Here is a 72089-nt window from a genome sequence, read left to right as displayed (position 1 = left end):
CCCCGCTGCTATTCTGACTAAGTTGAAGACCATCATTCCTCCTAAAAAGATTGACTGGAATATGCTAGCCTCGTGTAAGCAGAAAGCCGATGAATCAGTTGCAGATTTCTTTACGCGCTTTGAGGAGACGTTCCATGATTTTAGCGGTCAGTCCCTTACGGATGATACGGGTCGGCACCTTTTTGCTGACAAATATGTGGCGAATTTATTACCGGCAATTGCAGCTCGCCTCAAAGCGAGTGAAAGTTCTTGGTCCACTACGACCCCGACAGCCCTTCTGACTATAGCTCAGTACTATGAGCGCCAGGAGCTAGAAGCGAAGGGGCAGGAGGAAAAGAAATCGAAGGATTTAAAAACGAAGGTGATGTTAGCACAAGTATATGGTCCGCCCCGACGGGGTGTAAATAGAGGTAGGGGAGGATTTTATGGTCCTCCCTCGGAGCGACCCGATCTGAATAGGAATCAATGTGCGTATTGTAAGCAATCGGGGCACTGGGCCAGAGAATGCCCAGCGTTGCATGCTTCACGGCAGGGGCACGGTCAGGGACACACTCAGAGTGGCCCCAGAGGTAGAGGGGGTTTCTCGAATTTTAGAGGGAATTCTAATGATAACGCTCGTTTTGACCTTGCTGGGCAGCAACGAGATAGGTCTAATGTTTTCGATCGACAAAACCAGTATCAAGTCAAGTGTCGGGGATTGACCGTTCTGGGTATCATGATTCTCAGCATGCATAGGAATGCGTTGGATGGGGGTTAGAATCAGTTGAGGTGCCAGTTGATCAGAGGGGTCCTTACGTATCAGCTGAGGTTTTGGGCTCCACTGATCAGTTTCTAGTGGACACAGGAGCGACTCGTAGTGCGCTGTCTAAACAATTGGTTCCGAGGGCTCCCCCATCTGGCTTAATGGTTACATCGGTAGGGTTTGATGGAACACTCTCCCGAAGCCCTCTTTCGCAGCCCCTTGCATTTCGGGTTAATTCCTTTTCTGCACCCTGTCCGTTTTTGTTAGCTCCGAGCACGCCGGATAATATTATGGGCCTTGATATGCTGAAGCACTTCAGAGCTACGATCCAGTGTTCCCCTGCTGGAGTGCGGGTGATATTGAATGACAATTATCCCCTGTCTGAACGGATGTGTGTGGCTACAGAAGATGCTGTGTTAGCTGCCCTCCCCCGTGCTCTGTGGGCCACCTCGGATACTGATGTGGGACAGATGGTGATTCCGCCTGTTCACATTAGTGTCCAGGAGGGGGCGGTGTTACCACGCCTTCCACAGTATCGTATTTCGCAGGAGGGGGAAGAGGCTCTTATACAGATTGTGCAGGATCTGATTAAGGTGGGAGTGGTAGAAGAAGTTCCCTATAATGTTTGTAATAGCCCGATTCTACCCATTCTGAAAAAGGATACGGATGCCAAAGTCTATCGGTTTATCATTGATTTGAGAGAAGTAAACAAGATCGTGATACCTCAGTACCCAGTGGTTTCGGATATCACGACGTTGCTTACTTTGGTCCCGCCTACGGCGACCACGTTTTCAGTTATTGATTTGAAAAATGCTTACTTTTCAATTCCCATTCATCCCGATAGTCGATACCTTTTTGGTTTCACTCTCAATAATAGGTCTTACCGATTTTGTAGAATTCCCCAGGGCTATACGGAAAGCCCTAGCATCTACAGTCAAGCCTTGAAAAGACAATTGGACTCCTTTGTTCTGCCCGAGGGTGTCGCCCTCATTCAATATGTCGATGACATCTTGCTGGCGGCTGACACCCCGGAGTTGTGTGAAACGAGTACGTTGTCTTTGCTTTCCTTTTTGGCATCCCACAATCACAAAGTCTCTCGGAAAAAGTTGCAATTCTGTAGACCAAAGGTGACTTATCTAGGTCACCTTTTGTCTAAGGAGGGACGTGCACTCACACCAGACCGTGTTCAAGTGATTCTGGATACACCGACGCCGTCCACGCAGAAGGACGTGCGCGCATTTTTGGGTCTTGTTTCTTTTTGCAGGCAGTGGATATTAGGGTTTTCGTATATAGCCAAGCCATTGTTAGCCCTTTTGACAAAAGATACACCTATCCCGCTTCCTTGGACGAATGAGTGTGACACTGCCTTTCAGAAACTGCGACAGGCCCTCTGTTCAGCACCAGTATTAGGAACACCTGATTATACCAAGCCTTTTTCGTTGTATGTGCATGAGAAAGATGGATGTGCATTATCAGTTTTAGTGCAGATGCACGGCGATAAGCAGCGCCCTTGTGCATATTTTTCGGCTGTACTTGATCCTGTTGCCCGAGCATTGCCTGGTTGTTTTCGCTCGGTTGCGGCGACAGCTGTGCCAATACGCCAGAGCGAGGGAATTGTGTTATCTCATAAGCTGTTGGTATTAGTCCCCCATGCTGTTGATGCCCTGCTTAATCAGACAAAGACGCAGCATTTGACCAGTGCCCGTTTAACGGGATATGAGCTGACGCTTTTGGCTCCTCATATCACGTTGAAGAGGTGCGTGACGTTAAATCCTGCCACATTGTTGCCATACCCCGAGACTCGGCCTGAGGCACGAGAAGCACATGATTGTATCCTTGTGACCGAGGAACAAACAAAGGGTCGTATTGATCTCCAGGATACGCCCTTTTCAGATGTAGATGGAGAACTGTGGGTGGATGGGTCATGCCTGAAGCTACCAGATGGTACGACTTCGGCAGCGTATGCGATTACCACATTGCAAACAATAGTGGAGACAGCACGCATACCACAGAAATCAGCTCAAGCAGCGGAACTGATAGCATTAACACGAGCATGTGAGCTCAGCACAGGATTGTGTGTGAATGTTTATACAGATAGCCGCTATGCCTTCGGAGTAGCGCATGATTTCGGCCTGCTCTGGAAGGAAAGAGGGTTCTTAACGTCGCATGGAGTGCAAATAATGCATGGGGAGTTAGTTCATAATCTTTTAACTGCATTGACATATCCGAAGAAAATTGCTATCATTAAATGTAGCGCCCATAGGAAAGTAGTCGATAAAGTTGGAGAAGGGAATGCGTTAGCAGACCGAGTGGCGCGGGAGACTGCGATGCAGCCCGGTGCTACTGCCATGTATGTAGTGAAGTCACAAGTAGAAAGATGGCATGATGCGAAGGAAGAAGTGCGAGAAATACAGAGGACCGCTTCTGACAAAGAACGGGAGCAATGGTCCAGTGAGGGAGAATTGGATGATGAGGGTTGCTGGAGAAATAAGCAGATGGATCGATGGAAATTACCCACAGCTTTTGTACAACCTATGGTTCAGATGGCACATGGGCTAGCACATGTTGGAGCTTCCGCAATTGTAAAATTGCTTACCCAAGTTTGGGAGCATCCAGAGATTGCTAGCACGGCAAAGAGGGTGGTGCAGACCTGTATGATCTGCCTGAGATACAACCCAGGAAAGGGGACTCGGACCCCAGCAGGAGGGTTCGTAACACCTACTGCACCCTTTGAGGTTTTACAGATGGATTACATTCAGCTTGAGCGCTGTAACAATTTGAAGTATGTTCTAGTAGTGGTATGTGCCTTTAGTAAATGGGTTGAGGCATACCCTACGAAAGATAATACTGCAATGACTACCGCTAAGATGCTGTTGAAGGAGTTTTTCCCTCGCTATGGCGTTTGTAGACTTCTGTGGAGTGATAACGGGCCCCACTTTATAGCGGACGTTATAAAGTATGTTCTGAAGGGTCTAGGCATCACCCAGAAGTTCCATGCAGTATTCCACCCTCAATCTGCAGGACTAGTCGAGAAGTATAATGGTACACTGAAGCTCAAGATCGCTAAAATTCAAGCTTCAACGTCTTTGACTTGGCCAGACGCTTTACCGCTGGCATTGTTGTCAATTAGGTCGGTCCCGCACTCTCGAATCGGTCTTACACCGTATGAGATTGTCTTTGGACGTCCAATGAATATTTGGGGTCCACCAAAACCCAAGACTGTGTATGATGTACCTTGTGTGATGATGAATGACTATCTGGCACAGTTAACGGATAACTTGGTTTCCATTCATCAACAGGTCCGGGAGGCGCTCCCTGATCGGTCCACCGGCGAAGGACATAGTCTCCGGCCTGGAGACTATGTCATGCTGAAAATCTTCGACAGGACGAATAGCCTGAAGCCGAGATGGGTGGGCCCTGAGCAAGTCTTGCTGGCAACAAGGACGGCTGTGCGAGTTTCCAACAGAAAGAATTGGATCCATTCCCTGCACTGCCGCAAAGTACCGCCCGGATTGGTGGAACCCGCTGTACTGACCGATCAACGAGAGATTCTGACCACGGAGAAAGGCCGTGCTGTGGAATCGAACGACGCTGAGGAGCTCTTTCCGGACCACGCGACTCCTGGAGGAAGGCGATATCATCTGAGGCCAAGAAAGTGAATCCTTCAGTAGCGGGACATGTTGTCAGAACGGCCCTTGGGTTAGTGAAACGGAGAGCCAGTGAGGCAAGGGGGGGGGATCAGCCCTGCATTAGTGTAGTGACACCCGTCTTGGCCCGTTGGTGAAGAAATCGACCGCTGCCCAAGGGTAAGAGTTCTGACAAACTTTTAGTTGCAGGAAGATATTGATTTTTTATTTTTGACATGGAGAAGAAGAAGATCCTCTGTGCAACAGGTTTTATGCTCACAATAACTATTGTTGGGATAACCACATGGTTTGTGGAGAACGTGACTCCTGCCCGAGAGTTGCTTGTGTTGACCACTCCAGTGCCTGCGGAGCACTATTTCTATACCCTTCCGTATCAAGAATTGAAGCATCGTCAGTCTTATTTGAATAATACTTTCATCCAGATGTTACATCATACCCATGTTGCCACCAATGCTACGAACTGTTGGATATGTGGTATAATGCCAGCTCATCAGAAGAAGGGAGGAACGCCATTCATACCTCTTCCTTTCTCTCATAATGGCTCTTGTAGAGCATGGTACACTTTGCTTTTTGCCACTCGGAAACCCACAGTGGGACGATTACTCTTCAGACTCAATAAAGAATGTCATCAGGATAAAGATGGATATCCGCAAGCGAATGGGACAATTTGGGAATGGGAAGAGTATCGACCAGACAATGAATCGATTCCATATGTTTTCACGAACACCAGAGACACTGTGGGAAAAGACAGATTTGTGATTCAAGTGGCACAAGCTCAAGCGGACCTGTGTGTCCAAAGTGTGGGTTATATTCCTGTTGGTGTTAGCGATTGTATTACCATATTAAACATCGATGGATTGAATAACAGTACTTTCTTAGCATCCCATAATACGTATTTTGTGTGTGGAACTAAAGGTTATTACCGTTTACCAGCCGGTTGGTCTGGAGTATGCTATGTATCATTTTTGTTACCTCCTGTATTTCTGGCACCTGCATCCTATCATAAGGATTTAAAGTTGTTAAATAATGTGACTGTAAATAGGTATAAACGTACTTTATCAATTGATGATGTGGATCAAACTGACACCAGTTTACAGCAGTATATCGACTTCAATCTAGGATTGTTTTTCTTCGTTGGAGCTGCCCTAAATAGTAGGAAAGTTCGAAGATTAACACGAGTGGTAGAGGCTGTGACAAACCAAACGGCTGCTGCTCTTGGGAATCTTACGGAAGAATTACAGATTACCAGAATTGTTGCATTGCAGAATCGTATGGTGTTAGATGTTATGTTAGCTGATCGAGGTGGAGCTTGTAAAATTATCGGAAGTAGTTGCTGTGTGTTTATTCCTGACCACACACCTTCAGTCTACAATGCAATTAACAGGTTGCATAAAATTGCAGCTGAAATCCATACAGAAAACGGCACTTGGTCCTTTTCTGGATGGTTTTGGGCATTGATCACTGCTTGGGGTTGGAAGGTTTTGACTGGTCTCTGCATAATTATAGCAATTCTATTTTCTTGCTGTATCTGTGTTCAGTGTGGTCCCTTGCTCTGTTCTGTATGTGTATCATTTTGTATCCCCGATAAGAAAGCTATTGCCAATGTTACTTATCAGAAACGTTTAGCTAAGGAAGTAGAAGAAATGATGATAATTGATATATATGATGATTATTTTAACAAGCCGGATGTCTTCAGTAAATGCTGAAAGGGTCGTCTGTTGTAAATTGCAACTTCGATGTGATTAAGCATTTACTAAAGACATGAATTCTCCTTCCTTACACATGTTCCTTTTGTTATGTTGACTGAAGTCTGGACTCCATTTTGTATTGTCATGTCTCCACGTGCTTAACACGAGGAGAGTCTTATCTTTGTGTTAGTTGCTCTTGTAATCTGCCTAGTAACAGTCTATAAATAGTTCCTTTGTCCGTCTGGCGCATGCCCAGACTTGACCACATCTGCTATCAGTTAGTCCTTGCTTGACCATGTTTTCGCGGGCTTAAGGAGTATGTCAGCTCCGCCCACATATCGATCTTGTATTGCAAATGTCCATAAAAGGTAACATTCCTCGTCTCATGTCGTGCCCTCCCACTTATGAGCCCCTCTGTTGTGTATAAAAGGGGACCGTGTATGCAAGTTCGGTGTGCTACTCTATGCAATACTGAAGGGTATTGTATGGATTGTAGGACCACCCTTAAGGGTTAATAAACTCTGTCTTTGTACTTTGCAGTTTCCGTGCCAACTTCCTTATAGATTCCATTGCAGGAGAGCGAACCCTTGTGTCCTGCGGGCCTAGCTGGGGCCTGTATTCATCACCTTGAGAAGTGACGACTGGGAAGTTTTCTTCAAGACTGGACTGGTAGCGTGAGTACTGTGTTTACAACCCCACAGAATGTCCAAACAGAAAGGGAGTAGTGTAACATCGAAACAAAAGGGGGCTGGCCAACAATCACTCCTGACATACCTCACAGGGGCCATGGGAGAAGTTGAAGAACAGATTCACATGGTGGAAGAGACATTAACTAATGGGGTGCAGACCCAATTGCCGTGGAGAAAGGGAATACCATCGGCCCAAAAGCTACACGAAAGGAGGGCACTCGCAGGAACTTGCATAATGGTTGTATAATGTCCGCGGACGACCTAATAACTCTTAGCGATCATAGCGGGATGGGTGAGGATTCATACCCCCCCTCAAAGCGTAGTAAGACATCTATACGCTCGGAGGGCTGCCAGTCAACTGAAACAGTCGATCAAGTTTTGGGTATCGGACATATTGATAAGGGAGGAAAAAAGAGGAAAAACGTAAAGAAATAAACGGTTTATAAATCTAATGTGCCAAAATTGAACCATAATGTGGGTAATAACTCTATCACAGCGATATTGGAGGGTCAAAGGATAATGGAAACCCTACAGCATATTATAGCCACCCTTCAAACACATCTTATAGACGCTATGGGAGCATTATCTGACAAATTGGCGGCTATTGAAACTAGTACACGAGGGCCCACAGGAATAAGTGCAGAGGCGTTATATAAGAATGTAGGGAGTATCCAAGATCGCATTATAAATACTCCTGTAAATTTAACGAGTACAGTTGGTGTGCCTAGAGATTCTAATAATATTTTTCCAGCTCAAGGCATGGGTGGAGAGGGAGAACAAGGCAAGAGTGCTAAGGGACAAAAGGTACCTACTGATAGTAACACAGACATATGCAGGACTCAAGAATGCTTTATGAGAGGGCAGTTCTGCCTTGATCTACCAACGGCAGCCGACCCTTATGTGGTCATACTAGCAAACGTCCCAAAGTTGGTCCATCCTAACCAGGAAACATGGAGGGAGCTATGTAATAAATCGTTGCACTGGCTGGGTAATCGGATCGGCCTGTGCGACCCTTTATTTAAGCATTTTAAAATGGCCAGACGTGTCCCATGGGTTGGGAAGGGCAGAAAAGAACTTAAGGGGGATTGCATAGTTTTGACTTTTAGTGACCCTAGATTGATAAGGGAGATCCTGTATAGGGCGGGGATAAATCGCCAGGTTTGTTCAGAGATTGTTATATTATCTTTAGGATCCTTTTATCCATTAGTTAAGTCAGGATCGAATAGTGCATTGAGCACTATTGACAATGCCCCCTCAGGGAGGAGAGCAACCAGTGACCCTTGTGACGTACAACCAACAACTATAAACTGGTCACATCCCAATCGTTATGAACTTTTGTCACGGTTGGATGATCAGGACTGACAGTTCGATAACCAGGAGAGTAAGAAAACCCATGTAAATTATGCGATCTATAGAGTGTTGGAGGCTGGCAGGGCACCCAGGATACTGAAGGTATATCACTGGCGATTGATAGGAGCCAGCTTGATGAGGTTGATACTGGTCACCTTCTAGGTACTATTGATAATATAGTTAACACCGGTCAGTTAACAACATCTCAAAAAGAATTGTATAAGGAAAAAGTGAGGCAGATGGAGGAAGTAAGCTCTTGTAACATTTTGAGCTGGAATATTGCAGGCTTAGAATCTAAAGTACATGATCCAGATTGGATACTTTTCGTTGAAAAGTATGACATAATATGTTTACAAGAAACATGGCTGGAGAGGGAAATCCATATTCAGGGTTTTAGCACATTTCATACCCCAGCAATTGTTACTAACTTCGGTCGTAATAAGGGGGGCTTGTGTACCTATATTTCAGTTGAGGTTGGGGCATCTAATGTTAGGATAAGGCACTCTACTGAGTTCTTTCAGATTCTGATCCACCATCCTATTTTCCTAAAGCTGTCTGCTCAGAGTAACTGTATAAAGAGCAAGAGCCAGCCACATTATGATCATGGGGTGTGTTTGGCGACCAAAAATGGTTATTCCCTAAAATGGGAGAGAGTAGAACCTGAAGCATTTCTGCATAGTTTAATTATTAAAACTCAGGCTGAATGGGATATTTGTCTTACACAGGGGAGTGCTGTCATAGATGTTTATACTGCTTTCTTAAAGATATCAGAGGAAGCCTACAGACTCCTCAGGAGGGAAAATAATTGCGGGAGACCGAAAGCAAAGGGCTGGTTTGACGATGATTGCTCTAGAGCTCATACCCATCTTAAAAGGATCCTGCACATAGTACCTAAATGTAAGGATGACATAAAAAAGGCGAGGATCGCTTATCACCTAGCCCGGAAAAAGCGCAAAAGCCAGCTAAAGATAGAAGCCTGGGAAAATCTACATCAGGCTAGTCTAAGGAGGGACAATATTAGCTTTTGGAAGGCTGTAAACGCTCCTTTCTATCAAGATAGGGAGGTAGATATCATAGACGTGGCCATTACGGGTGAAAGGTGGGTGGAATTCTTTGGGGACTTCTATAAATCCACGGGAGCTGCTTTGGATAGCCGAGTTGCGGATGCGCAGGATGTTTTCCCCCTGGGTTTGAACTTTACTCTGGAGGAGGTCATAAGGGCAATTAGGGAGAGTGCGGCAGGGAAGGCACCAGGCCCGGATGGGGTACCTGCGGATGTCTATAGATCCAATATTGACCTGTGGGCTCCATTGTTAACGATGGTTCTAAATAGTAGTTCCACCTTTAAACTTATTCCTACGTGGTCAGATGCGATAGTGGTACCCATTTTTAAGAAGGGGAACAGGAACGAGCCTAGTTGCTATCGGCCCATTTCACTTCTCGACGCCTTACTGAAAATTGCGAGGAGAATTATTCTCAACAGACTTCAAACCTGGGCGAGTGAGGCAGGTTTTTTAACAAACTTACAATATGGTTTTCGTTCAGGCATGGGAACAATGGAACAGGGACTGAACCTAGCATTGATTATAGACAAATACACTAAAGCGAAGAGGGGGAAACCTTTTCTTACCTTTGTAGATCTGAGTTCAGCCTTCGATGGAGTTGACCATGGCATGTTGTGGAATACCTTAGAAGATCTTAAGGTGGACAGGGTTTTAATACTGTTTATAAAGGAAATGTACAGGAATGCGGGGGCGAGGGTGCGTTATGGGAAGATGGGGGAGTGCTCGGCAAAATTTCCAATTGAAAAGGGTGTCAGACAGGGGTGTATATTGGCCCCTTTTCTTTTTACATTTTATATTAATAGCCTGGGACAATATCTCATCAGAGACCAAAATGATTATCCGACAACTGGGAGCACCCCCGTCCCTGTTTTACTCTATGCTGATGACGCAGTAATTATGTCAAGGACCCAATTAGGCCTCCAAAGAGCGGTAAATAGTTTTATTACTTATATGAAAGAGAGGGGCCTAAGAGTAAACATAACAAACACATTCACCATGGACTGTTGTAAAAGTAGAGGTACGACATGCAACATCTTTATTGATAATAGAAAGGTAGAAAATACCGGTACCTTCTGTTATTTAGGTATTACCTTCGATAAAAAGGGAACATGGAAATCAGCTATCAAGGCCAGGAAATTGAATTTTAGTAGAGCCCTGGGGGCAGTCATGAATTTTGCTAAAAAAATAGGAGGTAGACCTGTTCCAGAACTCTTGAAGGTTTATAAGGCCAAATGTGTTTCCACTGGGTTGTATGGGGCCGGTTTATGGGGCATCGTAGAACCAGACATTATACAAATCTGTGAAAATGGTTTTATCCACTATCTTTTGGGAGTTCCTATTTCTACTGCCACCTATAGCTGTCATCAGGAACTGGGACTCTCTTATATATCGGATACTATCAAGATAGCGCCGCTACTATTATGGCATAAGGTGGGGGTCACAGATGAGACAGGATTTAACAGAGACGTAATCTTGGACTGTCTCAAATTGGAGCGAGCTAAAGACATGGCGTGGCTTAATTACATAAAAATGATAACTAACGCCATTGGGCATCCTGCTTTTTTTACAGACCCTAGCAGCTTGGTGGATATTTCGAGGAAAGATTTAAAAACACACTGCGTGAAATATCTTGAAGATCAAAGATGGTCCAAAGAGAGTGTAAAACATTCTGTTATGGCGAATCATTTGATTTTGAGCGGCCTGGGTCTTCAACAATACTTGTTGTCAGTTCAAGATAGCTACACCCGTATGCTTTTGGCCCGTTTCCGACTTGGCTCCTTTTATAGAATGGTTTTATTTCCGGTGACAAATGTTTGGTCCCCTCAAGCATCTGTATGCCCCTGTGATGATGTGTCATTACAATTAACATTGCACTGCACTTTATTTTGTAAATATTTTTCTATACCCAGGCAGCGGTATCTTAGACCGATTATTAAAAGCTGGAATATTAGATTTTGCAGGATAGCATTTCTGAGATTATAGATGTTGGAAACACCGGCAACGATCCTGGCTGTTAAAACTTATTTGAAGGCGATTCTTAGGTCCCGGGCTACAATGTAACTTTTGTAATTTTTATCATATTTTAATATTCTTTTTATAACTCTTTTAGCTGGTATTTTTAAAGAGAGATCATGGTAAATCACCTAAGAATATTGTGATGAAGTGTTTTTTCTATAGCAATATATTTTTGTACCTGAATATTGATTATATGTCATGTATGTACTTATATGATTTCCTTGTGATGAAATCGAATAAAGTAATTTTGAACCAGAGTATGCCAGCGCCTGGAGATTATATTTAACAGAGAGTTTAAACACTTTTAAATCCCTGTCATTCGAACATTTGGATAGAAATAAAAAAAATTTAAAACAGACTTTAAAATCAATCTACTAAAATGTTATCATTTTTATTTGAATCACTGAGAAAAATGGGGCGAAGTGACACCCCATTCCAGACGCACAGCTTTCAATGGTGCATAACAAATATGCCACAATTATTCCAGTTAAACCAAAGTTTTATTTCAATATCATCAATGCTTTGTTCAATGTTTTCCATAATAGTCCTGTCACATGAAAGACGCTCTATGTTTCCATTAATTCCTTAATGCTGTAGACATGCCGATACGGGCCATATTCTACAGAACGGTGTGATAGATAGGTATTCCTCAAATTATAATTCCATCACCCAATGCATTTCGGGCCCTTTCTTGGCCCTTCGTCAGGGGTACTCTGCAATTTTAAAACATTGCTGTTAGACTATATCACGATAACTCACATTTCGGGGCTGATTCCGATACCGGCCGCAAAACGATCCGACAAACACGGACCCGGACCGAATACCGACCGACAAGGACCAGCGCCGTATGACCCGTGCAGTAGATGCAACGCGAGTGAATTACAACTGATACATATGGAATACAAGCCGTACGACCGAGCCGTAGGGAAAATAGTGATACGGCCAGAAAACCGACGCAAATTTCACCAACTGACACGAACCCGGAATGAACCCGACCGACCCGTACCCATGATGTCCGATCCGCGCAGTACGATGCAATGCGTGTAAAATCAGACCAACTCGCACAGAGACCAAGCCGCACAACCGACACGCACAGAAAACCGGGCACACAAGCAATAGAGACCTTCGCGACCAACGCATATCAAACACAGAAGATAGGCAGCATGAACGAGGCGGAGAAGCCCGCACGAGACAACAGCAGCGTCCGTTTCCGTCAGATGAACGTCTCCTTCATGCCTACAAAACCCAAAGGAAAAAAGACAAAAAACTGACCAAAAAAGCAATGACAAAGCCAATAAATATCAAATAAAAGAAAACTGGAACAAAGACACACCCACAAATCCAACTATATAAAGGACTGCCATCACTACCATGATCCCTTGCAAACAGGAGACACAGCCAGCAGCAAACACCATCACACAGCAACCACAGACACACTCACAACTCACCGATCAAACAACCCACACACCATCAGCACCTCATCCAAAAGCACACACACATACAGCCAGCAAAACCAACACCAACCCACCCTCAGTTGCACCCTCACACACACATACCTCACTACCACCACCCATCACCATGCACCCAAAGAAGAATCCAAAGTTCACAGATAGTGAGTTAGAAGTGCTGGTAGACGAGATCATCAGAGTAGAGCCACATTTGTTTGGTACATTGGTCCAAAGGACCCCCATCTCACAGAAAACAAAGATGTGGGCGAGGATTGTGGACAAGGTAAACGCTCAAGCACCAGCAAGGCACACAAAGGACGATATCCAGAACAGGTGGTATGACGTGCGCAGGAGGGTCAAGAAACTCATCGAAAAAGATCACGCCCTGAGTCAGTGGACCGGCGGTGGCCCTCCTGCCAAACCAGTATACTTCAGGACCTGGGAGGAGAAGGTGCGGGACATCCTACCACCAGAGAGCAGACATCCCAGAGCCTGGTGAGTACACAAACAACATACCCAAGATTGTGTGGCAAGGGGACAGTGAAACCATGCACCGCAAGCAAAGCTACACTAACCAATAGATAATCATCCCAAGATGTGTATGCCAGTCAGATAAACACAATACCTGCCATCTCATGGTGACTTGGAACTGTGTCATGACATGCACCAACCTACAAACAAATAGAGCAAGCCAGTGGCACAAAGCTAAATAGACACTGCCAGACAGTTTGCCACCACAAACACACTACCTCACAGTGCAGCTGACTGACAGGAAGGAATTTTGGGGATGAAGGTGAAGTGAGTGTATCCAAAAGCATGATGGGGCCTGTAGTCACAGAGAATGCTCCCCCTCCTGATTGGCCCATCAAGACCTCTCTGAAACATGCCCACATCACAAGGAGTGGAAAATGACTGACAAGATGGCTGACACTGGGTCCTGCTGTGGGAGCACAAGGCCCTGCTAGGGGTTGTGTGCAAATCAGAATTAGGGCACCAATGACTGACATCCTGAAAGACAACTTGCACACCCTACAATGGAAGCACGTTTCATGATGGGAAGGAGGAATGACAGCCCTGACCATACTTACACACCCCCCTCAACACAAACTCCACACAACTCACCGGGTAGAATGCATTGACACACAGCTCATTGAAATATCAGCAAAAGATACCGCATACCGGGTGCTGCTGTGTGAAGCACAGGGGCTCTCTTTGGACTTGTAGCCAAACAAACACCAGGATTTCACAGTCAGCCATCTAGCCATTGCTGTCACACCCCCTCACAGGGAAGCAGAGTCAAGAGGAAGGATGTATGTGCATGCTGGAAAGGGGGTGTAGCCAAGAGTATGATGGGAGTCGCAGTCACAGACAATCTACACCCACCCACATGGCCCAGCAAGCTCACACTGAACCATACTCACCTCACAGGGAGTGGGAAGGGACTGACAAGATGTCTGACACTGGGCTCTGTTGTGGGGAGCACAAGGTCATGCTGGAAAATGGCCAACAACAATATCAAACTCTGTCCATGACAAGCTGGGAAACAGGCAGGCATCTGTTCGAAAAGTAGAAAATGTCATGTTTGTGAACCATCGGTGTATGTAGAAACCTAACTCACATCGTGTGTCTCTTATAAACGCATGTGGTGCTGGGCACGCAGCACCAAACGATGAGGATTCCCAGTCCCAGACTCTGGCGGACACTGAGCTCTCTGGTCTGACTCCGTCTCTGTCCTCTTCGGATGACGACGACCAACCTGGCCCCTCCGGTGGGAGGCATCATGCAGCACCAGCGGCATCAACATCTGCACCCCCTGTACCCACACCTCCAGCATCGGGAAACCGACAGGGCACCCCCGCCAACACGGACAGACCAAGGCCAATGAACACCCACAGCACAGGGACACAGGACCCCCCGGAAGCTACAGCAAACACCACCAGCAACACCACCCAAGGGGTCCCAGTGTCACCTGTGCACCCCGCCGCTGGTCCTGCCCGTGTGGATAGGGGTGCTGGGAGGGGTGGGAGGCAGAGGGCGCGTCTTGCAGAGGGGTCTGGACTGCATGATGACCCCACCTGGCACGCATCATAGATGCGTACCAGGATAGCACTGGAGGATTTGGCCAGGTAGTGGGGATCCTCAAGGACATGCAACAGGAGCAGGTCGCCCACCATGCCCGCATGGAGGCCAAGTGGGATGCCATTACTGCCGTGCATCGGGACATACTCCAATGCCTCCACCAGATCAACACAAACCTGTCCATACCTCCCTGTGTGGCCACATCTGTCGCAACACCATCTGCCAGCGCCACAGGGAGGGAGGAGGACTCTGGCGGAGAGTCCACTGCACAGCAGAGGCCTGCACCTGAGGATCCCCCCCTGGAAGAAAAGGGGTCGTCCGAAGAAGGACATGTGAGAGGCAGATGTCCCAGCACATCCCCCAGGGCCTCTAAACCTGTTCTGGACAATGTTCTTTGTGCGCAATTCGTTCACCTTGTCCAATCGCACACAACTCGCCCACATGACATGGAGGGTTCATGTTGGGCCAATGTAGCAGATGACTGTGGACTTTACTCTGGACATTTCATCTACCAGCACTTCCAACTCAACTGCAAACTTTGGATTCCAAAACCAATGTACAGCTCCCACCATCCTGTGCACTTCCCTCACATATGTTTGAAAATAAACTCACCAGTACACCATACTTGCCTCTGTTGTGATTCCAACTTGTCATGTGTTAGGGAGATGTTGATCTGCTACACAACACAGTGCATGCCAAATACTGCAACAATGTGACCAACGTAAGGTGAGTCATGGTGATGTGACACATGTGAGGGAGACACACCACTATGGCACCACAACACATACTCACCCCACACAATGATGTTGACCTGAAACACATTGGCATGCACAGACACAACACCAACGCCAGTCAGTGGTAACAAGTCCACAGGTGAGGTAAGCAGATGTCAGTCAGATGTGGGAAGACAGACAACGCACATAACAAAGCGTAGCACAAGTTCATTACACATCAGCAACACGTTTATTTCACAATAGTTGCACGGTAATTCTACGTAACAGTGGACACTAGCTCACAAAATTTCGGAGAATTGAAGTCTAGGGATGTGTGGTACATCAGTTGATGGGAATTGACAACTTCCACACTGGTGTTGGATTCTGGGTGTTGGGGGTCAGTGTTGACCAAACAACAGGCAAAGTACCCTGGGAAGGACAGACACAAGACACAGTCAAAAGCACAGCAGAACAGGAGAGAAATGCAATACACATGCACAAAACATGTCGCAAGAAACCTACACAAAAACAAGTTAGCAGTACTACCCTATTGTGGAGTACACATAACATCAATAGACACATCACTGCACGCATCCAGTCAAGCGGCACTCAGACACACTCAGACAGCAACAGAGCTGCCACACACATTCCAGGCTACCTCCATACATTGACATAACAACCCTTGAAACTCACATTCAGGTGAAGAAGTTGTTGATGAGCTGTGAGCGGACGTCACCCTCATCCTCATCATCACTGGCATCTTGGCCCAGGCCAGGATCCTCTACAGGTGCCGGAGGTTGGTCATCGTCATTGTCATCCAGGATGAGAGGCACCTCCTTCCACACTGCCATGTTGTGTAGCATGCAGCAGACAAGGATTATTTTGTACACCTTTGCAGGATCATATGGGAGGGCCCCTCTGGTCTTGTCCAGGCAGCGAAAGCAGCTTTTCAGGAGGCCGAATGTCCGCTCAATCACCCTCCTGCTCCGACCATGTGCCTCATTTTAGCGCAGCTCAGCTGGTGTCACAGGGTTCCTGAGGGGTGTCAGCAACCATGTTGGGGTATCCGGAGTCACCTACACACACAAAAATGAACAAGTAGCTGAGTTTTGTAGGAGTGCGGAATACAACATTGACAAACATACACAATGGTAAACAGTTAGTACACACCGACAAGCCAGGCATGCTGAGCTGGCATCTGTGACATCAGCGTTGTAATGCGACTACTCCTCATAATGTAGGTATCATGCCTAGAATCAAGGAACCATTCACACACATGTGTGATAGACATGTCTGCAAGACATACCACCAGAGCTTTGATGGAGTGGTAGTGCTTCCTGTTCCGGTATGCCTGGTCATGTGCCTTTGCTGGTATCAGGGCCACATGTGTCCCATCAATAGATCGGATGACGTTTGGCATCCTCCCCAGTGTATAAAAAGCATCCTTTATTTCAGGGAGTTCAGCTGGGCTAGGGAACTTTATGTACAGGTCTAGGAAATGCAACATCCCCTCCAAGACATCGCGTAGCACCCGACTAAACATCGTTTGCGACATACCATCAGCAGTAGCCACAGTGTACTGGAAGGTACCAGTAGCAAAGAAGTGCAGGGCTGCCATCACCTTCACCTCTGGGGTCAGTGCTGTAGGGTATGTCCGGCCAGGTAGCAGATGTGGCGCCAACTGCTCCGCCAGCTCCTCAATCAGTGGCCTGGTGAAGCGGTACCGTCTGATGCAGTCACGTTCCTGCGTGGTTGCAAGTTCTGGGAACATTCTATGGACAGCTGGTGCCCTGCAGTACAGAGATGCACAAAGGAAGATTGTCAGTTCATCCACCCATGTGGCCATGACCAGGCTCAATATCACATGATAGATCATGACATTACACAATATACTGAGGTGTGTGCTGTTGGGCATGGACACATATGTCACCTACATGACCACCACCTCACATCTCAATTCCACATGTGCACATGAGTCCCATGTAGTGCAATGGCCAATCATCTGGCTGTGTCACCCAACCTATGTACTGCTGTGACGTTCCAAACACACACCGCAGTGACAAGTGAGGCCTGATGTCTCCCAGGCATTATAGATCTTTGCCATGCAGAAACCCAGGGTCCCTGTATTGCCACATCGACACTGGCATGGACATAGCGTATCACGTACACACCACAAGGCAAGCGTAAGTCCCACAGGTAGTGGCCACTGTTGTTCCTGCCGGCCCTACATGTACGTCTCTTAGACACACACACCATCAAGGTTGTTGCATATACCACATGAATGTGGAGACTGTCACCCATTGGGCACATTTGATCAGACACATCTGAAACACAACATGCACACAGACTGTGGTTGCACATCAGTATTGTGGCTACAGGTCTCATTGTGACGTACATGCCATCACCCCCTGGACTCAGGGTGTATGTGACATGCCCAAAACATATCCAACATGAAACTGGGTCCGTGACCCATGCACATTACTGTAAAATTGCACATCACAGTGGTAATGTGCACAACACACAAAGGATTCTGCCCTATGTACACGTGCACAGCCTGGGAGTGGCTGCACAAAAGTGCCACCCAACAAACCAGATGTGCCCCCCCAAACACCCAGGGAATGCAGCCTTACATGCCATGGGACACTGTGTGGGCAATGCTGTAGTGTGGTAGGTGTGCACAGGTGTCCCTGGCTAGTAAATGTGTGTTGAATCCGTAGAATAGTCACACCAATGAGGTCCGACGCGGGTGACAATGTGTACGCATTGCACAGTTCATGACCGAGCCGTGTGTACGCTTTGCCATTGAGTGTAATGAGGTCCGACGCGGGTGACAATGCGTACGCATTGCACGGCTCATGACCGAGCCGTGCGTAAGCTTTGTCATTGAATGCAATGGGGTCCGACGCTGGTGACAATGCGTACGCATTGCACGGTCCATGACCGAGCCGTACGTACGCTTTGCCATTGAATGCAATGAGGTCCGACGCGGGTGACAATGCGTACGCATTGCACGGTCCATGACCGAGCCGTCCGTACGCTTTGCCATTGAATGCAATGAGGTCTGACGCGGGTGACAATGCGTACGCATTGCACGGTCCATGACCGAGCCGTGCGTACGCTTTGCCATTGAATGCAGTGAGGTCCGACGCGGGTGACAATGCGTACGCATTGCACGGTTCATGACCGAGCCGTGCGTACGCTTTGCCATTGAATGCAATGGGGTCCGACGCGGATGACAATGCGTACGCATTGCACGATTCATGACTGAGCAGTGCGTACGCTTTGCCAATGAATGCAATGGGGTCCGACGTGGGTGACAATGCGTACGCATTGCACGGTCCATGACCGAGCCGTGCGTCCACTTTGGCATTGAATGCAATGGGGTCCGACGCGAGTGACAATGAGTACGCATTGCACGGTACATGACCGAGCCGTGCGTACGCTTTGTCATTGAATGCAATGGGGTCCGACACGGGTGACAATGCGTACGCATTGCACGGTCCATGACCGTGCCGTGCGTACGCTTTGTCATTGAATGCAATGAGGTCCGACGTGGGTGACTATCATGCATACGCGTCGGGCAGGCACGGTCCGAGACAGGCGTACGCCTTGGCCATTGAATCGTATGGAGGCGGGTGCATGTGCATTTTCAAAATACGCGTTGTACAGTCAGTTGATCCAGCCGGGCGCAACCATTGGCTCCGGACTGTCATGGAGACGGATGCGGATTCAAAACTTGTACGAGTTGTGCACTGGAAATTCAGTTGGATGCCTACAACAATGTTGCAATTTCAAGAAGGTGAAGATTTGAACGATGCGGAAGGCGTGTACGAGTCTTACATTTAAATGGATTGGCCAGATTCATAGAATGCAACCACGTTGGACCTATCACTTGGGACACATGGCACCGATTCTGCCTCTGCAGCACAGATATAAGGCTGGCTGGCCCCCAGGGAGCTCACTTTCTTGCACTACATGCTACTGGACCACATCCCTGCTACCACTGCTGCTGTCTCTGCATCCTCTGGCTCCTGCTATGGCACGTACTCTGGAGAGGGCCCCAGCCTTCACTGAGGAGGAGAACCAGGCCCTGCTGGACGGGCTCCTTCCACAGTACTGCAAGCTCTATGGGAAACCAGGGGAGCAGGTGAGTGTGCAGTCCACTGCCTTCCTAATTATGCATGTTGTCTGACTAGCAGGACTAGCAGTGTGTACACCAGTGGCAAGCATTCTCACTGACTACTTTCATGACCCAAAGTGTGTAGGTACATGTAATGAACAGCTGTCCTGCTGCTAAAGTGCATTAGTGCAAACTTAAACTATCCAGGCATTGTTAACATGTCAGACATGCAGGTGATTTTTCCTTCCCCATGGTTGCACTGCCTGTGTAACTCATTTCCCTTTGTGATGATGACATGTATATCCAAATGTGTGCTGCACAAATCTGGGTCATGTATGTTTTTTTTATTTTATTTGTTTATCCTCATTTGCCTCTGAAAACACCATTCCATTTGCACCCATAAATGGAGGTACCATGCCCCTCCTTGCCTATGTGCTGGAAGCAGGAGGAGGGGAGGGAGGGGACATCTGCTTCGAGACTTTGCCGCCCAGGTTTACATGGAGCATCGTCGTCCAACTTCAATCTCCTTGCTATCACTCCACTGCATTCCCCCATGAGCCTAAGCACAGATTGGGAAGCATGAAGGGAGAAAAACCAGGATAGCTAGACGACCAAAATTTGTGTTCTTGACAGCCCTCATATCTAGACTGGCCACATGTTTAATAGAGGACAACCAATCAAAGAACCTGGGAGGAGATATGGATATCCACTGCTTGAAGATTTCTCTGTGTGCCAGCAGCATGGAATAAAAGAACAACTTTGCTTTGTTCTCTGTGATTCCTTCAAGGGAGTCTACACAGCCATAAATGACCGACAAAACGCTTACCTTGATAGTAGTGTCCAATATCGTGGACAACGCCCTACTCACGTCATTCCAGAATGACTGGATCTCAGGACAGTCCAAAAACATGTGCACGTCATCTTCTTTCAGACCACCGCACTTAGGGCATGCCACGTCACCTCTTCTTCCAAACTTAGACAGTCTCTGGGGCATCCAATAGGCTCTGTGGATGGAGAAAGGGTGATTTCTTCTTAGGTGCGCAGATTTGACTGTTTTAAAAACCATAGACATTGATACTTGCCACTTACTTTCCAGCGAAGACTCCGGCAAGCATCTTCCCCATAACTCTGTTGGCAGAGTAAAGGCTCCATCCTCCAACTCAACCATCAGCCAATAGATCAGCTCTTTTTTAATAGTTGCCTCTTCCATAAGTCTATCTTCCAGTTCATTTGGGTTTCCTATCACCGTAGTAGGGTCTTGAAACCAGCTTTGTATTTGAATATACTTGAATCTGGATACTTGTTGATTCGACAGCTGATTGCATATTTCCCAGCTTATTAATTTGGCTTCAAGTAAGATATGGCTCCATCTAGTTAGACCTGCCTCTCTCAGTGGTCCAGCTAGGACATCTTTTGTCCAACCCGGTGAGCCTGGTGAGTCCCAGATAGGAGCCATGGAGCTGTAATATGGTATCTTTAGAGCTTTTCAGACCCTGTACCAGGTCTCTGAAATGCCTTTCAGAATCTTCAGCCTAACTTTCTTAAAGTATTTGGGGTCTGCGTATTTAAACATAAAACCTGACTGCCTCCAGGCTCCTGGCTTAACATAACACCTACCAGTCTCCCAAGTTCCGATGTTGTGGGGGTATTAAACAGCATTTTTCCATTTTTTAATAGGAATGCCCATGAATAAAATAGCACGTCCGGCAGAGCTAGGCCTCCTTTATCCAGCCTCCTTCTTAATTTCTTCCAGGCTATTCTTGGGCCTCTGCTCAACCAAATAAAACTACTTATTTGGCCTTCCAGTTTTTTGAGTGCTTCACTTTCAAAGGGGAGGGGGATGTTATCAAACAGAAAAGCTAATTTTGGGAGAATCATCATTTTTATCAAATTAACTCGGCCTAGCAGAGTAAGCTGAAGATGTGCCCAGATTTTTAGGAGCCCACTGATCTCTTTTTTTGCCTTCTCAAAATGTATTTTTGTTAATTTAGAGATATCTTGTGAAATCAAGACACCCAAGTATCTCATTACCTCCTTTTGAACACCTTCCCCCACTTCTAGATTCCAGGACATGATTTTGGTCTTACTTTTGTTTATATCATATCCCGATACCTTCCCAAAATCTGTTGTTAATGCGTTAATACAACCTATCGTATTATGCAGATTGGTTGTGTAAATAAGAATATCATCTGCGTAAAGGCCCAGTTTCTTATTCCAGCCCTGAAAAAGGTATAATCTCAGAATCTTCCCTGATTCTTCTAGCCAAAGGCTCTATATACAAATTAAACAGGAGTGGCGATAGAGGACACCCCTGCCTCGTGCCTCTACTAATAAAAACCGGGTCTGTGAAAGAGCCATTAATCAGTAATCTAGCTTTTGGCGACCTGTATATGGCTTCCAATATTCTGCAGAAGTTTCGACCAAGGTTTACAGATTTTGCCACTGACTGTAAAAAGACCCAGTTAACTCGGTCGAAAGCTTTGGTGGCATCTAAAGCTATTACCGCAAGTGGAAGCTCATAGGTGGATGCAAGGTCTATCGAACCTATCAATGAATGAGTTAATTCCTTTAGGTACCTTCCACGAGTAAAACCTTTTTGATCTGTATGGATCAACTCTGTCATGGGACCATTCAGCCTATCGGCCAATATCTTTGCAAAGATCTTGTAATCGCAATTTATTAAAGATATTGGCCGATACGAATCGCAGTTTGTTGGACATTTACCGGGCTTCAAAATCAAGGAGATGTTTGCCTCATTCCACGAGGCTGGCATTTCGGCCCCATTAATGAAGAGATCATTAAAGATTTCTAAAAGAATGGGTATTAGTGTATTTGCCAAAGCTTTATAACCCTCAAAGGGCAAACCGTTGGGGCCTGGGGCTTTAGCCTTCTTTCCTTGTCTTAATGCAAGCTCAACTTCCCCTTCCTTAATCTCCTGATTCAAAAGCCTGGTTTTATCAGCTGTAAGAACATTTTTTGTACCATGACCTAACCATACTTTGACCTCATCTTGAGTGAGTTTTAGATCTTCTTGATAGACCTTGCTGTAATGTTTATGAAAAGCTTGCTCGATCTCCTCATTATTATTAATGAGGACATCTGTACAATCACATTTGATCTGGTCAATCCTATTCCTCACCTGTTCTTTTTTGACTTTCCAGGCCAACAGCTTACTACAGCCTTCACTATATTCAAAGTGGGCCAGTTTGCTGGCCTCCCACTTTTTTCTCACCCTCTCATGTAAAATTATTGACAATTTGGATTTTTCTCCTTGCACCTCTGGGAATAATTTTTCCAGGGCTTCTTCCTCCATCTTAGGGTCAGTTATATCTTTCTCTAAGGTCCGAACCTTTTCCTCAACTGTTGACACCTCCTTATGATATCTACGTCTTTTTTCAGCCGCTAATGTCCCTAACCTACCTCACAGAAAGGCTTTGTAAGCATCCCAGATTACTCCATATGTGGCTGAACCCTGATTAAACAGGAAAAACTCTTCTGTTTCTCTAGTCAGTGTAGCTATAACATCATCTTCCTGTAGAATTGTACGGTCTAAAGTCCATCTTGATTGGGAGGCTTTCTCATAAAACTTTAGATGTATAATCACTGCCGAATGATCTGACAAATGGGCAAGCACATGTTCGACCTTCTGAATCCACTTAGTTAGATCGCTATCGGTGAGAAAATAGTCTATCCTGGACTGGTGTCTATATTTATGGTTATAGAATGTAAAACCTTTTTTTTTTATTTCCGGCCTTCTGTCTCCAGATATCACAGAGTCCCAGCTGGGTCATAATTTGTTTAATGAACATTGGAATTTTTGGGTTTACACGAGCTCTGCTGCGTGAAGTCCTATCTAGAGTGTGGTCTAAAACTGCGTTAAAATCACCGGCCATGATGATTGAATCAGAGGAGTCCACCAATTCAGCTAATAAATCTCCCAAAGGGGAGACATCATCGTTGTTAGGGCCATAATATCCCACTAAAGTGAAGGGATAACCTAAAACCTTTGCCTTAACCACTAAACATCTTCCGGCTTTGTCTGAGGTGTGGGCCCCAAACACCACTTGCGACCATCTTTTAGCTAAGATCGCCACCCCTTTTGTTACAGCCGACTGAGATGTGCAAGCTACTTGGGAGATCCAATTTTGGCATCTAAAGAGATCCAGACCCTCCTTTTCTGATAAGTGGGTCTCTTGCAATATAATAATCTGGGCTGGACAGTCTTTTAAGTATTGTAGAATTTTATTTCTCCTCCCTCGTACCCTAAGGCCATTTGCATTCCATGAGAGAACTTTTATTACCTTCCTTATCCTCTCAATCATCTCTCTTGGAAATTTTTAACACAGCACAGAGGTAGAGAAAAACGAATCAGTGCTAAGAATATTTCAGAGGCTCTAGAGGATCTTTTTTTTTCATGTTTTACCCACTGCTCCCCACCCTGTGTTCCCCCCAACCTCCCCACCCCATGGAAAACCCTCCCCTACTTCTACATGGCTCAGAGCCATATGGGTGCCCCCCCTCGGAACGTACGTGGTAAAAGTAGTATAGTGTAGTTTCCAATTAAATAATTAAATACCTGAGTGAGTTTGCCTATAGATTTTTCTTTTTTGCTTGTTTTTTTTTTTTTACTTGTTAATACATTTATTAAATTTAATTTAATTGATACCCTTGGTTTCTGATTCGCGAAATAGTTAGTTTTTCATTTTTTCATAGATGCTATGGTACTGTAGCAGTATTCAAAGCTAAAAAGACCTAGCTCCCTGATTGGAAACTTTTAATAAAGTCATCTAACTTATCAACAGAATAGAAAATATGCATCTTATTGTTCAGCATAACTTTTAAATAAACAATGTTGTTGTTCTACTACTGAGGTCATCTACCTTTCTTTCCATTGCTTCGCAGGCCTTTTTTATCTCCAGCTGAATAGACTCTGATATTTCAAATCTGCTCTTAATTTCAGCTTCTAAACCTGCTAAAAGTGCTCCGACTGATGCATCTTCTTTATTTGAATGTTTGGGGGCTAGGTCAGATTTTTCTCCAGAATTAAGTGCTAAACTTTCTAAATTATTGCTGGAGTTTGTTTCTAACATTCCTGCTCCATATTCCGTCCCGTCTGGAGAGTCTGGAGAGTCTGGGAAGGTTTCAGGGGGTGTAAACTGTCTCTCGACATCCTTCTCCAGAAGATTATTTCAGCCTGCCATCGTGTTTTCACCCAAAATTAATACCTTTGGCAGGACTCTAAAATAGGTTTTAAGAGAAGGGGTGAATTTTACTTTAGGATCCTGCCAGCTTTTTTTTTAGGGTCTTTGCAGAGATTTTCTATGCCTCAGTTTTGGAACAGAGGGTATCGGTTTTTTAACTGTGGTGTATAAAATTTCAGGGACCCCTGCTCTTGTTTCTTTCTCTACTTTCACAACCTTCTCTATTTTTTCTACCTCCCTCCACTCTTTCTCTCTTTTTTCCTGCTCACCTTTGCCACCCTTCTCACCCTTCACACCCTTCTGCCTCCACTCTTGCCCAATAGTGTTCTATCTGCATCTCGAAAATTCACACTCTACCCCGCTGTCTCCCTTTCCAAACGTTTCTGTCAAACTGCAGAGCGCATACCTAGATACTCTCTCCTCTGGTGTGCCCCCAAAAAGAGCCTTCCTCCTACCTCTCTTAACCTCTGTGTTGAAGTATTCCCTTTGCAGAGGCGCTGTGTCTTCCTCTTCGCAGGCACCTCCCTTCTCAAAATCCTTCGAGAGGCTGCCTTTCTTTAGAGCTTCCTCTCCCTGTAGGAAGGTATCGCTGACCTCTTTTCGGAGGAGGCCTCCTTTGCCTTCCCCCGCCGGAAAGGAGATCTTAGCCACTGCTCCTTTCCCCTTTCGAAGCCCCAGGGACGCTTTGTGCCACACCCGCTCCGACGCCGTGATGGTTTGTGGAGTGCCTGCGTCTCTGTCAGGCATGCACCCACTCTCGGCCGAGCCACTTCACCCTGCCTCCTTTCGCCGCCTCTCGTACACAGCACGTCCCGCAGCACACCGAGACCAGCCCCTCTCGCCGCACTTCAGGTCAGCCGGGAGCCGAGAGCCTGAAGACAAGGTAACGGAGCACCCGCACAATGTTTTTTTTAATCTTCAGGGGCCCGTTGATTCAAACAAGCATGTTTCTTCTTTTCGAGGGCAAACTCAGAGCATTTTCCGCTCCCACATTTACGGGTCTGTTTCAAGAACCGCGGACGTTCCGGGAGCTCACTCGCGACCGGCTATTCCCTGGCCGCCATATTTTCTCCCAAGTACTGCCGCCAGTTCCATGCCCACCAGAAGCAGGAGATATGGCTGACCATCGCCCGGGCTATTCGTTCAGTGGGGGTCTACAAGCGCCGAATCCGCAACTGCCAGAAGAGGTGGCAGGATCTTCGGGGCTGGACCCGGAGAATAGCTAGAGTCCAGCTGAAGCTGTCACCTCCGCGCAAAAGGGGCGGACACCGGACCCTGACCCCCTACATGCTCTGGATACTGGCGGTGGTCTTCCCGGACCTGGATAGGCAGCTGAAGGCCAGACAGCATCAGGAAGGGGGTAAGTCCATGCCTAATCTGTGTACTATGTCTGACATGCCAATTGCAGTCTTTTGGCCTGGTAACACTTCTACATTACGTAGGTCTTGTAGTCCAATACTCAGGTCCCTCAATTGTGTGATGCACCCTCCTCATCTGTTCCACAGGTGTGGCCCCTTCAGTCTGTTGCTTGTGTCGCTAGGGCACTGTGTCCCTGCAGTCAGCTATGCTTCATCTACCGGACAGCATCTGTTCCCGTGACTCTGGTGTGTGTTTCATGGGTGGGTCAATTGTTTACCCAATGCCTGAGATCTGACATGTGATCTGTGTGTGCCCTTGAGATGTGTTCCAATTGCTGGTCTGACTCGCCACATGTGGCTGGGGTATTCCAAACAAACCCATGCAGCAGGAGACTCCAATTTTGGGGCCTCAGGAGTATGTATATCAAGTATGTCACACTTGCTTAGCCACCTGACTACTGTCCAGGACCAAACACTGTTTCATGTAGACCTGGCCAGTCATGGCTCCTCAAGGGCATTTAGAAACACTCTGTAATCCCACTCCTGTGTATCAAATAACAGGTTGTGCTTAGTGACATGTGCCCTCAGGTGTCTGCCTCTGTGTCATTAGGGTGCGGCTTGTTATTACGTACAACTGGGGTGTCCATGATTCAGAGGGTCAGCATGACATCTGAGATGTTACTGTGAGAGACAAGACCTGTGTGACATATAGGTGTGTGATCATCTGACAGCGCACAATGGTGTATGCAACTGTGCCCTTCATGCAGCTGGGTTACATGCATGGCAGACTGTGATGTGTTAATGTACATGGAGTTGTGTTTGCAGAGACTCACATTTCTGATTTGCATGATGTGGCGTCTTCTGGGTCCTGTATATGTTGTTTGCAGGGTATGGGCAAGTGCGCCGGTCATCTGCAGAGTTAGCTTTACCCCCGAGTTAAGATTGTGAGTCATTGCATATTGTTGTTGTCTGGATGCCCTGCCCCTGTGACAGGAGACAGTGTTGACTGACTTTCTGGGCATCCCAGTGCCATGGCATTTAACTTGCTATGAGTGATCCTGTATTGTGTTCAAGTGTGCATCATGCACCCCATTGTGGCATTGCCCATCAGGTCATGAGAACATCATAGTGTGTGTTGCTGGCATGCATCACAAGCATGTGAAATGAGTCTCTGTCCATCCCTTCATCCGGACACCTGTACTGAGTCAGTAGCAAGAGATGTGCTGTGTGTATAGTGACATACTCTTACATGTTCACTTGCATGTCCAAATGAGGTGTGTCTGGTGCATGTCGCCACATTGGGGTGTTAGCATCCAACATGCAACAGACATATGTGTGCAAGTCAAGGAGGGATATGTGTGCCATGGTTGAGGTTGAGAATGACAATTGGCTTATTCTAAACAGTGTTGGCACTTTGAGCTGTGTTCAGCCGATGATGCCAGGGCTTGCCCTGTGATGTGATGAACTTACTGTGGTGTGTGCAGTCGGTGCAGGCGACTGATGTTGTTCTCTTACTTCCTATTCCTATCCAGATACATCCACGGCCACAGGAGGGGACAGCTCCATGGACCAGGAGGAGCCACACAGCCTGACAGGGACAGAAGAAAAGGAGTCGGGGGGACCCAGTGGCATGGAGGGCGAGTGGAGCCACACAGAGGAGTCGTCAGCACCATCACCCCCAGCTGAGGGCCACAGCAGCTCTGAGGATGACTCCCTTGTGGAGGCGGGTGTCAGCAGCCACCAAACCCCAGCTAGTGAGGCTGTCCCCGCCACCACCACTACCACCCTCCCATCGGCTCCCATCCCAGAGGTCCCTGTAGGCTCCCGTGTTCGTGAGCATGTCTCCTTTGTGCCAGGCACCGCACCCCCTGCCCCTGTGTCCCCTGCTGTCCTGAGTGAGGAGTCTGTGGACTTACTTAGACAGATCCATGTAGGGCATACGTCAATGCTGAAGGTCCTCCATGCACACACGTCTGTTGACACAACTGGTGTCGTTCATGGAGGGCATTTCCTCGGGCATGTCTGCCCTACAGAGGACCAATCAGTCCATGGTCTCCTCCCTGACGGCAGCAGTGTCCCTCCTCCAACAGTCCCGCACCCCTCCTACCCCTGCACCATCCACGATTCCTAGCAGCCTACCTGTCCCAAGCACACAAACACCCAAACCAAGGTCTAGACGTGCACACAAGCAAGTGCAGGGGACTGATACCACACTCACAGGGGCTGGTTTGCAGACACACACACAGTCATCCACAACCACTCCGCAGTCCTCCAAGACCTCTCCCTCCAAGCCCCCTTCCCTTGCATCACCTGCAACCCCATCTCCACAGAAGCTCTTCCTCTGTGACCTTGGCCTCTTCCCCACCGACCCAGCAGATCCTGATTACAAGGGGAAGAGGAAGTCACCACACAGAGGGGAGTGCCCCTCACACCCGGACACCCTGCTCCAGGCACAGTCAGACTGAGACCCCCACCCGCAAGTCCCCCAGAGCCAGAAGAGCAAGACCCCCCTGCCCCACGCAACTCCAAGGCAAAGTCTCCGTCCTCCATCCCCCAGGCCACCACTCCAGAGGTTCCCCTGCCACTCCCTGCCCCGGGTTCCCCCACCCACAGATACACCATCCCCAAAATGCTAAGGCCATCCCCCTACCACTTGCTCCTCCACACCTGGTCAGACGGTTAGTGCCACTGATGTCGGGACCATGTCCCCCACTGTCCTGCCAACCTTACCTGCACCCCACTCCGCTCCCATGGATGTAGGCACTGCAGTGTAGTCCACGACCACCCCGTCTGACTTCGGCACTGCAGTGGGAAACCAATCCTCTCCATCTGACCTGCCCACTGGAGTTGTGCTGGCACCCACCCCATCTGACTTGTGCCCCACAGTTGTGACAGCACCCACCACTTCAGTCAGCTCCACTGCAGTTGCAAGTGTCCTGCCTGCATCCACCACCTCTTCACTGCCTCCTTCTGATGTGCCCTGAACCTGTCCCTGCGGTGCCTGGCCTGCCCCCATGTATGCCCCTCCGAGGGGATGACCGCGGTCCTTAGCAGTGCAGGCAAGCAACGTATGACGGTTGTCACTCTAGTTCACTCCTTGGCATTTGGACATGGACTGGCCATTGGCCTTTTGTTTGAACGGACGTTTAACTTTTAATATGCTGAATAAAGCTTTTTTCTTTATCCCTGTGAACTTGATTTAGCTGTACATTATGTTGATGATGTTTAACATGCCCTTGCACCTGTAATGCTTGGTTTCCAATGTTGAATCCTGATGTGTTGCTGTGAGGTACTCCATGTGGTCCATGAGATATGTATCGTATTCTGGTGGGTATCCGTGTCATCCTTTGCAGCTACCTGGGTGTGTCATGATCAACTATTTGTGGACCTCTCTGTGAACATTTCATATGCATGGTCACATCTCTCGCTTGCACCCATGCACATATGATGTGCTTCCCATTGTCCAATTTGTCAATTCCACAAACTTTGTACGCATCACCACTGGGCCTACAGGTGTGGGCATCATTGGTATAGGAGCAACTGGGTCCTCTGTGCAACTTGCTAGACATATGTTTTGATTATGTGCAGATGACTTAGGGGAGACTCACGTACCCAGGCTGTTGTGACCAGAGCCTTCATTGTGTGGTAACTGATGGCTGACTGACCAAGTGTTCTGCAGACATGAGTGAGAGGTGCTGTGAATATGTTTGGCACAGCTGGGCTTCCACAGGATTTGGGTCCCCTCAAGTAAGTGTGTTGTCCCGTGACATAGCCTGGGCCCATGGTGTGTGTTGTATGAGCATGTGTGCGTGTCCACATCCCTGCTTCATTCACAGGCAGTGTTCCCTTGATATGTTCCTGTTGTTGATGCTTGCTGAGTGGTACTGGGTTCATCCCACTACTTTGCCATGGGCTACCAGATGTGTGGGTGCATGACACACTACTGTTAATTGGTGTATCATCATTGGGATTTGTCAGGTCTGAGTGGTGATGATGTTGTCAGACACAGATGGGACACAGTCAGGGTTCCCCAAGGCACTTGTTTATTTACAAAATCATGTAGTTGTCCCAAGGTGGTACCTTTCAGGGATTGACACATTAGTATGTGTGTGTGACTGCTCCCACTTGTCGGGTTCATGGCTGCAATGTTGGCAGGTGTCAGCATGTGTGCCTTGTGGTTCTCCTTGGCTTCTGCATTGTCCTGGGACTGTGGCAGGTATTCTGAAGGTTACATGAGCTTTGAAGTCATTGCCATGTACCGCATACTGTGCAGTATGTCTGTCATTCAACAGGGTTGTAAACTGTGATGTGTCTGTGCACCTTAGTTCCTCCCAACATTCCTGTGTTTGTCATGGGTGCATGTGCAATGTCACCTGTCCATGTGGGCTTCACAGATGCACATTGTTGCAGTTCAGGGTGTGTGGTGTTGAGGCTGGACTGATGTAAATGTTTGCATGGATGGTCCCCTAGCTCCCGTTTGTCCATGGATGAGGGGCCATGCTGAGTGATCTGTGTTTGTGTATCTGTGATGTACGTTTGTGGAATAGGACACATGTCTGGGTTTCCCAGTTTGTACGACATCTGCCTTTGTCATCACAGTGGAGGTGTCATGCATGCTTGTGCCACCCCGATGTCTGGTCCCTGGGGGTAGTGCTGTTGTGTGTCAGTCTCTTGCTGTGTCAGTGGTGTTCATTCCAGCTTGTGTCACATGTGTCTTTTGTGCTCCCTCTCATCTCACAATGCCTGATTGCCCACTAAGGGTGTCCCAATGATGGTTTACTTTTGTATGGCACTGTGTCCACATCTGTGTCACTGTGGTTCAGCCCCCCCTCATGTGTTGTGTAGTTGCCTGGGGATACTGTGGCACACACACACATGGTGTGTCAGATGTGCAGTGTGAGGTTGCCTGTTTGTGTTTGTGCATCTGCATCAGTGCATTGGTATTGCTGTTGTGGGCCTTTGTCTGGATGCTGTTTCTGTGATTTTCCCTGCTGTCCCTGTGAGTCATATCACGTCATTGTGCACATTCATCCTGGTTGTTAGGTGCCATTGCTGGCATGGAATGGGTTTTTTTGACCTGACACCTACAGTCTACACAGGTTGTTTTGATTAGTGTGTCTATTTTCGAGATGTGTGTATGCTTGGTGATGGTCACTTCTGCTCTTGTGTCATTGTACACTGTATGCATTGTCAGCCCCCATGTGTGGTGCTTGTCTGCACATGGCTGAGAGTGTGTTAGGTTTTCACAGCACTGTTAGCCTCACCACATCTCTGTGGGAATGGGACACAACCACTAGTTTGCCACAGAAGTGTTTAATGTGTTGGGAGCAGGGATCATACATGTTGTTTGTTATTTGCAGCTTTGACCATGACGACACTTACCTTTTGGTCACTGTGATGAGGGGGGGTTTAGACCCCATCACCACAATGCTCAACATCTGCTGCAGTTTGGAAGACCACACTTAACTTCTGCTCCACTCAGTGAGGCGGTGTGCTTTTTACATTGCCACAGTGCTATGGTGATGCTTGCCTTGTGTAGGGCACACTCATTTGTTGGTCACACATGTGCTGTTAGTTACATTGTATGTTCAAAGTCATAATCACTGTTGTGGGCATTTGTCACAGACTACACACTGTTGTCATGATGTTAGGGGGGATGTATTTTGCTGACATACCTAATGTTGGAGTATGATGGATGTGTGGTGCATCACCCATCCTATGAGTGGGGGTGGCAAGGGTGCTGCGCAACAGGTCCCCTATGAGTGGGGGTGGCAGTAGTGATGGGCAACAGGTCCCCTATGAGTGGGGGTGGCAGGGGTGATGGGCAACAGGTCCCCTATGAGTGGGGGTGGCAAGGGTGATGGGCAACAGGTCCCCTATGGCTGGGGTGGCAGGGGTGCTGGGCAACAGGTCCCCTATGAGTGGGGGTGGCAGTAGTGATGGGCAAGAGGTCCCCTATGAGTGGGGGTGGCAGTAGTGATGGGCAACAGGTCCCCTATGAGTAGGGGTGGCAGGGTTGATGGGCAACAGGTCTCCTATGAGTGGGGGTGGCAGTAGTGATGGACAACAGGTCCCCTATGAGTGGGGGTGGCAGTAGTGATGGGCAAGAGGTCCCCTGTGAGTGGGGGTGGCAGTAGTGATGGGCAACATGTCCCCTATGAGATGGGGTGGCAGGGGTGATGGGCAACAGGTCTCCTATGAGTGGGGGTGGCAGTAGTGATGGACAACAGGTCCCCTATGAGTGGGGGTGGCAGTAGTGATGGCCAACAGGTCCCCTATGACTGGGGGTTGCAGGGGTGATGGGCAACAGGTCCCCTATGAGTAGGGGAGGCAGTAGTGATTGGCAACATTAGCCCTATGACTGGGGGTGGCAGTAGTGATGGGCAACAGGTCACCTATGAGTGGAGGTGGCAGTAGTGATGGGCAACAGGTCCCCTATGAGTGGGGGTGGCAGGGTTGATGGGCAACAGGTCCCCTATAGCTGGGGGTGGCAGGCGTGCTGGGGAACATAAGCCCTATGGGTGGGGGTGGTAGTGGTGCTAGCCATGCAACCCCTATGGTGGCCTGTTGTTAGTGGCCAGGAAGTGGATCCTCTGTGTGTGTGTACCATTTTGCGGGTATGTGTCGTTTGTTTATGTGGTAGGTGTCTGACTTACCGCCTGCACCGTCGACGTCGGTTCCTGAGCCGTTCATAGATGTAGAGTACTGGTATGCCCTGCGCGATGGGATTCATGATGTGTTTGTGTCGTACACGCTGCTTGTTGCTCCGTCTCGTACCCGCTGCAAGCTGGTCTGTCTCGTAGCCGTGGATTGAGTTGTGGCGCGAATCGTAGCTGATATGCTTGTTTTCCGGATGCTGTGATGTCCCGTACGTGGCGACCCGTCCGGCGTGTAGGAAGTACACATCGTACTTGTCAGGCCAGAAACTGCTATGGATACTGCTTCCGGGCGACTCGGTTCAGCATTAGGAGTTACGGCTCGGACGGAGAATGGAGCTTGAATCACAGACTACGTGTCGGTCGTATTTTTGGCAGTTATGTGCATCGTACTTCCTCTGCAGGACGGACCGGCTACGCGTACGTGTCGGTCGCACAGTCGACCCGGTATCGGAATCGACCCCTTTGTATGTATAACATATGTTAATGACTGAAGTTCAAACCCATTGGTAACGTTTTGCCCGCTTAATTAAAAAATGCTGAAATTCAATTAATAAATGCCCAATGCTTCATCTTCCGATCTTTTCATCCTCCACCCCTTGAATTCTCATCACTCGGTTCCCTCACGAATGTGTCAGTAACCTTTTCTTATCAAAATATCCCTCTAAATATACTTTATCAAGCGAGCAAATACCTTAATCATACTGATGACGGTTTTATCTTGTGTTCAAACACCAATTCACCTCGTATTCAAAACCCTTCTGAATATTTCTCTCTCTCACTCGATTTTAATCACCTGCAGCCTGTCCCCGCCCATTAGTATTCATCCAATAAACACCGACTGTATCATCAAACTACAAAACCCATAGTACACTGCAACTGGAAGTTAGGAATCCCTTACTGAGCATTTACGCATATAATTTCTTGTGCAATCTCATGGCTCATGTTCTTTCACATTGCATATAATTCAATAAAGTTAATCATAAGTGTGACCCTATGTATCTATGGCTTTCCGACTTCTGTCTCCTGGTGCCTGATCAATGCTAATGAAAATCACAAAAGTTAATTTAAATGAGATATGCCACATCACCTCCGCATAAACTCGTCAATCCTTCACCGCCCCCTTTAATCCTGCTAATTCTGTGAACACTCTATGTTCACCTGTATTGGCCTGCGCCTACACATTCTCTGGAATGATGATCTACCTATTATACACACTTTACCCTCTCCTCTGTTAATCACCCACTATACATTTAAACATTGAAACATTGAAACTTTAAATTTCCCCCCCACCCACAGATGTCATTTTTCAACGTTACTTGAAACGCGTATCTTCTTATGGCTGATTCTCTTAATATTCTGTGCAAAATCATTAACGTTGACTGATATAACCATAAATCCGGCAGATAATAGTCCATTGTTGTGCCCCAAAATAGCACTTCATGAATTTTACTTGCGAGAAAAGCTGATATATAGTCCATCATGTGACGATATCATTCTTATCCATTCATTTATCTGTGATCCAAGGGTGTAACTCGTCGAGTAGGCAGTGCAGTACTAAATTACGAAAGGGAATGACAGAGTACACACCAATTTTTCCAAGTTTAGTCAAGAATTCTTTTGTATTCATTTGTAAGCGTACTGGCCCGGTATCGTGGACTGCCCATACCACGTGTTTTGAATAAATCACTGAGAAAAATGGGGCGAAGTGACACCCCATTCCAGACACACAGCTTTCCATAGTGCATAACAAAAATGCCACAATTATTCCAGTTAAACCAAAGTTTTTATTTCAATACCATCAACGCTTTGTTCAATATTTTCCTTAATCGTCCTGTCACATGAAAGACGCTCTTTGTTACCATTAATTCCTTAATGCTTCACTGCCTACTCGACGAGTTGCACCCTTGGATCACAGATAAATGAACGGATAAGGATGATATTGTCACATGATGACTAAACTTGGAAAGATTGGTGTGCACTATGTCATTCCCTTTCATCGTTTTTATTTGGCCAGAAGGCGATTGCACATAAAAAGCATGCCTGTTCGATTATTAACTTGTATAATAAAATCGAGTCATAGTCCTACTTAATCACTCAATTAAAACTGGTAATGAGGGATAGACTTCTCATGTTAAGATTTGGTTGCTATCCAACAAACGCCAAGATGGGTGCAAAATTGGCAATCTGAACACTGTAGACTATGTGGCTATGTCAAAGAAACGTTACTGCATATTGTATGTATCTTCCCTAGATTGTGGCAAGAGAGGCACACTCTGTTAAAATCAACTTTTAAGGAAATAGGAGTGAGAATGTGCCGCCAAGCAATTATAGCATGCCTTTTAGGGCATAACATCAACCTAACAGTGCATTTTGTCAAGTTGATCATGATAGCTGAGAAAAAAATGATGCAGGATGATGTTTTGTCCGCACTATAGGAGTAAGTAGGTTGTTTTAATAGGACTCGGTTGAATACTGAGAATAGGCATGGATGCACCTTATAGATTAAGTTAGTATTTATTAATACTATATTTGCTATCTGTTTGCACTAAATACAGCGCAACAGCTCTTTAATTACCAGGCTGGCAATGACAGCTAAGATTGTTGGTATAGCAGGTATTATCCTTATATAGAGACATTATCACTAATAATGAAATGAATTGATATAATTAAGATATGAACAGAATATTATTTTATGATGTTCTATGTGATTTCAATGCTCCTGTACAGCATGTCTACTTTGAATTATTTTAATATCTGTAATGTTTCTGTTCAAAATGTCTAACGTCTCTGTTTTGAGAAATCTGATGCTTTAAATTGTCATGATTGCAATGATTTTTATTAATCGAACAATAAATATTTTCAACTGCAGGCCACACTTTCCCTCATGTGTACAATGAAGTTCTGTGGGGTTTTCCCAAAATAAGGGACTAAAGTGTAGAGGAGGTTCCAGTAGTTCTAATTTGATATCAAAAGGGTTTGTACTTATCTGGCAGATGGTAATTGTTCTAATTTAGATGTTAAAAACACACAATTGATGGACGGAATGCAGAACAAATCAAAACATTCACCCCCAGTCAAGAGATCTGGGTTAAATCCATCATTCTTTTGCTCACCATGCCATCCCAGTTTAGACCTGGCTATATGCAAATCAGTCTTGACCCTGTGCCTCATGGGAAGAGTCTAGCCCGAACTGCCAAGCCAGGTCCTCCCAGGACCGGAAACAAGCATCCTAGGACCGGTTTTGGGGTTTCTAGCTATACACACCTTGGCATGGGATGGGTTTTGTTTCAGCAGCAGAAGGTTTTCTCTCTGAAAGACTTTTCTCCCTGAAAGGTGAAATCCACTTCCGAGGTAAGGACTTTGGTAGGGTGGATTAGAACTATGGCCTGATTTAGAGTTTGGTGGATGGGTTACTCCATCACAACATGACGGATAGTATTTCCCCCTTTAAAAAGAGCATTATATCCTATGGCACTTATAATAAGGCCAAAGGGATATCCGGCTCTCAAACAATAAAACAGGCCCTATGAGTGACAATTATTACTCATAAATGTTCTCAGATTTATACAATAACCTGCGGTCCTAGAGCGGATGGGTCATCAGGTCGAGGGTTTACGGCAGTGGAATCAACTTGTGCGCATCCTGTATAAACTCAGCATTTACTTGACTATAAATACAGCTGGGGAATGTTTAGGTTAGGCGGAAGGGAGCACCATTGATTGGCAGCACTGCACCCACTCTGCCAAACTCTTAGTGGTCTGTAAACCTTTGCGTCATTTTGCACATAGAACAAAATAACCTGAAGAGATTGGGAACGTATATATTGGGAGTTTTCTATCCCATTAAACCAGAACCATTTTGGTATGTGCAGTGCGGCTGTGTTGAAGAAGGCAAACATGTTCTATGGCAAAGTGAACTTTGCCGGATACTTCATGAGTTATTTCTGATCATGCTTTCCTAGACGCGAGCACTTGGCAGTGAAATGTTATTCTCATGTTTCTATAAGTGGTGTCTTTTAAGAGGCTAGAGAAAGAGAATGAAAGGTTGTTATTCATATTATACAGAACTCAACGATTGTAATTTCGTGGATAGTTGGAAAATGTCAATAAAAAAGGATCATGACATGTATGAAAGGATTTAATTTTAAATACTAAATGTCAAGTGGCAAAACATTATTGCAATACAAATAGCAAATTATGCTCATAAGCGATTTTGCAATTTTATATTTGGCGAGTTGGAGTTTTTGTTATTTATGTTATCAGTGAATTATTAATTTAATGCAGCTTTTTCATATGAGACTATGTATTAGGAAATGTCTGAACAATATGTTTGTACTATGAAGGAAGTGCTAAATAAAATGGTAACTGAATGCCAGAGCCCCCCCGAGTCTCCCATATCTCACAGATATTCATAGGCCTTTGGGCAGAAAGGAGCCCCATGAAGATTATGGGGGCACCTGAAGGGTGGAGGGCCACCCTGCACAACAGGACCTCCAGGGGCTTGAGTTACCCCCTGCTCAACAATGCTTTAATTTAGGGAAGCCATTAAAAATATTGAGGTTACCCTGTGTCCCTCAGAACCTGGGTCCATTTGGTATGAGCTACAATGTGTTCTGTTGGGTGAACCAATTACTAAGAACGAACAAGAATTGATCTAACGAAAACACAACACAGTCATTTGTTAAAAGTAAGCAATACTTGGTTGTTAATTTGACATTAAATGTGAGTCAAAACTCCATACAAGATTATTATTCAATATGTTTATTTAATTTCATATTTTTTGAATAAGCATTTCTTTTGTGTCACAATATTTCTTTTGTATATGGCTGTCAAATATACAAAAAGACTAAAACAAACACAATTAAATATGTGACATGGTGAACCATGTGACATAAAGTGCAACCGTATTAGAAACAAAAATAATAAAACAATTCATTAAGAGAAATGTCCGCCCTTTTCATATACAATAAGTTCATCAATCACCCTTTATATTCATTTACTTCGAATTTTAGGGTGAGGTGACTAAGGACTGAGTTGAGTAGAATAGCGCTGATGTTTCGAACCCAAGTGTATGTCCGAACATGTATACATCCCAGCGGGTTTTCTTCAGGACTGTAGATATTGTAGACAGCCTAAATGGAAAGCTATAGTCTTATGTAAGTATGGTGTGTGCAAAATTAATAGAACGATATCTAAAACAAGGCGGTACTAAGGAGGGACCATCAAGCCTTTTAACGAATTAGAAGCCAGCATTCACCAAGGACAATGACACAAGCCAATGAAAAATATGGGCGAAGAGTGGGCGGCCCTTCAAGTCCATACCTCAATACAGCATGCCTTGCAGAGCAGCGCATGCACTGCCCAGGCTCGACCTAAAAAGCAAGGGAGCAGGGCCACTCACTAACATGAGTTGGGTAAATTCCTAGGACTTCCTCCAACCTTGATGTAGTCAACATGGAAGCCTCAAATACGATTTAAATAATGGGGTGCTGATTATGTGGTCATCTCAGGGCAGCAAAGCAACAACTCTATTCCGTTAATTAAGTACACAATCATCAATTAGAGGAATAAATAATTCCTTTTTGTTTTAAAAACCCAGGTGGGTAAAGAAGCTCAGCCTTAGTCGAGGAAGACAATTTCCATAGGTGCTACTGCATATTGTTCACAATAAAAGGCAGCTGGATGAAATTCTAGCAAACCTATATGTGTACTCCGAGTTAAATCCACGTTCAATTTACAAAAATTCAAAAATGATAAAAGGGGTGAAAGATCTAACATCCCCCGTGTTCATACTGAGGAGCGAGACGGGTGAAGGCTTACCCTACATCATTACGTGCAACAAACGCCGTGTTCAACCGGCGCAAGAGAGACGAACCACTGCTGGGAAAATACATATTATACGGAAGACAGCTGCTGCGTCAGCGCGCACGTCAATCTAGAAAAATCCGGGGATTGCTTGACGAAGCTAAATCAGCTGATCAGACGCCGCTGCTGCGTCAGCGCGCACGTTTGAATCCCAGCTAAGGAAAGGCTTAGAGCTGTCCAGGATGAACTGGAACTTGCCCCTAGTGTGCCGAGAATAAAAATGTGAAAGGCTTAAGCATCCATCCTCGAGTCTAAATGGCACATTCTTGTATGTGGCGGTATGAAAATATGCTTCTTTAAAGAACATTGCCTCCTGACAGTCACTCTCATAACACATCCTTCATTCCAGTCAAATGCCTCCGGGCACACATCAGTGTGTATATATATATATATCAATTAACAGTGGAAACAAAAATAGTACTGTGTTCTTTGACTTTTAGTCTCGTCATAAGATCTACAGGCCTCTTGAAATCCACAAGCACAAGCATCCAGAACGTCCAGTGGTGTAACGAAACTTGAGGGGGCCCCCCTGCAAAGCTCAATGAGGGGGCCCCAGGGCCGGACTGCCCGTAGCGGGCACCGGGCAATCCCCCAGTGCGCCGCACGGGTGGGGGCCGGTTTTGTGCCCCTCGGGGCCGTTTTTGTTACAGGGCCGTTTTTGCAGCATAGCTGCAAAATCGGCCCTGTAACAAAATCGGCCGAAAACCGGCCCTGGCAAAGAGCTTGTCGGCACCCCCAACCCCGGGGGAGGTGGGGGGGCGGCCGAGCACTTTGCCAGGACCGGTTTTGGTACCCAGTCCGGCCCTGGGGGGCCCCCGCTAGCGGCCCGGACCACCACCTACCACCGACCACCAATTATTTATCACTAATATGCATCTCACATGGGAGTCACAGAGGGCCACGAGAAGGGTGCGCAGGGTGTTTTTACGGTGTCTTTATGGCCGTACAAATGAGCTGTGCCCCCCACCCAATAGAATGTGCATGGCATGTGAAATGTCACCCTCTTACAAACAGAGATGTTAAAAAAATAAAAATAAAACTCGCTCCTGAAACACAAAGAGTGTCTTGTGTGTGAGTGCACGTCAAAATAAGTGCACGGGCGTTTGTTTACACGATCCTCGGCAGACGTGATTATAATGAGTGTTTACTTGTTTCTGGCCATGCAGGTTATGCAGCGAACATATAGGATCCTCATCAGCTAATTCGGATGCTAATCATCGCTTCTCATGTTTAAACCACTCTATCTGCGATCTTAATCCCAGCGCCAACGTTACAGAGTAACCGTGCTATTTTGGGATTGTTTCACTCAGCGCGCACCACACATGTTGTTTTCCAAGGTTATCTAACTTGAACGATCCCATGGTGCATATGTAGGACACCTGAAGGGTTGTGTTGGGTGGTGTGTGTGGGCTCTACACAGTGTAAGAGGGCAGCTGCAAGTGCCCACGCGCAATAGGAGGCACCTGATGCAACAGGTGCTCGGCTGACACAAGTACTGTAAATGCAGCGGTGAAAACTGCTCTAAGAGCCACCGCTGCAAGTGCAGGTTGCCCCAAGCTTCCTGATGAAGTGTGCTGCGAAGTACTGACTGGTAGGGCATCTTGTGCTACAAGTTGTGTAAGTGCCTGGAGCAGCGCCCTTGTGCCCACTCTTGCAAGCACAGTCAAGTACTCATGCTGCAGGTTGGTGTGAGCGATCCTCCTGCAAGAACCCTGACACTTAATGAAACAGGGGAGGTTGCTGTGAGTGCTGAAGGCAGGCATTCTCTGGGGTTTTGGGGGCGCTCTTTGGTAATTCTGACTTTTAGGCATCCTTTCCACCAAACCTCCCTGCAGGCACTTAGTAAAATCTGCATGGCTGCCAGTAAATCACAGCCACAAGTTGTGTTTTTAATCCATCTTGGAAAGCAGACTGGCGCCGCTCCTTTCAAGGCGGACACCCCCTCCAGAGCGCCCACACAGTTTCATGAGAAAGAGGATGCTGAGAGCTGGGAAGACATCTTTATATTCTAAATTAGACACAAACGTTTACAACGCTGCAACCCAGCTAAGCTCCTACCTGTGCTAGGGAAAACAGATGACAAATTGTCTCACATTCTAGTTCATTTAACCAATTATTGGATGTTGTATGTACTGACAGTATCTATTGTGTTCTTCTAGAAATACTTGTTTTTATTTCATGTCCATAATTGTACTTGGATATATGAAAGCATATATATTATTTTAACTAAGTGGACTAACACACCTGCAAACAATGACTGGAAACAAGGAGAGCCAAGGGCTGGACCAGTTTGATTCCCAGTGCCAGTGCTAGCAACTCTGCCCGAGAGCACCCAGGGCCAGAATACGTGTTTTTAAATATATCTTAGGGCTGTAAATAGAATAGTTATGGGATGTTTAGGGATAAATCAATTGTATACTACTGAAAATCGAATATCGCCTAGACACGTGCAGGGAATGTTAGTGCAGCAGTCAGTGCTCTCGAGGGGCAGTCAGGAGAATGTGTCTGCAAACCCTGTCCCATCCTTCACGCTCTGGCTCTACCAAGGTCCAGTATTTCGCACATCATTTAGCAGCGCCGCCCACCGTCCATATAATCAGTCACATTGAGTGTGCTTAGTGGGCCCCTGGGGCTCGGCCCCCCCGCACATCGGGGGCTGCGGGGGCCTTTGTTACGCCCCTGAGAACGTCATATACAGGCATCCAGAATGCCACCTACAGGCACTAGACAGGGACGGAGTACTCTCCTGTCAGGTTCTGTTGGACTGCATCACACGTGAAGTGCTTAACAACGTATTACTTGTACTTGGACTAGATTTGAAGGCAGCAATGAATTTGTGAGCCCTGATGAAGTTGAGGGTGAATGTGCCACAGCCACGAAACACGTGTTGGCTTGTGTTTTTCAAGAGGCTTGTACTTGTAAATTTCAAAAGGCCTGAGGATGTTATGAAGAGACTGAAATACAAGAACACAGGGATAGATTTGTTTCCACTGTTGAATGATATAAATACACTTCAGTGTCTGAGGCATTTGTAATTGTGGAACTTTTTAGTTTCTTTTAAGGATTGTTTGGTGGCCTGCTTTCCTCCTATAGCATCAAATCTCATAAGATATATACAATTTTCCTTGTGATCGAATCTGAGTGCACAAAGATGTGCGCCGACATCACCCAGCCACCTTGCAGTTGATTACTTCACTCCAGTCACTCATTGCACCTTCGCTTTGGAACCTGCACAGTGCTCCACTGCCTTCTAGGTAGGTTTGCACTATACAAATGCCATATGCACACGTTTTGTTTTCTATAAGATTTCATTACCGTCTTCTGCTGTTTATAATCGCTCTTAATAACATGCTATTGTCGCCCAGAATAATGGTACTGAATTTAACGACCTAGTGGAACAGAAGTCCCAATTGGCAGGATTCAAACTTTCAATCAGATCACTGCATGTGTCAATGGTGGGCCAACCTACTAACAAGGCAGATGCATTCAAACATGCAGAGCAAAATACCCACAGACATCCATGTGCATACATAGACACGTCTAATATATTTGTAGCCGATCGTTTTAGAATTAAGCTTTTCATCATCAATAGTGATCAGTAATTTTGCTGGATCATAAGGCATGCAATTTCTAAAAATGAGGAAATGGGACGAATTATATGATTACCTTGCCCACTGTGACAGCATGGTGAATTAGTTAAAGGGTGACTTTATTTGTTTTAATGTACAGTTCATGAAAAAAGTCAAATATTAGGTATTCCACGAAGAAGGGATGTCCGAAACCCTAAAATGGATATGTTAAATATCCTAAATTGCATGCATATTTTGAATGAAATATTAACAAAAAGCATCAAATATTCTGTATCTGGAACGTTTCTTTGAAAAAAAGTATCTGGGCTCACAAGGGGTAAAAAAAGCCAATATATATGTAGTAGCTGTAAATCTACTTGCTTGCAACTTGGGGACAAGTCCATAGATGGCTCTGTTGGCATAGCCATACAGAAAGGACAATGAAATAATAAAAATACCAATAGAGGTATGCAGTTTGGAGACTGAAAATTACATCCAATATATTCCATGTTCACATCTGCAACTCAGTGGTTTGAAACAACCGCAAGTATCAGCCTTATGGACTAAAATGTGTGAGAACAACCCCATTGCAGCGGAGACCTTGGGTAGGAGTCTGCTCCATCGATCCAAGGCCAGATCTGGGGTCAGTCAGTCAAAGTACTTTATTTCGATAAATAAATATCATAAAAAGGCATTGAAACAGTACAATCAATATTACAATATTACAAAAAATCAACAATTCATATTATCTAAAATATTTAAGAAGGGGTGTCAGTAAAATAAAACATCATAAAAACATAATTTAGCATAAAACATTAATATTCTCCCAAATTCGCAGATGTTACAATTCATGTAAAAAGTTAAATAATCAACCAGTTCATTACATTAAGATAATCGGATTAATAACAGGCTTCCTTTTCTTAGCCCTAACAGCACCCACTAAAAAACTTGCAACATGGAACATGATCCTGGGGGTCTGCAATAACTGTAGATACAGGAGGGCAGGTTTGACCTGTATAAACCCCGCCTCCTTTAAAATTGGGAACAAATATTTCTTTCTTAAAGCCGCGTAATGGTCACAGAACATCAAGAAGTGCATTGTGTTCTGGATCGAGAAATCATCACAATTACACGGCGTTCCTTTTTCAGGAGGACACCAAGTTTGAAAGTGACCAAGAGTTAAATGAATCAGATTAAACCGAAAACGTGTAAGTAGAAACCGGTGGAACGGTTGATTAACAATAGACAGGTATAATTCAGGGCCCACATGAGTACTCAAAATGGTACTGGCCCGCACCGATGGTTTCTCATATTCTACTTGTTCTCTTTCTAGACATAACAGATCTTTCATCATACTTTTAATCAATCCAATATCTTTAACAGTTATTAAATCCGGGGAATGGAAAAGATCTGGTCTCCCTAATCTATCAAAACAGTTTTTGATATAGACTAACCACGTTATTTTATTTACTTTATCCAGCTGCAGACAGTCTTTTAGAATGATATGGTTGAGCGGAATTTCTTGATTCAATCAAGTCTTTAGCCAGGCTAGAACGGGGGCCAGTTTAATCAAACCTGAGATGTAACCCACACCCAGTTCAGTGTGAACAATATGTGTGGGGGTAGACTGAGGGAGAGAGAGAACCGATCTTAGAAATTTATTTTCCGTGATTTGTATACTTTCCATAGAGCAATGACCCCATATGGCACTTCCATACGTTGCAACTGCAAGGCATTTTGCTTCATAAATTTTTAACAAAGTAACAATTGGCCTTGCGCCAAGTTTAATCATAAAACCCCGAAGAGCAGAAGATGACTTTACAAGGGCAACGTTTCTATTTTTTATCTGGGGGCCCCAGGAGCCTTTCTCATCGAAAGTAATCCCTAGGTATGGAAATGTTGCTACTCTACACAATTCTTGCTTCCCACAGGTAAAAGTTTTAAGGAGTTTGTTTTTGTTACCCTTACCCATGATCATAATCTGGGACTTTTTAACGTTAATCTTTAAATCCAGGGAAGTCATAAATACCTCAAAGGCGTCCAATAATCGTTGGAGGCCAACACCAGTACGAGAAAGCAGGACAGCATCATCCGCGTATAGGAGAACCGGAATACCGAGTTCTCCTATGCGTGGGATGTCCTGAGTGGCATCTTTTAGTGTGGCTTCCAAAGCATTTATATAAATAGTAAAAAGGAGGGGAGCCAAAATGCACCCCTGCCTAACTCCCCTTTCTGAGTTAAAATGGCTAGTGCATCGCCCCGCAGTAGTAACTCTAACTGAAGCTATTAGGTCAGTATGTAGATCTGCTAAAAGGTTAACAAGGGCCTTATCCAGTCCCAGGTCAAGTAGGATTTTCCATAGTTTGGATCGATTTACAAGGTCAAAGGCTGACGAGAGGGGGAGGAGCCAAGATGGCGACCGGGACGGCAGCGTAGACTCCCGGCTCCGTGAACCTCCGCATCCCGCACGGATATCCTGCACGAGATCCTCAACCTGTGCTACGCGGTTGTGTTTCTGAAGGAGAGTGGCACCCGACTGTGTGACTCTGAGGTTTCTGGCTGCGGTATCGCCGGAGAAACGAGCATTTGAACTTTGCGGCCTGTGCGGCCCTGGAGCCGGGACCTCAAGTGGACGCCGTGGCCGGGTGGCAGTTCAACAACAGCGGCCTGTTGTGACTGGGCGGAGGCGGTCCACCGGAGCGGTGCCAAACTCGGCCTACATTTCGTCGTGGTCGTTTCTACTGTCAAGTGTAGCGGTCCGGGTGCATGCCCGTGGGTGCAATTCTCAGATCCTCCGGTGGCTGCCCCTGCCTTTGATGGTGAGCTGCCCGGCTGCCGCCCGTATCCTGCCCTGATCCTTGCGGGCCGCCCCCGGCTTTTTACGGCAGCGGGTCCGTAGTGGGGACGACTGTTGCCCGTGACCACGCAACGGATAACTTTTCGCCTGCCCCCGGAACCCGGTCACCAGCGACGTGGCCATCGGGACGCTTGTCCCAGGGTACTTGGCGGCCATCTTGTTGCGATGAAGCCTACCATCCTGTCCGCTGGGTCGCAGCGGGATTGTGAGAGTGCGACTTTTGGGAGTGTGGCGGCGCGATCGCAGAGAGCTGTGCTGGGGTACGGCGACCTCCTCGAGGCCCTTGGTGCTCTTCACTCCTCCTTGATTCATGGTGTCGGGGTCTTGGGGAGTAAGCTCAACGGTGTGGCGTCGGCCTTGGGGCAAAGGCGGCCTGTCCGCACGTACATAGGGCCTACCCACACTGCGCACAGGGGGACACTTTGGCGGCCACCCCTGAGGTTAGTGCACGGCTGGACACTCAGGCCAGTATGCTACAGTGTGTTCGTCCAGCTGAGGGCCTGATCTGTCCCGGAGGCATCGGACCTGAGTGGGGTGTGGTAGCCTCGTCCCGTACGTGCCCTCCTGCGACCCAGGGACAACTCCAGCAACTATTGTCTGCTTTGGCTGCTTCTGTCTTCCTGGACCTTGAGTGCAGTGCATATCCTGGGGCAGCACTGGGAAGCCTGTTTCTCCACGCTGCGGACTATGTTGATGCTCAGAGACTTCCACCCCACCTGTGTGCGTCGCTTCTCGGACGTTTTTGGACAATTCTCTACCCTGGAACGTTGGATATGGTGCTGGGTCGAGGGGTAGGCATGGGCAGAATTCCAAAGAGTGGTCAGGGATAAGGCTGATCCTTCAGGGGTGGTCATCTAGTGGACGGGCGGGCTCAGGGGTTGCGTGCTCTCCTGGCATAGCTAACAGCATAATAGGTGCATAGTGCTCCCCATCTTGTTTTGAGAAGATCGCTTTTGTGCTGTTTATTGTCCACTTTGGGGGAAACTTACCGTGCGGGAGGGAGAAGCCGGGGGTATGTTTTGAAGGCCCTCCTCCAGTTTATTAATACTTTCTCCACCCCCCCGTCTGGTGGGGTTCTTTTCCTACTTCTTTTTCCCTCTTCTCCTATATTTCGGGTCTGGTTCCAGGGCGACAGGCACACTGCTGGGGGGGGGCCGTACTCATCTGCAGAGGTGCAGGGTGGGGGGTTGGGGGAGGGGATTCTTTCGTCTTTTATCTCTTTTTCCATGGCCTCCTTTTTCTTCTCTGATTCTTTTTGTTTTTTCTTTTTCTGGGATCAGTGTGATACACCTCCTTTGCTATGACTCGTTGCCGCTCCATGTGTACCACAATTTCCGGGGTGCTCTCCGGGAGTTCTGGCGGGGGACTGCAGGCGCAACTGCTTATGATACTCTTCCTCATCCTGATGTTCTTGTGTTTGCGCCATTGACCTAATAGATTGCTGTAAATCGTTTACTTCTATTACTCTGCGTACCTGTAATTGCTGTTTGACAATTGTCTGGCACCTGATCCTTCTGCCTTGTTTCATTATAAAACGAAAACCTTTTCTCCTGGTGCCCTACCTACGCTGTTCACAGTATTAGCATCACGATTCTGCTCCCCGATGTGCTGCCTGTGTTTATACTTGCCTGTTTTTGCTCTGATTGCTTAGCGGCCGGCCCCGGGGGGTTGTAGGCCCATACTTGTTCTCTATTGAACTGTCAATAAAGGTTTTCAAAAAAAAAAAAAAGGCTGACGAGAGGTCCATGAACCCAAGATACATGGACCCCTCCTTCGCCTTCGTGTATTTCTCTATTAATAAATACAAATTCAAGCCTTGATCTATGGTACTCCTTTTCGGTCTAAAACCATACTGCACATCTGCTAAGACCCCTTTCTCTGTTAGCCAATCCTTCAGTTTAGTTAAAATAACTCGGCCCAAAATTTTCACTGATGAATCAATCAGTGAAATCGGCCTGTAACAGGATGGGTCTTGCCTATTACCCTTTTTAAACACTGGAATAATTATAGATTTCTTCCAGGAAGGCGGGATTTTATCGAATGCAAGAGTATTAAAAACCTTGCATAGTACCTTGGACCAGAATTTTGGAAAGCTTTTAAAAACGTCCCCAGGTACCCCATCTGGGCCCGGGGCTTTGTTTTTTGCGGTTAGATCTATAGCCCTTTCTACATCTGCAACTGCAAAAATAACTACATCCTTGTCAGAGCAGGTTTCCCCGCCTTCATCTTCTACGGTTCCAACAGGAGGGCCAATGTTAGAATATATCTGACTAAAATGTTTAATCCAGTCCTCATCTGGGATGTTTGCCTCTAGGGGAGTATTAGTTTCATCAGAAAAAAGGGGCTGATTTATTATTTTCCAGAATAAACCACTGTTTTTTAGGGTTTCTGGATCTACAAGTTGAGCCAAGGCATCATCTTTCAGATTCCTTTTCCTTTCTAGAATGGTTTTTTTGTACACTTTCCTGGCATTTGCTATAACTGCTCTATCTTTGGGGATAGTTTTTAATGCCTTTAGTAATACACCATGCGCTTTAGAGCAATTCTTGTCAAACCATCTATTTCCATCTAACGCCTTCTGGCTAGATTTAACCTGGAGGCTACGATTAATTTCAGTACAAATCTGATCAAATGCTAATATAACCTCCTTGGGATCTGGGTTTTCCGGTAAACATGTAGAGACTTCAGCTTCCACTTTAAGTAAGACCTCTTGAAGGAAAGTTTCAGGGACTATTTTTGTCCACTTCAGCCTGCGATTCTGGTATTTGGCTTTAAGGTTCAGGCCCCCACTCACTTTTACTGATTTGAGAGAAATTAACTCAGAATTCTTAAAAACAAGTACGACAGGATTATGATCACTAAAAACTGACACCTCAGTACAATAATTTAACACACTATTTAACAAAAAAGAAGACAAAAAAATATAATCTATAATAGTACCCTTTTCTTTGCCCTTGAACGTAGGGTACCTAATATTTCCATCTCCACATCCAGACTCATATAAATTCCATTTAGCAAGAAAAAGCTCAAGATAATCACCCTGCCTAGTATGTTCTGGGTGAGCAGTTGAGGAAAAGGGAGGGCCTTCATCATCCCTCCTAATACATGGTAGGGTACATGGATGTATATTAAAGTCCCCTAATAACATTACCTCAAAGGTATTTACATTTATACTATAGACTGACAGAAATGTATCCAAGTCATCCAAATTTTGACTTGTGCATTCATTAGCATGCGAATTATAAAAATTTATGAAAAGGATCTTGGCCTTATTCTGGGTAGAAAGCTCAACAATTAGACAATTTACTGAACCCGAATGGCACTGAGTTAAAGTACCTTTAATGTCCAATTTGAAGAGACTTAATAGGCCCCCCTTAGATCTTCCTGCCACGCTATTTGTGGCTGGAATACAAAAATGACAATAGCCATCCAGGGAAAAGCTGTTCGTTTGGTCCCAAGTCTCTTGTAAAGCGATGACATCAAAAGATTTTAAAGTCCTTTCCCATTCGGCTAACCCAGTCTTGCTCTTTAAGCCAGCGATGTTCCATGTGGCAATATTAAGAGACGATGCTGGAGACTGAGAAGAACTCCCCACGGCATTGGGCAGTCAATCATTTTCCTCCAAGGAGGATAAAGCAGCATACCGATTGTGAAGAGGTAGAGCGTTAACGGTCTGCCTATTAATCAGGTCAACGCGATTTGACTCCCCACTAATTTGAGACCGGAACATATTCTCAAATACATTCGGGGCACAAGCAACCATCCCTCTTCCATTCTCATTTAGAGGATGCCCTTGCACATGTAACGGGCGACATTGAGTATTTACCACGTGATTATAGAAAAAACCAAGAGGTCTAACACAGACCGCATTTTCTAGGGCTGGCAAGTTGGCAGCTCTGAGGAGAACTGTTGCCACATGTTGCGGGTGTTTAAAATTTATAATAATGCAGTCTCCTCCTGTATTCTTAGGGCCATTGCCAATCCAACTAACTCTGCGGGTAAATAAAATGTCATTTGCAAGGGCACATGGAAATCCACAATTCTTATTCAACCAAGCAAGCGTCTTGTTTTTGAGAGCAAGATACGTTTCTAACCCAGGACCATTCAAACGGGAGTCAACCTCTGGGACATTTGTTAGAACCACAGTATATGGTACACTCTGGCGGGAGGTTAATAAAATTATAGCTCCTAGATTTACTTCTTCCAACAGTGGCTGCCCCTCTTATAGTGTCCTGAGTGCTCCTTTGTAGTGTTTGTGGTTGACTAGATATATTGTGAGCACTAGCAGAACCTACTGACAATAAGGACGAGGATGGGGCATTTGGCACAATTACAGTTAGTGGAGCCTGAACAGTAGCCCCCAAGCCCTCCACCCTGTTACTGACTATAGAGTGTGTAGCTGAACCCACTAGGCGATTATCCATGGTGCCTGATGAGTCTGATTGGGCACTCGATAAAACAGTAGACCGAGTCAGACAGGATTCTACAAGGCCTTCCAATCTAGTAACCCTAAGAAGCACAGATTCTACCTTAGCCACCAAGGGACTAATCAATACTTCCAATTTAGACTCAAGGATTGTAACCAAGAGATCAATTTGACTTGGGAGCAGCTTAGTCCCTTCTATGCTATTAGTGAACTCAGGAATATTTCCCCTATAAGTAGTTATTGGGCCAGTTTTTTTAGGCTTCCGACGCCCTGCTTTCTTAACAGGCCCCTTCCTGCAGGCACGCACCGCTCTCATGGTAGGAGATTGAATTATAGGAGACCTTAGTGGTGGTGTCCGATCCTGTACTAGGATAGGATCGGAACAATAATCCTGCTCAACCACAGATCCATCAGTATTTAAATCATTCTCATTATTAGAAATGGTCGGAGCACTATGAGGCATTGGTGAGGGAGATAAACACTGCCTTAAGGGAGATGTTTCTGGGCTAGCCCTAGTTAATGATAATCTCCTATCTTTGTTAATTTTACTAACTACTTTAACAAGATAGTTATCCAGAGTCCTTGAGTCATTATTTGTGACCGTTTTGGCGGCCCTTGGTTTGGACATAGTGGAAGCAGCAAAGACAATAGTACCTCAATAAGTTGGCAGGTTACCAAATAGTCAGGAGGCCCCCACAATAATACACGACCTACAGTTATAGTATACGGAGTAAGAGACAGGTTTTAGCTGTATACCTTGCTATCAGCCCAGGATCCAGGTCCAGGTTTCTCTACATCAATTGACCACAACGATAGTCCATGGCCCTGCCCTGCCTCCTCCTGCCCCGGACGGCCACAAACGGCCCGCCCTTTGCCCGGGCTTAGCGCGACGCGGAGGGAGCCGTTTGATTTTAGCGCCTCCGGGCGCGGAAGTGCTGCCGGGTGGGGGCGGAGTCACTGGGGTTCCTGGGAGCCGTAGTCCTGTGCTCCCAACGTATGGCGGCAAGTCGACAGCAGCAGCGGCGAGGTAAGTTGCCAGCCCCCGCCCCAACACACGGAAGAGAGCATCTGCCCCCTCGCCCTCCCCAGCGGTGTCCAAATGGAAAGCCTGCCACTCGTTTGAATATTAGCCAAGGTCTCCATCGATCCAAGGCCAGATCTGGGGTCAAAACTGGCATGAAAATAAATTTAAGAAGACAACTCCTTACGTAACCCATAAGTTAAACTTTTTATATTTGCAAACTTATAGTTAGTTGCCTGAAGAGTTCAATACAAATAATTTTTCAAATAGAGTTATGGCAGCAATATTTTCGTTGGGGGCCTAAACATCTACCTCATCCTTTAGAGTTGCTGAGCGGCCACTAACAGTAGAGGATTGAGCTGTCAAAATGAGGACATATGTAAAGAAGTGACCACGGAATCAATTCCCTATTGCAATTCAGGTGGCATCTGAATATGTCTAGAGGCATGTAATGTGGTGGCTAATGCACAGATGTGCTCAGTATGCAGTGCTCGTACTGCTGAAAAAATGCCAATTTCATCCTCCACTTTTTTATTTATTCCATTTATTTATGTTATGGTTTTAAAGAGTGTGCATTTCCACAAGGCGTCCTTAACGCCAGCTGCTAATAGGAAAGTAACAAAGATTTGGTGCATTATTGCCAGAAAAGCTAATGCTTCAATTATTTTCCTAAAATGTAACAGCTTGGTTCCAGAGGTAAGAGAAACGGCAGCATGTTCCAGGCTTTGGCTGGCAAATAGGTAAAGGAACTGGGGGCATGGCCAAGCAGCAATGGAGTAAGCCGCACTCCACCAGAGCTCACATTTGAAAATCCCCATCCACTGGCATCCTGCGAACACCAAGAAGCTTGGGGGGCAGTAGATAGCAATTAAGTGCGCCGCGATTCCCCTGCACCATCTACCGAATTTGAGGGGACTGATTGAGTACCGTTTGAAACTAAAGTGACTGATCGTGCTGGCCGCACGCAGTACACACAAGATGGCTGACAATGGCTGCAAATAACAGCTCAAATGGAGCAGAGCTCTGAGCCTTGCAGCACCCGCTGTAACTGCTGGAGTTGAGTCTAAATGAAGGTAACCCCATGATCCTGCGCCCTCACCCTGCGGAGCCCAGCCCAGAGTGTGACTGAGCCGCATTAGAAACATGCAGGCGGCCTGAGACGCTGTGACCCTGAGTTCCGTGTTTGCAGAGCCTATAGTGCCAGAGGAGCAACTATTAGATCAAACCCACCCAGCCAACGAATACTGCCCCCCCGGCTGCTACTTGCAGAGGCACAGGAGAACTACGAAGCACCTAGAGCATGTGCAAAGGGGACTTTGCCGACGGGGCCTGCACTGCCATTCATTCATCAACCGCACTCACTCTAACAGTCACACTATGGGGAAAAATTGAATGCCCTGTGACAGCGGCGACTGGCAACCTGATCTTGCGCATCTCGACGAGACACAGAAGATCCTAGGTCCCCATGCATGAATGAGACTTGGATGCAGTATACCTGATCCCCCCTGTCGAGCCTGTGATGTAGGGCTCAGGGGCCCGAGGTGCACATGATAAGAATCTGTTGAGGGCTCTTCAACCTCCAAGCTGTTGCAGTGTGAAAGCGACAGCCACTATGTAGTTGGGTCCGAGGGGCGACCTGGTCAACCCTACTGTTGCAGGGTGCACTGTTTAGCTAGACTGCCCACTGCTACGAGGCTGGTCTCATGGTGAACTGAGAGACCTGGAAACTGGGGAGAAGAGGACCTTTCTGAGCGCCTTGATCTCTTGTACTCGTCACGGTGGCGCCTTCAGTCAGTGACCTCAGTGCATCCCTGCTCGCCTTCTGTGCGCTGAGTTGCCCCTGAATTGGCCCTGTAGTGCTACGACTATTTACCCAACTGACGACTCTTTCCATACTTCAACAACTACCATCGGTAAAGCGACCAGGATAAAGAACCTCTATGCGGGAGGCCCAGACCTAGGTGGCTCTGCTGACCCTGTACCAGTCGCCGGGACATTGACAACGCTGGTGGTGACTCCTGAAGGACCCACATTACAAGACATTCTGCAAGACATCACCTCTTCCAGGGAAGTACTGGAGACGAAGATCAACATGCTGCGAGCGAACCTAGTTATCCTGAAAGTTGACCACTAATATCTGGTGGACAGGGTCACCATAGCTAAAAGAACAATAACAGACATCCCCTCGGACTTATTAGACCTGCGTGAAAGACTCACACTTATGGAGGGGAAGGCCCAGACCCTAGAGCTCAGAATGGAGGATGCGGAAAGCAGATTACAGAAAAAAACCATTTGCGTAATTGGCTTGCTGGAACGAGTGGAAGGGAACCACCCCCTAAACTACCTAGAGAAATAGCTGCGTGAAGTGGTGGCCCCTGAAGGATTCTCCCCTTTTTATGCTCTGGAGAGGGCCCATTGAGTTTGGCTCAACCCCTCCTGCCAGATGCACCCTGCGACCAGTGGTGGCCAGACTTCTATACAATAAAGACTGGGATTTTATCCTAGACCAGGGGTTGCCAACCTTTTCTGTAGTGAGAGCTACTTCTGGTTAGTGAAAATCATTGTGAGCTACTGAAGGCTAAGCACCTTCCGCATTGTTGACAGACACCCTCAGACCCGGCTCCATTGACTTTAGGTATAATGTCCACAAAGCCAAATACTATGGTTTGAATACAATACTTTGACTAGGCGCACTATGACAGGACTGCCATGTGTATCAGTGAGAGTGTGAGGTTTTGGGATGTTGGAACATGTGTGCGTTTGAGTGGGATAAATGTGTATGGGTGACTGAGAGCCTATGTTGTATGCACTTGTGGCACTGGATACCTTTCGTCATATGTGGCACCTTTACATGTATATTACAAACATATAACCATTATTTTTAAATGGGAGAAATTTATAGTTCAGAAAACGTTTTGCAAAAATGTTCATGATATGTAACATTTTCTGCACTTTAAATTTCTCCCACTTAAAATAATGGCTGTATTTTTCAGTTATAAATATGGCACAGTGTCTACCAGCCACTAGGAGCAAGAAGCCTGATGTGTGTAAAGGTGACACTTTGAAATGGGAGAACATTAAGCTGAAGAGTTAACTTTATGGTTTTATGGATTCCATAAAACTTATCATTCAAATGCAATCCCACTTCCAAGAGTCACATTTACAAACACCAGGCATCTTGCTCCGACTGGCCTGTAGACAAGGTGCCACATTTATGACAGAAAAATACAGTCATTTATTTAAATGGGAGGAATTTAAAGTGAAGAAACATGCTTCATAAAACATTAAGACATAATTGGCTTAATTGAATGAGGAGAAAAACATTAAGACTTAACGTTTCATAGAAATATTTTTCTTCACTTTAAATGTTTCACGTTTTTTTTTAAAAAGGTGTATTTTTCATTTAAAAATATGGCAACATGTCTACTGGCTAATGGGAGCAAGAACTGCTGTTTGTAAATATGACATTTTGAAATGGGAGAAAATTAAATTAAAAGTTAACTTGATCATTAAGTTAACTTTTCATTTTAATTTACTACTGTTTAGGACAATTTGGAAACTTTTTTGGGTGTTCTCACACTCCAATATTGAGTTGACAAGGACTTTAAGAGTTAATTTTAGTGCTTTAGTTCTTCACCTCTGTGCCCTGGGTCATACACCTGACTCCAGCAGTGCTCATTATCAGGCCCTGCTATCTGCAGCCTGAACAAAGTAATGTAAAATAAACACAGCCTTCCCTTAATTTTAAAACCAAAAATGTGACCATGAGCTTTAAAAAATATTTACTCAAGGCTGTGAGCTACTCTGAAGGTGTCAATGAGCTACTGATAGCTCGTGATCGACTGGTTGGAGGCACCTGTCCTAGACCAAGCCAGAAAGGAAGGAAACATTTAGGTGGACAATAGTAGGATCATGATCTTCCCAGACCTAAGAAGGTGCAAAAATAATGTTAAAAATTCCTAGATGCAAAACTATGGCTCCTCAAGATGGGCCTGACATGCCAAGCTTTTCCCGGCTAGGTTGCAGAGAGCAACTCCGGAAGGGGTGCAGTTTTTCTGAACCCCGCAGAAAGTCCCTGCCAGAGAGCCCCACTACAGACACCCAGATGGAGAAGGTTGACACTCAGAGAGAGGAATGTCCACATGATCACACCATCGGGAGAAGAGGTCCAGCGAGATCAGCACGGAGCAGTGGAAGTGGTAGCATCAATGAGGGGCAGAACTCACCATTCATCGAATGGTGAGTATGACACCCATGGCTTGGTCGCTATACATAGATACAGGTAATCTGGGGAATAGGACATTTAGCTACCTATTGTGATAACTGGCACCGCAGATGATCTCATATGAAGCAAACATTGTAATGTAAGACAATCCAATTCCTTCCCTGCTGTTACACAAACAGGAGTAGGAATAGTAAATTATACTATTCCTAAGTCCAGCGCGCCCCCTACAGCAATTCATTGTAACGATTTGCGATGTAATCGTATGCGATGTAACAATGTGGTCGTTGTAACAACCGCATTGTATGGCATGCCATGTATCGCATGCTTTCTAATGACATATATTCACATATGGGATCACAATACAATCCTAATGACTTTGAATTGGGGGGAAGACGTTTCCCTGCATCCCAACATGGAAACTGAAACCAGAGTTCTTGGAGGACCCGTTTTTCCGAGATGCCTTGGAAAATAGCACTCAGCAATACTTCAAGGAAAACAATTGCACTGCATTATCCCCTCAGGTGGAGTGGGAAGCCTTTAATATCGTGCTTCGAGGGAAGTGTATAGTGGAGTCGGTGGGAGTGAGATGCACCTTACAGGCTAAGGCCTTAGCCTTTGAGCAGGCATTAAGAGTAGTTGAACAATGTAGATCGGGTCACCCAGAGGTCCAGCCGGAGCTATTAGACGCCAAAGAAAATGTGGCAGAGCTGGTAGAAAGACTGCAATGCTTTCATTACAAGGCCTACATGTCCAGGGCGCATGCAGAGTGAATTTGCACCGGCTCGCTGATGGCTTGGCTTGTGAACCCTGCAAAATGAGGCTCAATTATAGTGGAGCTTGAAACAGACCAGGTAGCCTGAGCATACAAACAGGCAGATATCAATTGTGATTTATAGACTTACTTTTCTACCCTATAGTGGAGTGCCACTGACCGGTCTGATGATGACACTGATGCCTTCTTAACACCTTTGACTTTCCCAGCAGTGTTACCTGAGGAGGATGAACAGTTGGGAGGGCAAATCACCCTATCAGAAATCTGGGAGGCTATTAAAAGTATGGCACATGGCAAAATGCCAGGGACCGATGAGCTCCTGGTTGAGCTCTATTCTGCCTATGTAGACAAACTAACCCCCAAGCTAGTGGATCTTTATAAGGCAGGTCAGGATACAGGTCTCTTGCCGTCCTCCATCTGTGAAGCCCTAATAGTACTGTTACTTAAACCAGGGAAATCGGCCTATGACAAGAGGGTCTACCGGCCTTTATTGATGCCACACATCTATCCCAAGATCCTTAGCTGGATCCTTGCCACCAGACTTCTCTCCCACATATCCACGCTCATACACTCTGATCAAGTGGGATTCATTCCTGGCCCTAACACCGCACTCAAAATATGGCAACTACTCACAATGGAGGACAACACCTGTGGTGGGGTGGAAGCAGCGATCTTTGTGGTGGATATAAAAAAGTCTTTTGACAGCCTAGAATGGGCCTCTCTCTATGCTGCCATGGAATATGTCTCTTTACTCCGCACGCTTCTAAAACGCGTGCCATTACCCCACATTTTTTACTCCGCAAAATCTTTTACAATGCAGGGCTTTACAACGCATTCCATTACAACACAATTTACTATTCGAACTCCACCGGGGTGTTGTAATGGGGAATGCGTTGGTAATGGTTTTGGTGTAAAGCCCTGCATTGTAAAAGGTTTTGCGGAGCAAAACAATTGCTGGGTAATGGGCTGTGTTGTAACGCACTCATTGTGAAGGATGTTTACCCTGTCATGGAATGATTTTGACTGGGACAGGGGTTTGTGACCTGGACCAGGCTGCTATATGCCACTGCCAGAGTCCATACAGGGCAAACTATATCTGAAGCTATTTAGTGGGCCGTGGAACCAAACAGGGGTGCCCTTTGTCACCCCTGTTATTTGCCTGGCTATAGAGCCTCTGGCCTGCTATGCCAGAACTGGGAAAGCCTATCAGGGCATAGAGATAGGTGAACAAACCCACCACATTGCACATACAAAATACAACAACAGCTCTTGCAGGTGCTCAGGGGCTACTGGAGCAGTTCAGATTGATATCCCGGTTGAGAGTCAATTAGCAGAAATTTCACATATTCCCTATGTTAGAAATCATGGCCTGCCTGGGGAATGGATGGTGTTGCAATGTGAGCCCCAATGTTTGCAGCATTTGGGAGTGCACATCTTCCATGACCCGATTGACTTACTGGAGGGGAATGCCATAAAGGTAATCTGGGCTCTCAAAATGAGCACTGACTTTTAGAAGACGATCCTCTCTCAGTTGCGGACCCTGGTACAATTTGAAAATGATTGCACAACCTCAACTGTTATATCTTTTTGTGGTGCTGCCAGTGTGGATCCCTCGAGTGCTACTTCGAGAAATTAATTACCTCATCATTGTTTTTATCTGGCCTTGGGCCATAGACAAGTGGGCATGATCATGCTACAGAGGCCAGTGGGGTTAGTGGACTAGTGGTTCCCGAATTTGAGTCTTATGATCTAGCTGCACAGCTCCAGTGGCTGACGCAGTGGTTGGCGGGCAGACAGACACCTGGGTGGGAAATGGGTCCCTTTGTCACTGACCTTTACAGACTGATCAGAGTACTGCTAACAATAAGGTGTCCTAATGAAGCTGATACCACAGAATTTTGTGTGCAACGCCAATACAAGCTTCTCTGTCTTCAGAAAAAGTACATGAATGTCCCACATTGACCTGATTTTCCCATGGAACTATTAGAGGGATTGCCAAATGGGGGACTTTGGAGAGGACTGGTGTTTGGCTGACTGCAGGAGCGTCCATACTTGGTGATTTGTTTGAAGCTGAGATACTCCTCCCATTTGAAGAATTCCGCTTGGGACATGAACGGCCTTTGGACCACTTTCTGCTCCATGGAGCTGTGACGGCTGCAATATGCAAACACTGGTGCATGGGCATGTCAGAACCTCTGCAGGGAGGACATGTTGCAACCTCTTGCCACCCTCTGAGTTTGATTGGAAAAAGACCTGGGGAACCCCATACTCGAGGAAGAATGGGTGGTCATATTGGAGAGTGTACCCAAAATCTTGAGGAGCGTCCGTTTTAAAATTATACATTTCTATGTTACACATATGGCATATCTCAGCCCTTGGTGAATAAATAGATACTTTCATACAACAAATACGAAGTGTCCAAGATGCGGAGAGGAGGGAGTGGAATTCATACACATTTTCTGGTATTGTCAGCTGGTTACTGCCTACTGGGAGGCGGTCACTGGTGTGCTCACGAAGGTCATTGAGAGAGGTCCCTTGCACCCCGGAACACTGCTTATTAAGCTGATTTCCATACACTACTAAAACCAAAGCCACAAGTAGGTTTCAGAACCTAGCTTTTATTCCTTCAAAGAGAGAAATCACATGGATTAGGAAGGCTAGGAAACCCCAGGTGATATTATGGCAGAGGGAACTATAACAATGGATGGGCTATGAGAGTGCAGTGCTGCTCACAGAGGCTAGATGTGACCGAGGGTCAATAGATAAGGCTAGAGTATGGGTGACACTAGTGGACTGTGTAACACACCCGAAACCTATGTCTCTTAGTATAACATCAGGAAATGCCTGGAGATGGCCTCTTAATTAGATGAGTGATCCCAGTCAAGCAAAAATGGGTGAACTTGATGATTTGATAGACCACCACTGATCCATAAGCACAATTTGATGGCTCTTTGAGTCTGATCACACTGTGATGATTCCATTTCAACTGTACCTCTGACAAGTATTATATCATCAAGGGGCACAACAGAAGGAGGCGGGCTGGCATTGTGGGGTGGGATTATATGTTTTTTCTAGCAACTATTCTTTCTTTGATAACATACATAAAGAGAAGATTATTGTCTTTGATGTAACCGTTTGATGCTCAATCATGATGAAAACCAATACAAATTTGTTTACAAAAATAGGTAAAGGAACTGTCTTCCTGGTGCATTTTACAGATTCTAGTTACTTGAAGAAGATAGGCTGAAGAGGAGTGAAGCAGGCTAGACAGACAATAATGATGGAAAAGTTGATAGACAAAGAAGGAGTTCAAGGGACATATTTGCAAGGGGCTTGAGCCGCCATAGCGTCATTTTATTTTACGCATTGGTGGTGCAGTGATTACTCAATATCTACAAGGTAAAGTATCTAGGCCAATTTGTCCCATTCTGTCATCCTGCGTCGGATTTAACCTGTGTCTGAACCGACTGCGTCGCGCAAGACGAAATCTAGGCAAGGTAGACTTTCCTTCGTAATTTACAACGTAAAAACAATGCAGTTTATTTATTTTAAAAAAAGGTTTTATATAGCGCTGGCTAGACCCGGAGGTATCAGAGCGCTTTACATGAGTATCAGACAATAATTGCAGGTTACATCTTTACAAAGGTTACACAGTTATTAGAGCATGGCAACATAGTGACAAAAAAGGTTGAGACAAACAAAAAGGAACATATAGGTAAGGGAAAAAGCAGGCTAGGGTAGTTATTCCGGGGAGGGGGGGTAGGAGCAGGGAAAGTAGACAGAGAATGGAGGAGGGAAAGAGGAGGGGAGGGTGAGAGACACAGCATGGCAAGAGGAGGGTGACAGGGACACAAACCGGTAGACGAGTCAACGCTGCGCCCAAAGTCCAGTAAGCTGTGATCCCAGGGGGAGAAGTATCATTTCCCCATCTCTATTGCGAGAGGCTCCCAAAGCGCAGTGGTCTCTCTCAGAGGGGTCTCTGAGACTCCAAGGCCTACTTACTGGATCCTTCCCCAAAAAGGGGAGAGGGAGTGCTTTGGCAAGGGGTACCATACCATACCTCAATTGTGAGTGGCTCCCTTGGCACTGTGGACTCTCTCAGCGGGTACGCTGAGACTCCAGCGTATATATCTTGGATCTTTCCCCAACAAGGGGAGAAAGAGTGCTTAGTCAAAGGGCACAAAAGTACAGGGGGCTAGGCGGTGTCGCGGGCAAGGGGAAAGATTCAGGTGAGAGGGGATAGGAGCAAAGGAAGTAGACAAAGAGCGAAAGAATGCTGAATGGGAACAGAAAGATAGATAGGAGACAAGGAAAAAGCAGAGTAACAGAAGTACGAAGGGGGGTGGGTGAGACAGGGAGACGGGGCCCAAGGTCCGGCTGGGTAGGTGACGGTCAGGGAATGGTAGATGGGGGTAGGGAATGCAGGTAGGAAAACACAACGGGGAGGCAAGGAAAACGATGTCTGATGTCCGGCTGGGTAGGTGCCGGCTGAGGGGTGAACCAGAGACAAACTCCTCTATAGCTGCATATGACAGCTCCACCCGTCATCAGCCAAAGTAGCTTGGGCACCGCGGTACTATTTGCAAAGTTGTATATAGCGCTAGCTAGACCCGGAGATATCAGAGCGCTTTACATGAGGCTTATGGGGGTGAAGAGGTAGAGGGGGAGGGGTAAACGGGAGTAGGGAATGCAGATAGGAAACCACAACGGGGAGGCGAGAAAAATGATGTCCGATGTCTGGCTGGGTAGGTGCCGGCTGAGGGGTGAACCAGAGCGAAACTCCTCTATAGCTGCATATGAAAGCTCCAACGGGCATCAGTCAAAGTTGCTCGGGCACTGCGGTAAGAACAGACAGTTTTTGGTTTCCGCCCCAGGGGCATCGTTAAAGTTCCATCAAGAGCACCAGTCATGGTGTTGCTGGTAAACGCCGTCAGCCTCATCTTCCAGCTCGCCTCCAGTGATATTTACGAGTTTTGGGAAAAGGGACGCTTTGTTGGTCTGTGGTGTGCAGAGCCTGAAATTTATCAAAATTCCTGTGCTTCAGTTTCCCAGGCATAAGAAATAATGCATTGGCTCTGGTACATAAAAATAACATGCTCAAAGCACTTTTGCAAGCTCAATGATGCCATGGAGCTGCTAACACTTTAGCTAGTAGTATCGAGGAGACCACCACCACCACATAGTCAGCACAGGAGAAGGGAGCGTGTGTACCACCAGAGGACTACCCTCATTGACCTCAGGGATTAAGAGTCATCCCCTAGCTACGGGCAATGGAGAGAGTCCATCATACGCCTTCTGAACCAGGTTGCACCAAGGCTGCAGGCAACATCTCAGAGGTCCACCAACATCCCTCCACAGGTCAAACTCATGGCAGTCCTCCACATGCTGATGTCTGCATCATTCCAGACCACCACAACCGGAGGGGTAGAAATATCCCAGAAATCTTTCTCTGCCTTCCTGCCCTTCGTCCTGACTTCCATCATAAGCCTAACACCCCAGTACCTCATGCTCCCCAACACACAGCAACAACTGGACACAAAGCAAGGCTTCTATGCCATAGCTAGCTTATCCCGTGTCTTGGGGGCTATGGATTGCACACATGTGCAACTGGTGCCTCCTACTGCAGTTTTACACCTGTACCAAAATAGGAAGCACACGGACTCCATCAACGTACAGGCAATTGTGGACCATCTGGGTCCATTCATCAATGTTCTGGCCAATTACCTTGGGAGTGCTCATGATGCCTACATCTTCAGGCACTCCATCATCAATGAGCACTTCCAGAAGGGGAGATATAGGAATGGCCTACTGGTTGGTAAGTATATGACTTACCTAATAACACTAAATTGTGTATGACAAAATAGACATAGTTGTGTGTGCTACCTGACACAGTGCATATGTAGGAGGATTGGATTTCATACTTGAACCATTCTTCAAACCACATGTGCAATTCAAACATGCAAAGTCACACATTTGAAGGCACCCTAAGCCACTGTGTGTGCCTATCAATAGTGGGAAGAACATGAGCAATGCAATGCTCAGAAAAAGCCATATTTCAACACTGTACGCAAGAGAGGACTGTCATGGCTGTTGTCTGTGTGTCCACATGTAACTCCCATGGTACATGAGGCATGTCATGTATCCCACACCATGAAAACTTTGATATCTATTCAAACAATAGCCCTCCGCAGGTCACGTGCCCCACAGAAAAATTACTTAAGTCATCCAACACACTCTAGCCACCTATATGTTGTGCAGTCCATGGCACACAGACATAGGAAAATAATCCTTCAATTCTCCATGACATGAAGGAAGATGGTCCCTGATGCACCCAGTAAATCCTACATGAAATGGAACCACACAATCCTCATGTTGCTATTGTGTCTGTCCCTGTGCTACGCAGCACATTGTGTGCAAGTGCAGCTTGAAAACTCAGGACTGTGCTGTATGGCCTCAAACATGTCCTACACTGTCCTTAATCAGTGAGGAAGTGCAGTGCTGATAATTGACTTGCTGCACTGTACTGTGCCACATTTCCATAAAACTGGGTCCTCAGCTCCTGGCCCAACGCACTGCAACGTCTAGACAATGATTTTCCGCATTGAAATGCAATCACCAGTCTATAAATTACAGTAGCTACTGGACATCATTGACTACTAATGTCAAATTTTGATCTAGATGGGACACAAGCTATACTTGTCTGCCATCCCACTCGCAAACAATCCATTGGTGCCGATCACGGAGGAAAAGATTGTCCAAAGAACACTTGTTATATATGCATTACACACCTTCGGGGACTTATTCCCAAGCGCTCAGCTATTCCACAGTGAAGAGGATGATAGGTTCCTAGATGCTTCCTTTATGGATAAATTTACACTTAATAGACTGCGGTGCGTACTCCGGGCGCTGCTGCCTGAATTTCCGTTAGAACTGGAACCCTTCCCACCACTGACAACACTGATCACTAGACCACAGGGAGACCACTTAGTTTCTAAACTGTACAAAACCTCCATGTCTCTATTGCCTGCTAGAGACGCTAGAGTCCGAGCGGTTTGGGAACGGGATTTAGGACACCCTATAGACGACACTCAATGGGCTTTCTGCTGCGCACAAATCAAGGAAGTCTCATTAAATAGCAAGCATAAGTTGTTACACGTTAAGGTCTTATGGAGAGCTTTCATGTCTCCAGCGAAACTGCACACTATAGACCATTCCACACTGCATAAATGCCCTAAATGCGGGGCTACGCACGCAGACCTTGCTCATATGACCTGGAATTGCATGAAAATTGCTATATTTTGGAGGAGGGTGTATGCCACATTGAGTAAAATGACTAATCTAGATCTGCTGCACACGCCACAATTAGCCCTTTTGCGGTACGTTTGAAACATCCCAAAACAGCTACGTCGATACACCTCAATAGCGTTATCATTAGCGAAAAGGGAAATAGCAGGGGTCTGGGGAAGCAGGCACACCCCCACTGTTAAGGCGTGGTTAAATACCCTTTTTAATTGCAACACCAACAGTGATCTGTTCTCTACCACATTGCCTGTGACCTCTCAGCCTAGGGACATATGGGGGCCCTTGAAAGCCTATCTATTAGATATTGTTCAACCCTCTTCATCACAAACTCTATCTGGCATAGTCCCCACTCGGGTTGGTTGAGTTAACTAATGTCCCATCAAAATGAGACTGCTTAGATTCTCATTGGTGGGTAGAAACTGTATATCAAAGCAACAGCTGTCTTGTCAAGTTTGGAGTGGATGTTCAACCTAGATGGTTGTAAAGAGTCCATTGTATGCGCTGTTAATTCCTTTTTTTTTTTTTTGCAAATCTGTTTTTATTGGTTTGTAGTTTTGGTAAAAGAATACATGTTACGGCAGCATACTTTACACACAGTGATTCATAAGCATATACAGATTGGCAAGCCGTGCCGGCAGTCAAGAGAATATAACCTGCTGTCGGGTTATGCGCCAACCACCACCCGCTTAGGAGCCGGCTACATTGTCCTTATCAGTTCTGGTGTCGTCTCTTGAAAAGGGGGCCCTCGCCACCACATACCAGCCACTGAGCCGTACATGGAAACTTATATCGCCCACACAACTTAGGCGTCAAAAAAAGACAGAGAAGTTACATACAATGCAAAAGAAGAACCCATAACAGAGGCAGCGTGAACAGTGATTCACATAGTTTGCTCCTTCCCCCTTCCTACCCCGACTCCCCCCCCCATCCCCCGGATCGCCCCCCCCAGCTCCCACAGATGCAACTATCCCCAAGTGTTTGCAGACGCCCCGTCTTTGGGCCAGAGATAATAGGGGCTATGCTATCCCGTCAGCAAGACTGCCTGCACTGCGCCGCCGCTTGCGCTGTCCTGTCTGGCCACCCCTATGCAGCCCGTGGTACCCTCCCCGTCCAAGCGCCGGAACTCAGCAAGCAACTGCTCCCAGCGGTCCGCCATGGGCTCCCTCCGCAGCCCCAGAGTATCCTCCCTACGGATGGCAGTCCCCTCCGCCCTGGCCCATGCCTGGAATGAGGAGCTCCCAGCCCGTGTGTGTGGTGGGTCATGCGCCTTCCATCTCCTGGTGATGAGGCGCTTTGCTACTACAAGCCCCAGGTCCAGGAATCGGGACGCTACCTTGTCTTTGGGCGATCTGGTAAATTGGTGTAAGACGTGTTCAGGCCAGTCTAAGGGGATGTTACGACCCACACTCCCCTGTAACAGCCCACTGACCGCCCAACAATAGGTGCGCAACTCAGGGCAGCTCCACAGCATGTGCAAAAACCCCGCCCCCAGCTCCCGGCACCGAGGGCAGAGCGCGTCGTTGCGGTGGAAGTACCTATTAATCAACTCAGGTGTGAGGTAGGCCCTATGAACAATGAACAGCTGGATTTGGCAGAACCGCATATTTCGGGGGATACGCACTGGGCTTTTAAGGACCCTCTCCCACTCCTTGTCCGCCAGCGGCCTCCCCAGGTCCAGCTCCCATTTGCCGCGGAGTGGGCCCAGACCAACCGCCGTGTGCTCCCGTAACGAGGCGGCGAACCAGTGGACCAGGTGCCCGCCCCTCCCCATGACGTGCAGGTATTGCATAGTTAGGTGCTGGCCAGGCTCCGTAGTCATGCTTCCCCATTTGGCAGTCAAGCTCGCCAGTAGTGAGCGGTGTGTAAGGAACCCGCCAGGTGGGAGCCCGTCCTCCGACACTAAGGTCTCATACGGTATCAGCTCACCATGCCTGTATAGGTCCCCCAGCTTGTGCACGTCCGCCTCCCACCAGCCCATCAGTGCGGGGGCCACAAGTACCCCCCCACCTCTGGGGGAACCCTCTAGGGGTATTGCTGGCACGTATGGCACAACAGCGCACGTGAGGTACAAAGCCCTCCGGAAGCACCTATGCGCCACAGCCAGGAGGAGCGGCAGCGGTCCCGCAACCGCAGCCAAGGGGTGAAAAAGACCGGTCACACGTTCCAGCGAGTAGGGGGCTGCCACCGTGGCTGTATCATCCCTGCCTCTGTCAGCCAACCAGCAGGCAATCCATTGTAGCTGGGCCACCAGGTAGTAGTGCTCAAAACATGGAGCCGCCAGACCACCCCTGTCCGTCGGGAGGAAGAGCTTTGCGAGCGCCAACCTGTGCCTGGCAGTGCCCCAAACAAAATCCAGCAGCATCCTATTGAGCCTACCAAAAAAGGCGGGGGGGACATACAGCGGTAAATTGACAAAGTAGTACAGGAGGCGAGGGAGCATGACCATTTTGGCGAGCGCCACCCTGCCCGTGGTCGTCAGCGGGAGCGTGCTCCAAAAGGCCACCTGCGACCTGAGCGCCGTGACCGCCCTCCCCAGGTTGCCATCGAATAAGTCGGTTGGCAGTGGTAGATGTGTATCCCCAGGTATCGAAAGGTGCCGTCCCTCCATTGAACCGGCGTGCCATTCAGGTGATAACCCGGGTCCTCAGTCCCCTCGCTAAAAGCGTACAGACAAGATTTACCCGCATTCACGCGGAGTCCCGAAACAGTGGCAAAGGACCGCAACAACGGGACCAGCCGCTCCGGCATACATCCCACATCCTTAACGTACACTAACAGGTCGTCCACATAGAGCGACACCTGGTGAACAGCGTCTCCCAGCGGTATACCATCTCCCAGGGTCGTCCGCACAGCCTCCGCCAGGGGCTCCATCGCCAGGGCGAACAGCAACGGGGACAAGGGGCATCCCTGCCGGGTGCCCTGGCCCACCGGTACCGCCTCCGAGACATGGGGGCCCAGCCGAACACAGACCGTGGGGTTCCTGTAGAGTAGGTCGACCATCCGGAGGAAATCCCCATCCAACCGGTATTGTAGCAACACCGTGGACAGGTAGCCCCATTCCAAGCAATCAAACGCTTTCTCCAAATCGAGGAGGAGGCACCCCGCTCTGGGCCATCTGTGCACGGCCTCACCGGCCACCCTGAAGTATCTCCTAAGATTTAACGACGTGGACCTCGCAGGGACAAACCCGTTCTGGTCGGAATGCACCAGATGCGGGACCACTGGCGCCAATCGGTCTGCTAGGGCCTTCGCCAAGATTTTGTAGTTGACGTTGAGCATCGCCAGGGGACGGTAGGAGCCCAAGGCCGTGCGGTCGCGATCCGGTTTAGGCAGGGAAACCAGGAACGCCTCCCGCATGCAGGGAGGGAGCGACCCCTCCTCCAGCGCTTTGTTATATAGCTCACGCAACAGCGGCACCAGGGACTCGCGGTATGCCTTATAGTACTCCACAGGCAATCCGTCCGGCCCCGGAGTTTTGCCCGTCGCCATTGATTGGATCGCCTCCCTAATTTCCTCTAGGGAAAGGGTCCCACTGAGCGCTGCGTTTTGCTCCCTGGTGGCCACATGTAGGTGAATGGAAGCGAGGAACTCCCCAAGAAGGTGCCGGGAACCCGTCCCCTGAGCCGCGTACAAGTGCTTGTAGTGGTCCACGAAGGCCCGATGTATTTCGCGCTGCGTGTGTACCACCACTCCGTCCTCCCTACGGATTGCTCCGATCAGGTCCCGGCGATCCTCCTGCCGGATTACCCAGGCCAGCAGACGGCCCGCCCTATCTGCTCTGGCGTGCGTTCTGGCTGTGTGCGCCACATAATTGTGACAGCGGAGCCGCTCCAGGAGCTCCGCGTGCCGCCTGCGGAGATCCTCTAGACTACGTGAGTGTCTGCCCCCTCCTTCTCCTTCCATCTCGTACTGCAGAAGGTCGTCCTCGAGGCGCGCCAGGGAGTCCAAGAGGGCCCGACGTATGTTCCACTGGGTCCCCAGGCAGTGCCCCCGAATGGCCACCTTATGGGTGTCCCACTCTACCAAGGCACTGCTCACCGTCCCCTCGTTGGTGTCAAAGTACGCTAGGATGGCTGTACCAAGGGAGGAACGGAACTCCGGGTCCTCCAGTGCGCTCGGCTGAAGTCGCCAAGTGGGCATCGGTGGGCGGTCCGCCACCCAGCCAATCCGAAGCCATAAGGGGTTATGGTCGGAGTGCGTCCGCCCCAGATATTCCGACTGCTCGATAAGCGGGAGCAATGACCGGGAGCCCACTATCCTGTCCAACCGTACGTGCAGGTCGTGGACCGCTGAATAATAAGAATATAGCCTATCCGTCGGGTGGAGTGTGCTCCACAAGTCCTGCAGCGACCAGTGCGCGAGCCAGTCTCCCAGCGCCCGGGCATAGGACTCCACCACCGTGGCACGGAGGGGAGGGAAGGATCTGTCCAACTGGACATCCAACACCATATTAAAGTCCCCTCCCAGCATCCAGGGGAGCCCAGCATAAGGGTGTAGAAGCTGCGTCAATCTCGCCAAAAAGGAGGCCTGATCCACGTTAGGCGCATATAGCGAGCCCAGCAACATCTCTTGGCCGTTCAGCTACCCCCGCACTAATGTATACCTGCCCTCCCGATCCACCACCACCTCTTTGCAATCGAAAGGGACGCCTGCTCGCACCCAGATCAGCGTGCCCCACGCGTGCGCCGAGTAAACGGTGCCGTACGTTTGTCCTCTCCAGCGCCTAGAGAGCCTGCCCAGTTCTGTCGAGGACATGTGCGTCTCCTGTAGGAGGACAATCCCAACGGAGTGTCGCTGCAGATAGGAGAAGATGGCGTAGCGCTTGGAAGGCGTGTGCATGCCCCGTATGTTCCAGGTCACAATGTTAGTGTGCGTCATCGCAAAGCTAGGTGAGCAAGTCGGGCTGGGGCCAGAGCGTCCGCGCCAGGGAGGGGGGGTGGACCACAGTCCGGGGGGAGCATGCTAATGCGCTGCCATGTAAACAATATAACCATTAAGAACAGTTTAACAAGTAGGGCGTATTCCCAACGGGGCATCCGTCCAAACCTCAGAAACGCCAAGTAGTATTAGGCTATTGCAGTGTGGTGACTAATGGGGTTCGTTTAATCGTAGCGACCTGCTGGCACTAGTACCCCTCCCCTATCCCCACTGGAAGAGGAAGGAGCAGCATCATGTCCGGAGCTGAACTGCTGCGCAGGCTCAATGTAAACCCCAGCGGGAGGCGCCCGCAGGTGTAACGTCTGGTGGCGCGCGCCTCGCGCAACCCGCCCCCACAAGGCCAGGCGCTCCCAGTTCTGAGCCTACTGCCCCCCAGGAGGACCCAGGGCCCCAGAACCACCCAACACAGTGCCACGGCATGCACACAGCTCCAGTTCAACATACGCAGATCCTGCCCAAACTTTGACATCCTGACATCCCATCACACAATCAGGTCCGCAGTCTGCGGGGTCACCACTGGCAAAAGCAAGTCTTCCGAGACCACCGTGGATGGGGACGACGCCCCACTCGCTCCCGGTGCATTGTGCGAGCAGGCCTCCATTCGGTCACTGGCGGGTGATGTCCCAAGCGTCGCCACCGCCTCCAACACCTCCCGCCGCTCCATCAGGATTCTCTGCGGGCTAGGCGCCACCGGTCCCGGCCGCGCTGGTTGCCGTGCCCCCCGGCGCCCACGTCTTCTGGATCGCCTCCCCGGGCGGCCGTCGACATCCGAGCCAGCAGGCCTCTCCCCCGTCCACTGCCCCGACTCCTCCAGCCAGTCCCACACGTCCGCCGGGGAGTCAAAGAAGCGGGCACCTTCTTTTGCTACCACTCGCAGGCGGGCCGGGAACAGCAGGGAGTAAGGTAGAGCCAACTCACGGAGCTGGTGCTTCACCGCCATGTAGTTACTTCTGTGCCGCTGCACGGCTGCGGTGTAGTCCGGAAAGAGCATGACTCGGCTACTGCCCACGGTCAGGTCACCAGACTTTCTAGTTTCGCTTAGAACTGCATCCCTGTCCCGATAGTTGAGGAGCTTGAATAGGAACGGTCGGGGCCGGGCCCCCGGCTTGGGCCTCTGCGCCGGCACCCTGTGCGCCCTTTCCACAACAAAGTGCTGAGATAACACCCCCTGAGGCAGGAGGCCCCGCAACCAGTTCTCCACATATTGCTCCGGGTGCCTGCCCTCCACTCCTTCCGGGAGACCCACTGCGTGGATATTATTGCGCCGTGAGCATCCTTCCGCATCATCAACCCTGTCTTCGAGCGCATGGACCCGGTCCAGCACATCCTGCAGCGCTGCGCTATGACTCCGGACGACAGGTTGTATTTCCTGAAGCGTCTGACCATGTGACTCTACTCTCTCGGCCAGTTTGCGGTGGTCAGCGTGAAGGAGGGTGAAGTCGGATGAGACCTTGTCAATCCTCGTTTCGAGGGACGCCCTTGTCTGATCCAGGGTAGTGCCAAGTCTCTCCACCGCCGCGAGCATGGTGTCCATTTTAGTCGAGAGGGCCGCCGCTTGTGACTCCGTATCTCCCCCCGACCGGCCCTGCGCGGGGTCCAGGCTCCCAGGACGCAGCTAACCCTGCTGCGACTTGTCGGCACGTACTGTTGGGCAGTCGGCATTCACAGCTCGTCTCCGGGCGTCGTGTACACGACCGGGCGTGGGCCCTCCAATCCCCGCCGGCACTCAGCTCCGCTCGGCCGCCGGATCTATACTCGTTCCCCGGGGCCCAGCCGCTGGGCCGAGGTCAGCAGGAAGAGGACCGGGGACACCCCACAGCCCGCAGCAGCAACAGGCTCCAGTAGGGAAGCACACCGGCAGTGGTCCCCCAGGCCGCAAGGGGCTCCCAGGATCGTGCGCCTCGTTCCCCTCAGGGCACCGCACCACCGTGCCTGCTCACTGATGCGCCAGCTAGCCGACGTCCAGCCCAGTCCCGTTCTGGCCCTGCCAGGTACACCCGACCGGTGCCCGCCAGCAGACCGCTGTGCGCCAAGGCTCGTTCACCCTGCGTCGTTGCAGCTGCACAGCCACTAGAGCGCTAGGCAATCCAGGCGCTGGAGCCCCGTCGGCCAGCTTCACAACCGGGGTCCCGCTCCCAGGGACGCGACGCCCAGCACCCCGGGTCACAGTCACCTGCGGAGGCCCCTCACCTCTCCAATGCGTGGCTCCTGGCGGCCCCTACAATGGCCGGTACACCTCCCTCCGCCACGGCCTCGCACAAAATGGCACTTCCCAGGATATGGCGCCCGCCTCTGCCAGCACTGGGCCTCAGTGTCCGCAATGGGCAATCCACGCCGCGGCCTCCGGGCTCTCCGGGCGCGCCAGGTGCGCCTCTGCACCCCTCCTGTGCAACAGTTGGCCTCTCCTGGCCGCCCCGATCCAGGTTTCGCTACTCGTGCCGCTCAAGCCCAGGGCCCTCCTCTCCACACGGCTCGCACCCAGGCACTCCGGGCTCACCACAGTAGGCCCCAGGTCGCAGCTCACCGTGCTGTCTTGGCCTCGACGGCGGCCCCCACCACTCGGGGCCGCGGACTCCCCCGCACTCCAGGCACGCCGTCCCCCGGGGGCCGCAGCTCCTCAGCGCTCCGCCGCCGAGCACACCACAATGCGCAGCAGGCTCCCAGCTTGCAGGCCAGGGTGTCGCACTTCACTGCACTCCGCATCGCGGGGGCCCCCCGCAGCACCGCAGCACCCGGCAGGGCTCCTACCAGTCCGTGTCCGCCGGCAATGTCAGCTCGCAGCCGTCAGGACACCTCGGCCGCGAGGGGAGGGACCTCTTGTGCAGCGCCGTCCCCCACTCCGTCTCCCGGCGCTTTCGCAGGGTCTGGCGGCCGGCCCCGCCTCACAGGTCGCCGCGCGCTTCCTCTCCTCTCAGGCCCCGCCGGGTCGCGGCACCTCACATTCGCCGCTCGCGGGGCTACGCCGGCTCCTCTTCACTGCCCCACACCGGGCCCGCGTCCAGCTGCCACGATCTGCCCCCTCTCAGGATAAATGGCAGGATATCCAGGAGGTAACGGTCGGAGCCTCAGTCGCTCGCGTCCGCCATGTTGCCCGGCTGGCCACCGCGCTGTTAATTCCTTTTAATTGTATCTAGATGATGCTTTGTGAACATGTACCTGCAGATTGTTATTATTGGAAATGGTAAATAAAGTTTAAAAATGTTTTTTTCCGATCTAGATAAATGAATAGGAGCACATCATCTGCATTGGTTAATTAATGTAAACTAAAACATATTGTAGGACAGACAAGCCAAAATGATTTCTAAGTCAACATAAGAGAGAAGTGTGCGATAAGTGTACCCTAATTGATGTACTTACTCTCCCTGTCAGTCAAGACTCCTCATATTCAGGCTAATGTGAGAAGTTTCTCATAAAAATTAGTAAGTGTGTCACACAAGCCAGTATACATGTAAGTGCATTAAAGTGTCATGAATAGCATATTGGAAAAGCCTTGTATGCCAACCAATGTCAGAGTAGGCCTCAAACATTTGTGAATGTCTATACAGGTTCACAGAGTTACATCAACAGTACAAATACAATATATCTCTTAACCATATTGACAGTATACTCACATACATCCACTAAGGTATGCAACCACCATGACAGATGCAAATATTGTGTTGGTACACCCGTTACTGTGGTAAGTTGACCAAAGGAAAAATATAGGGAATCAGCTATGTCCAAGTCACAAACACTAAAACAACATTGCCAAATATGGTAGCCAACAATTATCAACAAAGATTGTCATGTAACCTAGACAGGGCACCACAGTGTACTCAGGATACCAATCTCAACATTCCATTGAAACAGCAATGACGATAGAGCCATTGCAAATAGGCACATCACCCACATCAACTTACAGTACAACATATACGTATGAAGACCAATGTATTGTGCACAGGTCTGTGGTAGACAGAGATCAGTTACAACATCAGGGTGCTCAACCTAGAGGTCCCCATATTGCATACCCATGTGTCAATCCCAGTGTATCATGACATATTGACTGATGAAAAAAGCTGCAGCTGAAGGCTGACAAAAAATTGTACAACCATCTGGGGAACTTGTGCAGAATGCACCACATGTACTCACCAAATTTCACTTCCTAAATAAAGTTAAGTATTCAAAGGTTCTGTCATTGGTAGGATGTGCAACAAAAACATCATTGGTTCCACAAGGGCACATGTATGTGTGCATGTAAAACAGGTTACTACTGGTACAGCCTACATGCCGATGACAACAAACCCCAATTTGTGAACAACATACTGTTACTTACGGTGGCAATTGACCTACAAAAAACGTATC

Source organism: Triturus cristatus, chromosome 10, assembly GCF_964204655.1.
Source record: "Triturus cristatus chromosome 10, aTriCri1.1, whole genome shotgun sequence".
Taxonomy (NCBI): domain Eukaryota; kingdom Metazoa; phylum Chordata; class Amphibia; order Caudata; family Salamandridae; genus Triturus; species Triturus cristatus.
The sequence above is the reverse complement of the archived record's forward strand: the minus strand, read 5'-3'. Positions refer to the sequence as shown.